The 72089-nt window shown below is 52.5% G+C and overlaps 1 protein-coding gene and 1 pseudogene across 1 annotated transcript; one reads left to right on the plus strand and one right to left on the minus strand.

Moving 5' to 3' along the window:
* Positions 1-4243: 4243 nt before the first annotated feature.
* On the minus strand, positions 4244-42150 carry LOC144487650 (dynein axonemal heavy chain 2-like; the record flags this gene model as incomplete). The annotated part of the gene is made up of 10 exons (XM_078205729.1): positions 42073-42150; positions 41598-41895; positions 34055-34314; positions 28696-28866; positions 17826-18054; positions 16892-17002; positions 14641-14879; positions 10898-11089; positions 5985-6142; positions 4244-4331 (listed from the first exon to the last, which is right to left on the minus strand). Coding segments are annotated over exons 1-10 (1824 nt in total), but the record flags the coding sequence as incomplete, so codon positions are not given.
* Positions 42151-56170: 14020 nt separating this feature from the next.
* On the plus strand, positions 56171-57823 carry LOC144487652 (T-complex protein 1 subunit theta pseudogene; annotated as a pseudogene).
* Positions 57824-72089: the final 14266 nt, after the last annotated feature.

A 72089-nucleotide genomic window follows, 5' to 3' on the forward strand; every position in this document is an offset into this window, starting at 1 on the left:
TGACAGTGCGGCACTCCCTCAGTACTGACCCTCTGACAGTGCGGCACTCCCTCAGCACTGACCCTCTGACAGTGCGGCACTCCCTCAGCACTGACCCTCTGACAGTGCGGCACTCCCTCAGCACTGACCCTCTGACAGTGCGGCACTCCCTCAGCACTGACCCTCTGACAGTGCGGCACTCCCTCAGCACTGACCCTCTGACAGTGCGGCACTCCCTCAGCACTGACCCTCTGACAGTGCGGCACTCCCTCAGCACTGACCCTCTGACAGTGCGGCACTCCCTCAGCACTGACCCTCTGACAGTGCGGCACTCCCTCAGCACTGACCCTCTGACAGTGCGGCACTCCCTCAGCACTGACCCTCTGACAGTGCGGCACTCCCTCAGTACTGACCCTCTGACAGTGCGGCACTCCCTCAGTACTGACCCTCTGACAGTGCGGCACTCCCTCAGCACTGACCCTCTGACAGTGCAGCACTCCCTCAGCACTGACCCTCTGACAGTGCGGCGCTCCCTCAGCACTGACCCTCTGACAGTGCGGCACTCCCTCAGTACTGACCCTCTGACAGTGTGGCACTCCCTCAGTACTGACCTCTGACAGTGCTGCTCTTCCTAAGTACTGACCCTCTGACAGTGCTGCACTCCCTCAGTACTGACCCTCTGACAGTGCGGCACTCCCTCAGCACTGACCCTCTGACAGTGCGGCACTCCCTCAGTACTGACCCTCTGACAGTGTGGCACTCCCTCAGTACTGACCTCTGACAGTGCTGCTCTCCCACAGTACTGACCCTCTGACAGTGCTGCACTCCCTCAGTACTGACCCTCTGACAGTGCGGCACTCCCTCAGTACTGACCTCTGACAGTGCTGCTCTCCCTCAGTACTGACCCTCTGACAGTGCTGCACTCCCTCAGTACTGACCCTCTGACAGTGCTGCACTCCCTCAGTACTGACCCTCTGACAGTGCTGCACTCCCTCAGTACTGACCCTCTGACAGTGTGGCACTCCCTCAGTACTGACCCTCTGACAGTGCTGCTCTCCCTCAGTACTGACCCTCTGACAGTGCTGCACTCCCTCAGTACTGACCCTCTGACAGTGCTGCACTCCCTCAGTACTGACCCTCTGACAGTGCTGCACTCCCTCAGTACTGACCCTCTGACAGTGTGGCACTCCCTCAGTACTGACCCTCTGACAGTGCGGCACTCCCTCAGTACTGACCCTCTGACAGTGCGGCACTCCCTCAGTACTGTCACTGGAAGGTCAGTGTCAATTATGAGCTCAAGACTCTGCTCCGGGAATTGAATTCTTCTGAGATGGGGGCAAGAGCAGCAGCCACTGATCCACAGCTGATATCCCAGCAGTGCCCGATCATATAGGAGGCACGAAGCTGTTATGAGGAGACAGGTGAAGGGCAATTCCAGCAAAAGTTAACCGGGAAAAGGCGTTGCGATGGAGGGAAGAATAATGGGGAACTTGCCTGCTGAATCCTGGCACTGTTTGCTTCCGGACTGCTAAATTGCTAATTCAGGACATACATATACACACACACTCACGCTCTCACACACGCACGCTCACTCACACACACGCTCACACACACACACACACGCACTCACTCACACACGCTCACTCACACTCACGCTCTCACACTCTCACACACACACGCTCACTCACACACACGCTCACACACACACACACACACGCACTCACTCACACACGCTCACTCACACACACGCTCACACTCACACACGCTCACACTCACACACGCTCACTCACACACACGCTCACACTCACACACGCTCACACACATGCTCACACACACACACGCGCGCGCTCTCACTCACACACGCGCGCACTCACTCACACACGCGCGCACTCACTCACACACGCGCGCACTCACTCACACACGCGCGCACTCACTCACACACGCGCGCACTCACTCACACACGCGCGCACTCACTCACACACGCGCGCACTCACTCACACACGCGCGCACTCACTCACACACGCGCGCACTCACTCACACACGCGCGCACTCACTCACACACGCGCGCACTCACTCACACACGCGCGCACTCACTCACACACGCGCGCACTCACTCACGCGCGCGCACTCACTCACGCGCGCGCACTCACTCACGCGCGCGCACTCTCACGCGCGCGCACTCTCACGCGCGCGCACTCTCACGCGCGCGCACTCTCACGCGCGCGCACTCTCACGCGCGCGCACTCTCACGCGCGCGCACTCTCACGCGCGCGCACTCTCACGCGCGCGCACTCTCACGCGCGCGCACTCTCACGCGCGCGCACTCTCACGCGCGCGCACTCTCACGCGCGCGCACTCTCACGCGCGCGCACTCTCACGCGCGCGCACTCTCACGCGCGCGCACTCTCACGCGCGCGCACTCTCACGCGCGCGCACTCTCACGCGCGCGCACTCTCACGCGCGCGCACTCTCACGCGCGCGCACTCTCACGCGCGCGCACTCTCACGCGCGCGCACTCTCACGCGCGCGCACTCTCACGCGCGCGCACTCTCACGCGCGCGCACTCTCTCGCGCGCGCACTCTCGCGCGCGCACTCTCACGCGCGCGCACTCTCACGCGCGCGCACTCACACGCGCGCGCACTCACACGCGCGCGCACTCACACGCGCGCGCACTCACACGCGCGCGCACTCACACGCGCGCACACTCACACGCGCGCACACTCACACGCGCGCACACTCACACGCGCGCACACTCACACGCGCGCGCACTCACACGCGCGCGCACTCACACGCGCGCGCACTCACACGCGCGCGCACTCACACACGCGCGCACTCACACACGCGCACACTCACACACGCGCACACTCACACACGCGCACTCTCACACACGCGCACTCTCACACACGCGCACTCTCACACACGCGCACTCTCACACACGCGCACTCTCACACACGCGCACTCTCACACACGCGCACTCTCACACACGCGCACTCTCACACACGCGCACTCTCACACACGCGCACTCTCACACACGCGCACTCTCACACACGCGCACTCTCACACACGCGCACTCTCACACACGCGCACTCTCACACACGCGCACTCTCACACACGCGCACTCTCACACACGCGCACTCTCACACACGCGCACTCTCACACACGCGCACTCTCACACACGCGCACTCTCACACACGCGCACTCTCACACACGCGCACTCTCACACACGCGCACTCTCACACACGCGCACTCTCACACACGCGCACTCTCACACACGCGCACTCTCACACACGCGCACTCTCACACACGCGCACTCTCACACACGCGCACTCTCACACACGCGCACTCTCACACACGCGCACTCTCACACACGCGCACTCTCACACACGCGCACTCTCACACACGCGCACTCACACACGCGCACTCTCACACACGCGCACTCACACACGCGCACTCACACACGCGCACTCACACACGCGCACTCACACAAGCGCACTCACACACGCGCACTCACACACGCGCACTCACACAAGCGCACTCTCACACACGCGCACTCTCACACACGCGCACTCTCACACACGCGCACTCTCACACACGCGCACTCTCACACACGCGCACTCTCACACACCGCACTCTCACACACCGCACTCTCACACACCGCACTCTCACACACGCGCACTCTCACACACGCGCACTCTCACACACGCGCACTCTCACACACGCGCACTCTCACACACGCGCACTCTCACACACGCGAACTCTCACACACGCGCACTCTCACACACGCGTACTCTCACACACGCGCACTCTCACACACGCGCACTCTCACACGCGCACTCTCACACACGCGCACTCTCACACACGCGCACTCTCACACACGCGCACTCTCACACACGCGCACTCTCACACACGCGCACTCTCACACACGCGCACTCTCACACACGCGCACTCTCACACACGCGCACTCTCACACACGCGCACTCTCACACGCGCACTCTCACACACGCGCACTCTCACACACACGCACTCTCACACACACGCACTCTCACACACACGCACTCTCACACATAGTTGTTCCAGTGCTGATGAGAAGGTCCTCAACCGGAAACATTAAGTCTCTCTCTCTCTCTCGCTCCATCGCTGCTATCTGACCTGTTGTCAGTTTCCAATCTTTCTGACTATGTTTCAGAGTTGCAGTGCTTGTCTTTGGTGTATTTTACTGTAGCCTGTCTGTGGGTGAGTATTAAACTTTCTCCACAGCCTTACCTCAAGCAGGTCCCGACAGCGCTGTATGAAGGCATCCACTTGGGCAAAGACGCTGGTGTTGTCCAAGATCCAGGGGATGTTTGAAAACCTGTAAGCAGGAGGGAAGTGCACATTTAGGATCCAGTCCCGTGCCCCGGAATCTGACAGGTCGGTTCCAGCAGCACCATGTGTGTCAGATCGAACTCGCTCTGTTCCCGGGATGTTGTTTTCCCGAAGTGAATGATGCTGAGAATTACTGAGCCGGGGGAAATGGCGCTGCCGCCGGGGCCTGCAAGCAGTGGACAGTTTGATCGGTACACCCTGTACACAAGGTCAGAGCCACTCACAGGGCAGGCTGGGTAAGGGTGGCAGCTTCCCTGTGCTTCCATCCAATATACACACACACTCACATACATGTGCACGCGTGCACACACACGTACACACACATGCGTGCATGCATGCACACACGCACACAACACACACCCCCCCGAAAACATGAAAACACACACACACATGAACACACACACACGAACACACACATGCACATACACACATGCACAGACACACGCACACGGACACACACACGAACACACACACACACACACGAACACACACACACGAACACACACACACGAACACACACACACACGAACACACACACGAACACACACACACACACACACACGAACACACACACACACGAACACACACCCATACACGAACACACACACACGCACGCACGAACACACACACACACGCACGAACACACACACACACGCACGAACACACACATGCACGAACACACACCCATACACGAACACACACACATACATGAACACACACACATACACGAACACACACGCACAGACACACAGACACATACACACACGCACGGACACACATGCACGCATGGACACACACACATACGAACGCGCGCACACATACACACACGCACGGACACACACCCATACACGAACACACACACGCATGGACACACGCACGGACACACATGCATGGACACACACACATACATACGTGAACACACATACACACGAACACACACACACATACACACTGGCACAGACACACACATGCACGAACACACACACGGACACACACACATGCACGAACACACACACACACGGTCACACACACATGCACGAACACACACATACGAGCGCGCGCACACATACACACATGCACGGACACACACCCACACACAAACACACACGCACAAACACACACACATACGAACGCGTGCATACATACACTCACGCATGGACACACACACACACGAACGCGCACACATACACAAACACACGGACACACACCCACACACAAACACACACACACGCATACTCACATGGACACACGCACGAACACACACAAACACAAACACACGCACACGAACACACACACGAACACACACACGAACACACACACGAACGCACACACGAACGCACACACACGAACGCACACACACGAACGCACACACACGAACGCACACACACGAACGCACACACACGAACGCACACACATGAACGCACACACACAAATGCACACACACAAATGCACACACACGAATACACACACACACTAATCTGGAGAAGAATCAGTGCCTAATTTTCCCCTTTCCCAAGCCCCTTGGGCTTAATGGATTCCTCTCCCTCAACCATTCTGTCCCCCTCCAGATCTGAGATCAGCTGATGGTTGAAGCTCTGGGACAGCAGGTGAGCAGAGGATGTGACCAAGTCTTACTCACCTTGTGTGAATGGAGGCTGCGCGAGCAAAATGGCTCTTCCAGGCTTGGCAACACTCGATGCAGTCGTGGAGCGTGATCTTACTCAACTTGATGTGACCGTCGAATATCCGATCCAGCGAGATCTCCCCGGAGCACAAACGGATTATCTCGTTACTCAGCTGAAAAGAGACGGGACCGCAAGTTTGTCTCCTAGTTTGTGGTCAGAATGAACAAGAACAAAGAACAGGCCCTTCAGCCCTCCAGGCCCGTGCCGATCATGATGCCCCGAATAAAAACCTTCTGCCCTGACTCAGTCCGTATCCCTCTATTCCCTCCCTATTCATGGACCCATCCAGATCTCTCTTAAATGTTGCTCATGTGTCCGCTTCCACCACCTCCTCTGGCAGCGCGTTCCAGGCACCCACCACTCTCTGCGTGAAAAACCTTCCCCCGCACATCCCCCTTAAACTTTCCCCCTCTCACCTTGAACCTGTGCCCCCTTCACACTTCCACCCTGGGGAAAAAGCTTCTGACTATCCACCCTGTCTGTGCCTCTCACAATTTTGTGGACCTCAATCGGGTCTCCCCTCAGCCTCCGTCTTTCCAGTGAAAACAATCCTAGTTTATTCAACCTCTCTTCATAGCCAACACCCTCGAGACCAGGCAACATCCTTCTCTCCAAAGCTTCCACGTCCTTCTGGTAGTGCGGCGACCAGAACTGCACGCAATACTCCAAATGAGCCGTAACCAAGATTTTATGATGAGAATAACAAGGTTGGTGGAGGGGGGGCAAGATTACCACAATGGAGTACTTTCAACCATTATAAGAGGTGCTAATTAGCACAAAATAATGCAAAACTAATCTCATTTAAACTAAAGCGTGCATAGCCAGGATAATCACACTCACTGCATAATTTATCAAACTAAATTACCATTTAAAATGTACACAACCTGTTTCCATATCATGCATAATTCCTTCACACACTTTATTTACATAATGTATTGACACAATCTGGTACTTCCACTTTTGTCGCTAATTAACTCTGTCTTTCTAACAGGGCCTGAAATTTAGCTCCCTAATCAGCAAACAAAGGCTCGATGTGTCTGAACATTGCCCTCTCCACTATTTGGGTGATGTTAGGCAGAAACTCACAGGGAGGCTTTGAAACTCCACTCGTGCAGGGAGAAGAAATTGCAGGGAAAACTATTCCTGGTTTGTCCTCTCATGTCCGAGCAGTAAGACTGGGAGAAAGCCCAGCTTTAGGAAGGTGCGCGGCAAGAATAACGTTAAATCTCCGGAGTGTACAAACCAGATATGGAACAGCGAACAGCCAGGTGTTTCTAACTTTATTAGTGTCACAAGTAGGCCTACACTAACGCTGCAATGAAGTTACTGTGAAACCCCCCTAGTGGCACCTGTTCGGGTAACACTGAGGGAGAATTTAGCACGGCCCAATGCACCCTAACCAGCACGTCTTTCAGACTGTGGGAGGAAACCGGAGCACCCGGAGGAAACCCACACTGACACGGGGAGAACGTGCCGACTCCGCACAGACGGTGACCCAAGCCAGGAATTGAACCCGGGTCCCTGGCACTGTGAGGCAGCAGTGCTAACCCACTGTGCCACCGTGCCGCTGGGATTGAACCTGGGTCCCTGGCGCTGTGAGGCAGCAGCGCTAACCCGCTGTGCCACCGTGCCGCCACCCAGGTAGTACACAGCTCCCGTACTTTACAGTCGACCGTGACATGAGACTGACTCCACCGTGGTCCCTCGTCATCTCTCACGGGAAGCGAATTAAACCGGGGACGTTTCCAAAATTTGTGAAAGGTCGCTCTCATCCTCAAAAGGTAACTGGACAAAACACAAACCTTAACCCTTCGCGATGAAGGAGGATGTTTCACAAGATCATAGAATCCTTATATTGCAGAAGGAGGCCATTCACCCATCAGATTCACACTGATTCTGACAGAATATCTTACCCAGGCCTATCCCCACCCTGTCCCCGTAACCCCACACATTTAGCACGGCCAATCCCCCTAACCTGCACATCTTTCGACACTAAGGGACAATTTAGCATGGCCAATCCACCTAACCTACACATCTCTGGACACTAAGGGGCAATTTAGCATGGCCAATCCATCTAACCTACACATCTTTGGACACTAAGGGGCAATTTAGCATGGCCAATCCACCGTAACCGCACATCTTTGGACACTCAGGGGCAATTTAGCATGGCCAATCCACCTAACCCACACATCTTTGGACACTAAGGGGCAATTTAGCATGGCCAATCCACCGTAACCGCACATCTTTGGACACTAAGGAGCAATTTAGCATGGCCAATCCACCTAACCTGCACATCTTTGGACACTAAGGAGCAATTTAGCATGGCCAATCCACCTAACCTGCACATCTCAGGACTGTGAGAGGAAACCCATGCAGACACGGGGGGAATGTGTGAACTCCACACAGACAATGACCCGAGGCCGGAATTGAACCCAGGTCCCTGGCGCTGTGAGGCTCAGCTGTGTTTAACGCGTGTGGCTTTTGCGACCAAATAAACCTGCTGGACTTTAACCTGGTGTTGTTAAACTTCTTGCTGTGAGGCAGCAGAGCTAACCACACTACATTCACTGCATGAGTGAAGAAGGGGGCTGTGTTGCAACCCTCCTCTTGTGTTTGTGTGTGTGTGAATAGGCTAACCTTCTGATTTCCCCCATCCGGAGTCTGTTGTGGAATAACTGATAAAAATTGAGGGGCTGAGAAGTACATCACTGCTAATAAACGAGGAAATCTAAACAATTTTCTGCTTGCGGATGCATGGTCGGCAGGATGAGGCTATTGAGTTGGACGATCAGCCATGATGGCGATGAATGGCGGGACAGGCTCGAAGGGCTGAATGGCCTCCTCCTGCTCCTATCCTCTATGTTTCTAAGGGGAGAAATCAGGGCTGTTTAAATTAAAGCCCCTCCTGTCTGTAACACTGGCATTAATTCTCATCTGGTGAATTTCTGTTCCTCTGGGCTATGTTTTGTCCTTTGTCCAGTTAACTCCTGGCTTGTACCATCATTCCTAATGTTATGTAATCACTCCTGCCTTACACCCGATCACACCTTCCTTTTCACTCTCCACTGCCACCCTTCCCCCAGCCATCCCTGACACTGGACTTGCTCCAAGCCTCTTAGACCTCCAATCACTTCCACTTCTGGCGACAGGTAATCCACAGAAACCCTGCTCTGTTAACTCTCTCCCTCTCTCTGCGCGAATGCTGCCAGAACTGTGGAGCACATCATCTTCCGATTAGACACTTTACAGCCTTCCGGACTGAACACTGAGCTCGACAACTTCAGAGCATGAACTCTCTCCCTCATCTTAACTCCGTCATACAATCCCTGAAGGAGGCCATTCGGAGACCATTCGACCCATCGAGTCTGCACTGACCACAATCCCACCCAGTCCCTATCTCTATAACCCCGCACATTTACCCTAGCTCGTCCCCCTGACACTAAGGGGCAATCTAGCATGGCCAATCCATCTAACCCACACATCTTTGGACACTAAGGGACAATTTAGCATGGCCAACCCTAACCTACACATCTTTGGACTCTGGGAGGAAACGGGAGCACCCGGAGAAAACCCACGCAAAACGTCTCCATTTATTTTATTTCATTTCTTCTTTTCATCGTCCATTTTTATTAATTTATATTATTGCTCCACTTCATCTTGTTTCAGCCCTCCTGCTCCCACCCCACTGGGGCCACCTGCCGCATCCCTACACTCTGCACCTTCGTTCTGCCATCAACACATTCCGATCTCTTCATGGATGCTCTCAGCACCATTCCTCGTCTTTATCGTCACCATTTACATTCCCCTTGTCTTTCTGTCCATGCCGTTACTGTCGATTACAGCCGCCGCCCACCCTCACAGTATAAATCCTGCCCCATTTTCCTGGTCTTTGCCTCTGACGAAGGGTCATCCAGACTCGAAACGTTGCCTCTATTCTCTCTCCACAGAGGCTGTCAGACCTGCTGAGATTTTCCAGCATTTTTTGATTTTTTTTCAGATTCCAGGATCCGCTGTATTTTGCACCGTTTACGAGCTAACCACCCCCCACACACCCAGACCGCCCCCCCCCACCCCCCCCCCTCCTCCACCCCCACCCACCCCAATCGGGGCCCCAGGGGGAGGGTTAGAGGCATCGACCTATCTTTACAGCACTGAGCCCTTGCAGTCCACACGCAGGTGGGTGTTCAAGTGGCCCATTCAAACCCCAGCTCTGTATCTCCTTTCAGCTGAGTGCCCCAGGCTCACCTCAGTAGCATGGGCCAGCAGCCGAGGTTAAAATAGACAGGGGTGATCGGTGAGGTGAGCCGCTGTTCTACAAGCTTTGGGATTTCAGGAAGAAGGTTAGAATAAGGGACGCAAAGATCTTTGGGAATGAGTTCAATGATGGGAATAAATTAGTCTTGGGGGAATTTTTGAACAGTAAAGGAATTAAGGGTTATGGTGAGCGGGCGGGTAAGTGGAGCTGAGTCCATAAAAAGATCAGCCATGATCTTATTGAATGGCGGAGCTGGCTCGAGGGGCCAGATGGCCCACTCCTGCTCCTAGTTCTTATGAATGCAGCAGGAAGTTTATTTGGAAGACAGGGAAGAGGAGGCCATTTGACTCCTCGAGCCTGCTCTGCCATCCATTTAGAGCAAGGCTGATCGGTATCTCAACTCCATTTACTTACCTGACTTCCACAGGCCTTAATCCCCATCTAAATCCGTCAATCTCGGTTTGGAGATTTCCCCGATTTTCTGCTCAAACCTCGGAGTTTGGGCTTCAGCCTATGAGCCTTCTGACTCGAGAGGCGAGAGTGAGCCCCCCGCCCGCCTCCCCCCCCCCCTCCCCCCCCGCCCCGCCCTCTCTCTGCTCTGATTTCACTCACCTTGCGGAAAAGCGCGGTGATGCGGTCCCTGGTGTTATAGAACCTGGAGTTGACCCAGATGATGCGGATGAGGCTGAGGATGTGAGGCAGCTTGGCTGGTATATCCTTCACTTTCATCTTTGTCAGTTCCGCACAGGGGCTGGTGAGGATGGTGAGGAAGCTGAGGTTCGACTGGGCCTGGGAACGTCCGTCCTGAACGCAAAGTGTAAAGAGATTCGACAAACACAAAGGGAATGACGGGAGGAAACGCCCGGACTCAAAGGGAACTGACACGATCCTGCCCAAGATGGCACACGGAGGGGAGATTGAACCCAGAGTAGGAGTAGCAAGAAGGAGTAGGCGAGGAAGGTGAGAGGGTTTTACGGAGGTGGGCAATGATGGAAGGGACGGGGAGGGGGCCTTGACAAGAGGATTGAGCAATGTGGGGGCGGGACGACTGACAGTTTTCAGCCACCCTTTCAGTAAAAGTTATATCTTAATGTGCCGCACAGCGAGTTTAAGCTTTAAATGGTCTTGTTATTTTTATAATTGCGTATTTGAAGATTTGCATCAGGACTCCATTACTGTCTCATCAATCTGATACTATCTAATGAAACGAGTATTGTGATGATGTGATTGTCACGGCGCTTTGCCCAGCCGGGGAATTAAAAAAGAAACAGCGGGTATACTTGCTCAACTTGTCAGACACGCTGACAAACTTCCCAATACATTTACCAGGGATCTCGCAAACTTCAGCTTTCTCCAGGAGAGCTTTGTAGATTTCCCAGACGCGCCCCCCGCCCCCCCCCCCCCGCCCCCCCCCCCCACCCCCCTTTGCATGAAGAAGTGCTTCCCCTGGACAAGCGGGCACTGATCTTTCCTCCTCGTCATTGTTTCCTTCGTCACTCGTCTGCTCCCACCTGTAAATCGCTCTGAAGCCGGAACAGGAAAAGCTGGGAACAGGGCTGTGCGGAAGCTGCGCGGAGGGCTGTAGCGAGGCCACAAAAGGTTGTTGTTGCAGCAAGAGGTGAGAATTTCAGTTTAATTTTTGGTGGGGTTGCGGGGCAGGGGGGGTGATGCTAAGTGGCAGTGCAGAGAATCAGTTGAAACATCAGAATTAGGAGCAGAAGTCGGCAAATTCTGCCCTTTGGGCCTGCTCCGCCATTCAATCAGAACCTGGCTGATCTCTCCCTGGTCTCAGATCCACCTCCCCACCTGTTCCCCAGATCCCTTTAACCCGTTTCCTATCAGAAATATATCCATCTCCTTCTTGAACCCATTCAATGATTCAGACTCCACCGCGCGATGGGGCAGCGAGTTCCACAAATCCACCCCCCTCTGTGAGAAGTAGTTCCTCCTCATCTCAGTTTTAAATCTACCGCCTCTCAACCTATACCTGTGACCCATAAGGGGAAACATTTGGTCTACAGAGAAGAGAAGATTTACAAGAGAGAAGATTTACAAGGATGTTGCCTGGATTGGTTGGCATGCCTTATGAGGATAGGTTGAGGGAGCTCGGTCTTTTCTCCCTGGAGAGACAAAGGATGAGAGGTGACCTGATCGAGGTATACAAGATGTTGAGAGGCATAGATCGGGTGGATTCTCGGGGGCTTTTTCCCAGGGCTGAAATGTCTGCTACGAGAGGACACAGGTTTAAGGTGCTGGGGGGTAGGTACAGAGGAAATGTCAGGGGTAAGTTTTTCACTCAGAGGGTGGTGGGTGAGTGGAATCGGCTGCCGTCAGTGGTGGTGGAGGCAAACTCGATAGGGTCTTTTAAGAGACTTCTGGATGAGTACATGGAACTTAATAGGATTGAGGGTTCTAGGTAAGCCTATATATAAGCCTAGGTAGGTAGGGACATGACCGGCGCAACTTGTGGGCCGAAGGGCCTGTTTGTGCTGTAGTTTTTCTATGTTCTATGTTCTACATTTACTCTATCAATCCCTTTTAGAATATTCCCCTGTTGAGTTGGATGAGGACAGATGGGACGGGGGATGGGATATGTCGGATCTGAACAGCAATGGGGGGCAGGGGTTGGGAGGATTTGGGGGTTTCTGTAGAGTTAAGCTTGCGGGCAGCAGGTGACAAAGGATGAGATTTCCAGCAGGGTTGGGGCAATCCAGGGAAGGGAAGGAGTGATAATTCAGAGGGGGAATTAGGCACTGCAGGTGGACTAGACTGGGAGCTGGAGGCTTAGCGGAGGGCCAGACACGACACTCCCTTTGTTTAAAGTTTATTTATTAGTGTCACAAGTAAGGCTTACATTAACACTGCAATGAAGTTACTGTGAAAATCCCCCAGTCCCACACTCCGGCGCCTGTTCGGGTTACACTGAGGGAGAAATTAGCACCTAACCAGCACGTCTTTCGGACTGTGGGAGGAAACCGAAGCACTCGGAGGAAACCCACGCAGACACGGGGAGAACGTGCAGACTCCACACAGACAGTGACCCAAGCCGGGAACCAAACCCGGGTCCCTGGCGCCATGAGGCAGCAGCGCTGACCATCGTGCCACCTTGCGATTGGGCACTGTCAGGTCCAGTTTGAGTAATTGGTTGGCAAGAAGCGTGGGATCAGCGGTTAATGTACCCAGAAGATGGTGTTTTGTAATTCTGATGAGTGGGATTTTCCAATTCCGCTAGAGGTGGGCATCGTCACGGGCGGGACAGGAAACCTGGGAGAGTGGTCAAAAGTTGGATGTGATGGTGGATGTAGGAGAATAGACTCTCCGACAGAGCATCTTAGCCACCTCCCCTGTAACCTCACTCATTTACCCCACTAATCCCCCTAACCAGCACGTCTTTGGACTGCAGGAGGAAACCGGAGCACCCGGAGGAAACCCACGCCGACACGGGGAGAACGTGCAGACTCCGCACAGACAGTGACCCGAGGCCGGGAATCGAACCCGGTTCCTGGAGCTGTGAGGTAGCAGTGCTAAACCCACCGTGCCGCCATTGTTGAGCTGGAACATCAGTAGGAACACAGTATTCAGTCGCAGTATCCCAGGGTCAGAACGGGGGGAGAAAATGGATCGGAATCTCATCCTCCTCATCACAAGAACACCACTCTGCATTATTAGCTTGAGACCTTGGGGGCAGAGAGGTACCCTGGGCAGGGAAGTACCCTGGGCAGGGAGGTGCCCTGGGCAGGGAAGTACCCTGGGCAGGGAGGTACCCTGGGCAGGGAAGTACCCTGGGCAGGGAGGTACCCTGGGCAGGGAGGTCCCCTGGGCACCGAGGTCCCCTGGGCACCGAGGTCCCCTGGGAACCGAGGTCCCCTGGGAACCGAGGTCCCCTGGGCACGGAGGTACCCAGGGCAGGGTGGTACCCTGGGCACCGAGGTCCCCTGGGCACCGAGGTCCCCAGGGCAGGGAGGTACCCTGGGCAGAGGGGTACCCTGGGCAGAGGGGTACCCTGGGCAGGGGGGTACCCTGGGCAGAGGGGTACCCTGGGCAGGGGGGTACCCTGGGCAGGGGGGTACCCTGGGCAGGGGGGGACCCTGGGCAGGGGGGGACCCTGGGCAGGGGGGGACCCTGGGCAGGGGGGTACCCTGGGCAGGGGGGTACCCTGGGCAGGGAGGTCTCTGGGGGACAGCAGGTGGAAGGGGTAGAGAGGTATCAGCAGGCACAATGCTAACACTGCCCTGGCAGAGTTCAGCGTCGCACACAGATTGGCAATCAGAGCACCGAGCGCGACAGAATGATTATGCACTGAAGGATCGGTGAGCAATCAGACTGTCCTTATACAAGGCCGAGCTGGGACATACCTGGATGAGCTTGGCTAGTTTGAGGAAGGGAGCAATGTAAGAGGATTTGGAAAGCTCAAGGATAGACTGGATGTGTTTGACACCAGCTTTATCCAGCTGGAAACCGATCCCCGACAGATCATCACAGCGGTTACGCCAGAATTCCACCTCATCGAGTGGCCCCGCAATCTCGCCCGTCTCCACAGCCTCCTGGGCACTCAGCACATCCTTAATCTGACGAGTCCAGTGAACAACTGCAGCTGCAATGAAACGCACAGATTAACACCGAGACCCTGCTCAGCACATTCACTTCCAACTCACATTGCCCCTCCTTAACTAATCTGCTCCCATGTATCTTCAGAACAGGACAGGCCATTCAGCCCCTCTCGAGCCTGTTACACAGGAACAGGAGGAGGCCATTCAGCCCCTCTCTCTCTCGAGCCTGTTACACAGGAACAGGAGGAGGCCATTCAGCCCCTCTCTCTCTCTCGAGCCTGTTACACAGGAACAGGAATAGGCCATTCAACCCCTCAATGCTGTTACACAGGAACAGAAGGAGGCTATTCAGCCCCTCTCAAGCTTGTTACAGAGGAATAGGAGGAGGCCATTCAGCCCCTCTCAAGCCTGTTACAGAGGAACTGGAGGAGGCCATTCAGCCCCTCAATGCTGTTACACAGGAACCATTGAATTATGTTTCAATAATTTGAAGACAAACTGCGGGTGTTACAACCAGCAATGAGAGGAATGTCCAAATAACAGGGTTTTTTTAAGGATGTTTTGAGTTGGATGATAGAAGCTGTGTAGGACTGTATTAATGAATCATGACTCAAAACCATCTGCATTCACCTGAACAGATACAAGGAGGGTAACGTCTCACTGAAAGATCGATAGCTCTGACAGTGCAGCACTCCCACTGTACTCCACCAGAGTAGCTGCCTGGATTATATGTGGTTGAGGTGAATAGAATCATAGAATCACTACAGTGCACAATGAAGTGATTCAGTCCATTGAGCCTGGACTGACAACAACCCCACCCAGGCCCTATATATCCCCAGAATTTCTCTGACACTAAGGGGCAGTTTAGCACGGCCAATCCCCCTAACCCGCACATCTTTGGACACTAAGGGGCAATTTAGCACGGCCAATCCACCTAACCTGCACATCTTTGGACACTAAGGGACACTTTAGCATGGCCAATCCACCTAACCCGCACATCGTTCGGAGTGTAGGAGGAAACTAGAGCACCCGGAGGAAACCCACGCAGACACGGGGAGAACGTCCAGACTCCGCACAGACAGTGACCCGAGGCCGGGAATCGAACCCGGGTCCCTGGCGCTGTGAGGCAGCAGTGCTAACCCACTGTGCCTCCGTGCCACCTTCGATGCATTTCCAGGTTAAGCTTGGGGAAGCAGGATAGTGAGGGGGGGAGGGGGGAAATGGATTGGGGTTTGCTGATCAGCTGAGTGGAGCAGATACAGAGCAGTGAGGCTAAGTAGCTTGTTGCTGTGCATCATCCAATCTGATGTGTAATCTGGAGCCTCCCATGGTGAGTGGGTGATTTTTGAAATTAATTCCTCACGTTGTGATTCCCCCTGCAAATCACTTACTCTTGAACTCAGGCTCTTTTCCAATACCAATTTAAAATAATAATTTTCAAATGTTTCCTTGAATTGGAATAACCTGTCGATTCAGTATTCCAGAGGGAGTGGGGATGACGGGGTGGTTCTGCTTGCCTGGAACAAGCACTCCTGGATTAACACTTGCTCTGTGTAACTAAACTTTATTTATTCATCACAAGTAAGGCTTACATTAACACCACAATGAAGTTACTGTGAAAATCCCCCGAGTCACCACACTCCGGCGCCTGTTTGGTTAACACTGAGGGAGAATTTAGCACGGCCAATGCACCCTAACCAGCACGTCTTTCAGACTGTGGGAGGAAACTGGAGCACCGGGAGGAAACCCACGCAGACACGGGGAGAACATGCAGACTCCACACATTCGGGGGGATTGAACCTGTGCTGGTTAGAGGCTAAATTCTCCCTCAGTGTTACCCGAACAGGCGCCGGAGTGTGGCGACTAGGGGATTTTCACAGTAACTTCATTGCAGTGTTAATGTAAGCCGGCTCGTGACACTGATAAAACTTTACTTTGACTGATGGTGGCATTAAGGACCTTTTCACGACAGTGCGCAGTGTGAGGTGATGCATTTTGGGGAGGGGGAGGGTATTGGCGAGCGTCTAATGGTTACGGTGCTGTAAACTCTACTCACTTTCCAGTCTCTGTACGAGCTCCTTGTCCATTGCTGCCCGCTCAGGTGTCAGATTCAAGCTTTCAACTGGGATGTAGAGGACAGTGTGGCCGTCCAGCTTGTAGCGAGCATCTGCGGAAAAACGCCAGGGGAAGAGCAAAGCTGGGTCAATCTTTAACAGAGCGCCCCGAATGGTAAAGTGGGCAGTGTGACAGCAGACCAATGTGTGACAGAGGGTCCCAGCTCCAATCCAATCCACACTGTTCACTGGTCACACCCAGCCAGGGGTCTAGGTGGCCCAACAGCACTCAGTGCCCACCCTCCCAGCCCAACTAACCTTCCGACACTGCAGCACTCCCTCAGTACTGACCCTCTGACAGTGCGGCACTCCCTCAGTACTGACCCTCTGACAGTGCGGCACTCCCTCAGCACTGACCCTCTGACAGTGCGGCACTCCCTCAGCACTGACCCTCTGACAGTGCGGCACTCCCTCAGCACCGACCCTCTGACAGTGCGGCACTCCCTCAGCACTGACCCTCTGACAGTGCGGCACTCCCTCAGCACTGACCCTCTGACAGTGCGGCACTCCCTCAGTACTGACCCTCTGACAGTGCGACACTCCCTCAGCACTGACCCTCTGACAGTGCAGCACTCCCTCAGCACTGACCCTCTGACAGTGCGGCACTCCCTCAGCACTGACCCTCTGACAGTGCTGCACTCCCTCAGCACTGACCCTCTGACAGTGTGGCACTCCCTCAGCACTGACCCTCTGACAGTGCGGCACTCCCTCAGTACTGATGATGGGAGAATCAACTTGACTCAGCTCTCTGGAGCAGGGGCTCAAACCCATGACCTCTGGAGTCAGCTGGAGTGAGAGAGTTACCTGCTAATTGCAGACTGACACCGTGAGGGAAACCAGGCTGGCCAGCGCTCTGTATCCGGGAAAGCAGCTTACCTGTGAGGCTGGCCAGGAACTTGTGCAGGTGTCCGGAAAAGTTGTTCTTCAGGCTCTCGGGCCACTTGCGGTTCTCCATGAACTGTGGGGCGTAGATGCCCAGCATGTGCCTCAGCAAGCTCTCCAGGTGCCCTCCCCGGATCGTGCCAAACTGGACCACGTGCACAAAGTTCTCTGAGTTAATTTCGGCTTTCTCCTTGCGGATGAAGTACATGAGATAATCTGTGAACTGCACAGAAAGAGGGGAACAAGATTCAGCTGGATATGGGGCTGGTGGTGGGCAAGGACTGGAGAGGAGAGGGGATAAACTCATTCAATCACAGCCCTGCGTGAAGTAACTGGGGTGGAGTTCAATGTGGAGGATTGTTTATTATTATCATATTTATTTTTTATTTATTAGTGTCACAAGTGGGCTTACATTAACACTGCAATGAAAATCCCCCAGTCGCCACACTCCGGCGCCTGTTCAGGTAACACTGAGGGAGAATTTAGCATGGCCAATGCACCTGAACCAGCATGTCTTTCGGCCCATCAAGTCTGCGCCAACCACTATCCCACCTGGACCCTACACCCTATAACTCCATGTATTTACCCTTGCTCATCCCCCTAACACTAAGGGGCAATTTAGCTTGGCCAATCCACCTAACCTGCACATCTTTGGACACTAAGGGGCAATTTAGCATGGCCAATCCACCTTACCTACACATCTTTGGACACTAAGGGGCAATTTAGCATGGCCAATCCACCTTACCTACACATCTTTGGACACTAAGGGGCAATTTAGCATGGCCAATCCACCTTACCTACACAGCTTTGGACACTAAGGGACAATTTAGCACGGCCAATCCATCTAATTCGCACATCTTTGGACTGTGGGAGGAAACCAGAGCACCCGGAGGAAACCCATGCAGACACAAGGAGAATGTGCAAACTCCACACAGACAGTGACCCGAGGCAGGAATTGAACCTGGGTCCCTAGCGCTGTGAGGCAGCAGCGCTAACCCGCTGTGCCACCCACAGAGTGTGAGCTCGCTCACTTTGGACCGAGAGAAAAGTTGGGAGCATAAAATGTGAGAGGATAGCAAGCAAGGAGATGGGGAGGAATTTAGGGACCACAATACAAAGCCAGTAACAGAATTAAATAGGTTGATACAATGCACCACTCCTTCCTCTCAGCCTTTCCTCATGTCTTCCCTCCCATCTACTTTGCACACGGGTTGTCATTTATTTTCCACTTTATATTGTGCTGAGGAGATTTACCGGGATGTCGCCTGGGCTGGAGAGTTTAGTTATGAAGCGAGATTGGATCGAGTGGGGTTGTTTTCCTTGGAGCAGAGGGGACTGAGCGGGGACGCGATTACATAGAAACACGAGAATTAGGAGCAGAAATGGGAAATTCAGCCCTTCGAGCCTGCTCCGCCATGCAATCAGACCCTGGCTGATCTGTCCCTGGTCCCAAATCCACCTCCCCACCTGTTCCCCATATCCCTCCCATCCCTTTTTTGTTTATCAGAAATATATCCATCTCCTTGTTGAAATTATTCAATGATTCAGACTCCACCGCGCTCTGGGGCAGCGAGTTCCACAAATTCACCTTCCCCTGCGAGGAGTAGTTCCTCCTCATCTCAGTTTTAAATCTACCGCCTCTCAACTGATACCCTGTGACAGGGTAGACCATTTAGGACGGAGGTGAGGAGACATTTCTTCACCCAGAGAGTGGTGAGCCTGTGGAATTCATTACCACAGGAAGTCGTTGATGCCAAAACATTGAATAGTTACCAGAATGATAAGGAAATTGCGGCCAAACCATGGCTTATAAGGGAAATTAGAGGTAGTATCAGATTCAAGTAAGAAGCATACAAATTGGCAAGATCTACCTGATCTAACCAGGCTGATTCCGGGGATGGTGGGACTGATGTATGAGGAGAGATTGACTAGGTTAGGATTGTTTTCTCTGGAGTTCAGACGAATGAGGGGGGAATCTCATAGAGATTTATAAAATTCTAACAGGACTAGACAGGGTAGATGCAGGGAGGATGTTCCCGATGGTGGGGGGAGTCCAGAACCAGGGGTCACAGTCTGAGGATTCAGGGTTATGGGGAGAAAGCAGGATGAGGCTATTGAGTTGGACAATCAGCCATGATGGTGATGAATGGCGGGGCAGGCTGGAAGGGCCAAATGGCCTCCTCCTGCTCCTATCCTCTATGTTTCTATTTGCCTTCTTTACTGCCTGCTGTACCTGCGCGCTTACTTTCAGCGACTGACGCATGAGGACTCCAAGGTCTCGCTGAGATCCACCTCTCTCAATTTACACCCATTCAAACAATAATCTGTCTTCCTATTATTGCTACCAAAGTGGATAACCTCACATTTATCCACATTATGCTGTATCTGCCATGCAGATACCCACACACTCAGCCTGTCCAAATCACGCTGAAGCATCTCTGCATCCTCCTCACAGCTCACCCTCCCACCCAACTTTGTATCATCTGCACATTTGGAGATAATACATTCAGTTCCCTCTTCCAAATCATTAATATATACTGTGAACAGTTGGGGTCCCAGCACAGATCCCTGCGGAACCCCACTAGTCACTGACTGCCAATCAGAAAAAGACCCATTTGTGCCAACTCTTTGCTTCCTATCTGCTAACCAGCTTTCTATCCATCTCAAGACATTCCCTGTAATCCCATGTGCTTTAACTTTACATAGTAGCCTGTTATGTGAGATCTTGTTGAAAGCTTTCTGAAAGTCTAAATAAACCACATCCATTGGTTCTCCTCAGTCAACTCCACTAGTTACATCCTCAAAGAATTCCAATAGATTCGTCAAGCATGATTTCCCTTTTGTAAATCCGTGCTGACTTTGTCTGATTATATCACTGCCTTCCAAATGCCGAGTTATAAAATCCTTGATAATGGACTCCAGCAACTTCCCCAGTACCGACGTTAGGCTCACTGGTCTATAGTTGCCTGTTTTCTCTCTACCTCCCTTTCTGAATAGCGGGCTTACATTAGCCACCCTCCAATCTGTAGGAACTATTCCAGAGTCCAAGGAATTTTGGAAAATAACCACCAATGGATCTACTATTTCCAGGGCCACTTCCTTCAGTCCTCTGGGATGAAGATTATCAGGACCTGGAGATTTATCCACCTTCAATCCCATCAATTTCCCCAAAACCATTTCTCTCCTAATGCTGATTTCCTTCAGCTCCTCACTAAAACATGTTTCTCTCAGCACTTCTGGGACATTATTCATATCTTCCTTTGTGAAGACTGAAGCAAAGGACAGATTTAATTCCTCGGCCATTTCTCTATTCCCCGTTATGAATTCTCCCGTTTCTGACTGTAAGGGGCCTACATTCATTTTTGTCAATCTTTTTCTCTTTAAATATCTATAGAAACTTTTACAGTCAGGTTTTATCTTCCCCGCTAGCTTACTTTCACACTCTATTTTTCCCTTCATAATCAATCCTTGGTCCTCCTTTGCTGAATTTTAAACTGATCCCAATCTTCAGGCCTGTTGCTTTTTTCTTGCCAATTTGTAGGCTTCTTCCTTGAATCTGATACTATCTCTAATTTCCCTTGTAAACCATGGTTTGGCTACAATTCCCTTCCCACACTTGCACCAAACAGGAATAAACAACTTCTGGAGTTCACCTATTCATTCTTTAAATGCCTGCCATCGCCTGTCCACTGTCTTTCCTTTCAGTAATGTTTCCCAGTCCATCATGGCCAATTCATGCTTCATACCATCACAGTTACCTTTATTGAGATTCAGGACCCTGGTCTCAGAATCAACTACATCATTATCCACCTTGACAAAGAATTCTACCGTATTATGGTCACTCGTCCCCAAGGGTTCTCTCACAACCAATCCTCTCTCATTGCACAACACCCAGCCCAAGGTGGCCTGCTCCCTTTATGGTTCCTCAACCAAATCATCTGTGCTTATATCATTCCTTAATATCATATCAATATCATCTTTATTCAACAATGCAACTCCATCAACTTTTTCTTTCCATCTGTCCTTCCTAAACACTGAATAGCCTCAGTGTTTAGTTCCCATCCTTGGTCACCTTGGAGCCACGTCTCCGTAATGCCGAGTATATCGCACCCTTTACCTCTATCTGTGCAACTAATTCATCCATTTTGTTTCAAACGCTCTGAGCATTCAGGTACAAAACCTTAAGGTGGGCACTTTTAACATTTCTTTTCCCTTTCCTACTATGTTTTACTCGGTCCTTATCTGACTCTGGCCCTTGATTTATCTGCCTATCACTTTCCTTATTCTCCTTATTGTCTTTTCTCTTGCTCTTGATTCCCCCTGCTCTAAATCCTTGCAAAGGTTCCCATCCCACTGCCACATTAGTTTGAACCCGCCCCAACCACTCGAGCAAATACTCCCCCTGCCACCCCCTTCCCCCCCTCCCCCAACCAATTCTGGTCAAAATGGCAAGCAGAACAAGCTAGAGGGTTTGAATGGCTGTTCTGCTGAATGGAGTCTGCTGAATTGACCGACACTGGAACGTACCCAAGGTGCAGGAAGATCGATGGGTGACTGCCAGATTGGGTAGGTAGTCAGTGCAGGGGTCCCCTATGGCTTTCCCCCGATCTAACAAGGATGCTGTTTTGGTTACTGATGAAGGGGGAAGTTCCATCAGGGGATAGCAACAGCGGTGGCCAGAACGAAGGCACCACGGGTAGCCCTGCAGCACAGATGAGGGGAGTACAAACTGTAGCAAAGCAATAGTGGGAGGTGATTCAATAGTCAGGGGCACAGATTGGCACTTCTGTGGCCGCGAAAGGGACTCCAGTATGGTAGTTTGCCTCCCTGGTGCCAGGGTCCTGGATGTCTCTGAGCGGGTGCAAAGAATCCTAAAACGGAAGGGAAATCAGACAGATGTCATTGTTCACATTGGCACGAATGACATAGGTAGAAAGAGTAGCGAGGTCCTGCAACGGCAATTTAGGGAGTTAGGGAGAAGATTGAAAAGCAGGACCTCTAGAGTAGTAATCTCAGGATTACTCCCCGTACCAAGTGCGAGTGAGGCTAGGAACAGGGAGATAGTGCAGCTGAACACGTGGCTAAAGAACTGACGCAGAAGAGAGGGTTTCAGTTTTCTGGATCATTGGGATGTCTTCCAGGGAAGGTGGGACCTGTACAAGAAGGACAGGTTACTCCTGAACTGGAGGGGCACCAATATCCTGGCCGGGAGGTTTGCTAGTGTGGTTCGGGTGGGTTTAAACAAATGTGGTGGGGTTGGGGTGGGGCGGGGGTGGGGGGGTTGGAAATCAGAACAGTAGGTCAGCAAGTGTAGAGACTGGGGATGAACATGGAAGAGCAGGCTGGGGGAGATCAAACTCAGTGGGTCTGGAGTGTATCTGCTCCAATGCAAGGAGTATAACAGGTAAGACAGATGAACTCAGAGCCTTGATTCTTGCGTGGAACTTGGATGTGGTTGCGATAACTGAGACTTGGTTAAAAGAGGGACAGGACTGTCAGCTAAATATTCCGGGATATAAATGTTTTAGGTGAGACAGAGGGGAAGGTAAAAGAGGTGGGGGAAGTTGCAATACTGGTTAGGGAACATGCTACAGCTGTACAGAGGGAGGACATCTTGGAAGAATCACATAATGAGACACTGTGTGTAGAACTCAGAAACAGGAAGGGGGCAGTCACTATGATGGGGGTGTACTACAGGCCTCCCAACAGCCCATGGGAAGTTGAGGAACGGATATGTAAGCAGATTCTGGACAGAAATAATAGGGTTGTTGTAGTGAGAGACTTTAATTTTCTTCATATTGACTGGAAATCCCTTCGGGCTAGGGGTCCGGATGGTGAGGAATTTGTTAAATGTGTCTGGGGAGGCTTTTTGGAACAATATGTGGATAGACTGACGAGAGAGGGGGCTATACTGGACCCGGTACTAGGGAATCAGCCCGGCCAGGTCATCAAAGTTGCAGTGGGGGAACATGTGGCGAACAGCGACCACAGTTCCGTAAGCTTTTGGATACTCATGGAAAAGGATGAGTGTTAAGGTGCTAAAATGGAGGAAGGCTAACTACAACCAGATTAGGCAGGATTTAGATAAAAGCAAATTACTGCGGATGCTGGAATCTGAAACCAACAGAGAAAATGCTGGAAAATCTCAGCAGGTCTGGCAGCATCTGTAAGGAGAGAAAAGGGCTGACGTTTTGAGTCTTTGACAAACGGTCGTCTGGACTCGAAACATCAGCTCTTTTCTCTCCTTACGGATGCTGCCAGACCCGCTGAGATTTTCCAGCGTTTTCTCTTTAGGCAGGAATTGAAGGCTGTTGTTTGGCAGAGGCTGTTTGAGGGTAAATCCACATCTGGCATGTGGGAGTCTTTTAAGCAGCAGTGGATTGGAGTGCAGGACAGGCATGTGCCTGTGAAGGACAGGAAAGGCAGGATTCAGGAACCGTGGATGACCAGGGAAATTGCGAGTCTGGTCAAAAAGAAAAAGGATGCACACATGAGGTCCAGGCAACTAAAGACAGATGAAGCATTTGAAGAATACAGGGAAAGTAGAGAAGAACTCAAACAGGGAGTTAGGACGGCAAAAAGGGGTCACAAAATGTCCTTGGCAGACAGGATTAAGGAGAATCCCAAGGCATTTTATACAGATATTAGGAACAAGAGGATAGCTAGAGAAAGAGTTGGTCCACTTCAGGACAAAGGAGGGAAATTATGCGTAGAACCGGGAAGTGGGAGCGATCCTTAATGAATACTTTGCATCGGTATTCACAAAGGAGAGGAACACATTGAATGATGGTGTCTCGAAGGGATGTGTAAACCCTTTAGAACATGTCATCATTACGAGGGAGGAAGTGTTAGGTGAATTAAAAAGCATTAAGGTAGACAAATCCCCAGGGCTGGATGGCATTTATCCCAGATTCCTGAGGGAGACAAGAGAGGAAATTGCTGGGCCTCTAACAGAAATCTTTGATTCTTCGTTGGCCACTGGTGAGGTCCCAGAGGATTGGAGGATAGCCAATGTTGTCCCATTATTTAAAGAAGGGTAGCAAGGATAACCCGGGTAATTATAGGCCAGTGAGCTTGACGTCAGTGATAGGGAAACTGTTGGAGAAGATTCTTAGGAATAGGATCGATACACATTTGAAACTGAATGGTCTTGTTAGCGACAGACAGCATGGTTTTGTATGAGGGAGGACATATCTCACTAATTTAATTGAGTTTTGAAGAGGTGACAAAAGTGATTGACGAGGGAAGGGTTGTGGATGTTGTCTACATGGACTTTAGTAAAGCATTCGACAAGATCCCTCATGGCAGGCTGGTACAAAAGATTAAATCTCACGGGATCAGGGGTAAACTAGCTAGATGGATTCAGAACTGGCTTGGCCATAGAACAGTAAGAAGTCTCAGAACACCAGGTTAAAGTCCCACAGGTTTATTTGGTAGCACAATCAACTAGCTTTCAGAGCGCTGCCCTTCATCAGGTAAGTGGGATTTCAATTCACAAACAGGGCATATAAAGACACAAACTCAATTTACAAAATAATGGTTGGAATGCAAGTCTTTACAGGTAATCAAGTCTTAAAGGTACAGACAGTGCGAGTGGAGAGACGGTTAAGCACAGGTTAAAGAGATGTGCATTGTCTCCAGCCAGGACAGTTAGTGAGATTTTGCAAGCCCAGGCAAGTCGTGGGGATTACAGATAGTGTGACATGAACCCAAAATCCCGGTTGAGGCCGTCCTCATGTGTGCGGAACTTGGCTATCAGTCTCTGCTCAGCGACTCTGCATTGTCGTGTGTTGTGAAGGCCGCCTTGGAGAACGCTTACCCGAAGATCAGAGGCTGAATGCCCGTGACCGCTGAAGTGCTCCCCCACAGGAAGAGAACAGTCTTGCCTGGTGATTGTCGAGCGGTGTTCATTCATCCGTTGTCGTAGCATCTGCATGGTTTCCCCAATGTACCATGCCTCGGGACATCCTTTCCTGCAGTGTATCAGGTAGACAAAGTTGGCCGAGTTGCAAGAGTAGGTACCGTGTACCTGGTGGATGGTGTTCTCACATGAGATGATGGCATCCGTATCGATGATCCGGCACATCTTGCAGAGGTTGCTGTGGCAGGGTTGTGTGGTGTTGTGGTCACTGTTCTCCTGAAGGCTGGGTAGTTTGCTGCGGACAATGGTCTGTTTGAGGTTGTGCGGTTGTTTGAAGGCAAGAAGTGGGGGTGTGGGGATGGCCTTGGCGAGATGTTCGTCTTCATCGATGACATGTTGAAGGCTCTGGAGAAGATGTCATAGCTTCTCCGCTCTGGGGAAGTACTGGGCGACGAAGGGTACTCTGTCCGCCGTGTCCCGTGTTTGTTTTCTGAGGAGATCGGTGTGGTTTTTCGCTGTGACGCGTTGGAACTGTCGATCGATGAGTCGAGCGCCATATCCTGTTCTTATGAGGGCATCTTTCACCGTCTGGAGGTGTCTGTTGCGGTCCTCCTCATCCGAGCAGATCCTGTGTATTCGGAGGGCTTGTCCGTAGGGGATGGCTTCTTTAACGTGTTTCGGGTGGAAGCTGGAGAAGTGGAGCATCATGAGGTTATCCGTGGGCTTGCGGTACAGTGAGGTGCTGAGGTGGCCGTCCTTGATGGAGAAGCGTGTGTCCAAGAATGCAACCGATTCCGGAGAGTAGTCCATAGTGAGTCTGATGGTGGGTTGGAACTTGTTGATGTCATCATATAGTTGTTTCAGTGATTGTTCACCATGAGTCCAAAGGAAGAAAATGTCATCGATGTATCTCGTGTATAGCATCGGTTGAAGGTCCTGTGCGGTGAAGAAGTCTTGTTCGAACCTGTGCATGAAGATGTTGGCATATTGAGGTGCGAATTTGGTCCCCATGGCTGTTCCGTGTGTCTGGATGAAGAACTGGTTGTTGAAGGTGAAGACGTTGTGGTTCAGGATGAAGTGAATGAGTTGTAAAATTGCATCTGGAGATTGGCAGTTGTCGGCATTGAGTACTGAGGCAGTTGCAGCAATGCCATCGTCATGGGGGATGCCGGTACAGAGTGCCGAGACATCCATTGTGACGAGGAGTGCTCCGGGTTCAACTGCTCCATGTGCGTTGAGTTTCCGTAGTATCACGACAAAAGCTGGGGGTTCTTTGTACAATGGGTTTCAGGATGCCCTCAACGTAGCCGGAGAGGTTCTCGCACAGGGTCCCATTGCCCGACACGATGGGACGGCCGGGTATGTTGGCCTTGTGAGGCATGGTACATTGGGGAGACCATGCAGACGCTACGACAACGGATGAATGAACACCGCTCGACAATCACCAGGCGGGAGTGTTCTCTTCCTGTGGGGGAGCACTTCAGCAGTCACGAGCATTCAACCTCTGATCTTCAGGTAAGCGTTCTCCAAGGCGGCCTTCACGACACACGACAATGCAGAATCGCTAAGCAGAAACTGATAGCCAAGTTCCGCACACATGAGGACGGCCTCAACCGGGATCTTGGGTTCATGTCACTCTCTCTGTCACCCCCACGACTTGCCGAGGCTTGCAAAATCTCACTAACAGTCCTGGCTGGAGACAATTCACATCTCTTTAACCTGTGCTTAACCCTCTCTCCACTCACATTGTCTGTACCTTTAAGACTTGATTACCTGTAAAAACACGCATTCCAACCATTATTTTGTAAATTGAGTTTGTGTCTTTACATGCCCTGTTTGTGAACAGAATTCCCACTCACCTGATGAAGGAGCAGCGCTCTGAAAGCTTGTGGCTTGTGCTACCAAATAAACCTGTTGGACTTTAACCTGGTGTTGTGAGACTTCTTACTGTGCCCACCCCAGTCCAACATCAACATCTCCACATCTTGGCGATAGAAGACAGAGGGTAGTGCTGGAAGGGTGTTTTTCTGAATGGAGGTCTGTAACTAATGGTGTTCCACAGGGATCAGTGCTGGGACCTTTGCTGTTTGTTATACTTGGAAGAAAACGTAGCTGGTCTGATTAGCAAGTTTGCAGATAGTGATGAAGATTGTCAGAGAATACAGCAGGATAGAGATAGGCTGGAAAATTGGGCAGAGAAATGGCAGATGGAATTTAATCTGGACAAATGCGACGTGATGCATTTTGGTCGATCCAATTCAGGTGGGAGCTATAAAATAAATGGCAGAACCATCAGGAGTATAGACACACACAGAGATCTGGGAGCACAGGTCCACACATCCTTAAAAGTGGCAGCACAGGTGGAAAAGGTGGTGAAGAAAACATGTGGCAGGCTTGCCTTCATCGGCCGGGGCATCGAGTATAAAAGTTGACAAATTATGTTCCAGTTGTACAAAACGTTGGTTAGGCCACATTTGGAATACTGTGTCCAATTCTGGTCGCCACACTACCAGATGAACGTGGAGGTTTTGGAGGGAGTGCAGACAAGGTTTACCAGGATGTTGCCTGGTATGGAGGGTATTGGCTATGAGGAGAGATTGAATAAACTGGGATTGTTCTCCCTGGAAAGGCGGAGGCTGAGGGGCGACTCAATAGAAGTTTATAAAATTATGAGGGGTGTGGATAGGGTGAAGAGTTGGAAGCTTTTCCCCAGGGGCAGAAATGACAATTACAGGGGGCACAAGTTCAAGATAAGGGGGGGAAAGGTTCAGTGGAGATGTGCGGGGGGGAGTGTTTCACACAGAGGGTGGTGGGGGCCTGGAATGCACTGCCAAGTGAGGTGGTTGAGGCGGTTATGTTAACCACATTTAAGACTTATCTGGATGGACACATGAACAGACGGGGAATAGAGAGATACAGGCGGCTGGTCTCGATAGGACAACGTGATCGGTGCAGGCTTGGAGGGCCGAAGGGCCTGTTCCTGTGCTGTACTGTTCTTTGTACCTGTGACGGTGTACCAAGCAAAACCTGTAGACCAAGGTACTGGTCCATGTGCACAGTCAGAACTCTCTGCGTCTCCTCATGGATAAACTCATCCAGAGTGTCCTCATGTTCCTCTAACCACATCTCAGGCTGGAGGTTCTCCAAAACCACCCGGGTCTTGAAGAGGTAATTCTGAAACAGAAACAGCAGGGATTTCAACACCGGTGCTGAGCAGCAGACCCGGGACGAGGGTCTCACTCCCCCACTCCCAGGAATCTTATCCAGGCCCAACTCCGCCCTATCCCCGTAATCCCACTCATTTGCCATGGCTAATCCCCCTAACCTGCACATCATTGGACACTAAGGGGCAATTTAGCATGGCCAATCCACCTAACCTGCACATCATTGGACACTAAGGGGCAATTTAGCACGGCCAATCCACCTAACCTACACATCTTTGGACACTAAGGGGCAATTTAGCATGGCCAATCCACCTAACTTACACATCTTTGGACACTAAGGGGCAGTTTAACATGGGCCACTTCACCTAACCTGCACATCTTAGGAGTGTGGGAGAAACTGGAGCTCCCGGAGGAAACCCATGCAGACACGGGGAGAATGTGCAGACTCGGAGGCCGGAATTGAACCCGGGTTACTGACGCTGTAAGGCAGCAATGCTAACCACCGTGCTGCCCTCTTCTCAACTCTCTTCCTCACCCCTTGGCCTCTTCCTTATGACCCATCATCACCCCAACCCTCTCCTCTGTGCCCCTCTCCCTCATACCCTCCTCTCTCTCCTACCCCCCCTCCCATTGAGTGGCTAGATTTGAAACAGGGAAAGGACACAACTTCAAGCCTGCCTCAGTGGCCGCTCCAGTGCAAACCGTACTGATCGCTGGGGAATGCAGACCCCCTTCCACCAGCCGGGAGTGGATGAAGAGCAGGATGCTCCTCAAGACACTGCCAGTGCCAGGAAAAGTGACACTTTGGGGAAAAGAAAGGCCACTCCAGTAAGGACGGACAAAAACCAGAGCTGCTCCCCACCCCTCGTTAATATACTCACCATGCTGTGGTCAATCGAATGCCACTTCAGAACTGTCTTGGTTTCTTCTTTTGTTTCGATTTAGGGGTAGAAACAGGGGAAACAAAGCAAAGTGTGAGACTGGGTGTACATCAGAGCAAGAGTCACTAGCTCACTGTGCAGAATAACACACCACAATAACACTGCCACTCAGAGTTCTATTGAGCGACCCCTGATTCCCATCACTGCACGATTGTCAAGCCGTGCCTTCAGCTGCCTGCGACCCAAGCTCTGGAATTCTATCCCTCAATCACTCCGCCTCTCTTTACAATATATTAAGGTGCTCCTTCAAACCCACCTCAACTGTCCGAACTAATATCCCCCCATGTGGCTTTGTGTCAGATTCTGTTCAGTAATGCTCTTGTGAGATGCTTTACTCTTCAAAAAGTGTCACATGGCTGGCCCAGTGAAGGCACGCCCTATTCATAACTTCAGATCTGGGTGGTGTCCCTGTGGGATTGTCTACGGACACTCCACTGGTGGTTAAGATGGCTGCCAAAGGGTCAGGTGAACGTTGTAACTTCAACACATTCACACCTGTTGCTTTTAGGTGTCCAGATCACCAACAACCTGTCCTGGTCCCCCCCATGCCGACACTATAGTTAAGAAAGCCCCACCAACGCCTCTACTTTCTCAGAAGACTAAGGAAATTTGGCATGTCCGCTACGACTCTCACCAACTTTTACAGGTGCCCCATAGAAAGCATTCTTTCTGGTTGTATCACAGCTTGGTATGGGCTCCTGCTCTGCCCAAGACCGCAAGGAACTACAAAGGGTCGTGAATGTAGCCAAATCCATCACGCAAACCAGCCTCCTATCCATTGACTCTGTCTACACTTCCCGCTGCCTCGGGGAAAAGCAGCCAGCATAATTAAGGACCCCACGCACCCCGGACATTCTCTCTTCCACCTTCTTCCATCGGGAAAAAGATACAAAAGTCTGAGATCACGTACCAACCGACTCAAGAACAGCTTCTTCCCTACTGCCGTCAGACTTTTGAATGGACCTACCTCGCATTAAGTTGATCTTTCTCTACACCCTAGCTATGTCTGTAACACTACATTCTGCACTCTCTCCTTTCCTTCTCTATGAACGGTGTGCTTTATCTGTATAGCGCGCAAGAAACAATACTTTTCACTGTGTCCCTGATGCACCATCAATCGAGCAAAGACTAGTTTGTATGCAAGAACAAATAGGGTTTTATTCGCAAAAGACTTGGAGCACACCCATGCCGATGAACTGGTCCGGACTGAGGCGGGGGGGGTGGGGAGCAGTCGCCTTTATACCTGGACCGGGGAGAGGGGAGGAGTCCCGGGCAGGGCCGGCAGGGACGTGTCCAGGCATGTCACACACACAGGCAATAAGCTAACAGTGGTTTACCACAGTCCCAGTACATGTGACAATAATAAATCAAATCACATCAAATCAAAAACAGAATCCATGGACCTCGAGACTCTATCTATGTTCTGTGCTGCCAGACCTGCTGAGATTTTCCAGCATTTTCTGTTTTCATGTCATGAATCATAGCCTGGGTGAGGGAACCCATCATAGAAACCACACAGTGCAGAAGGAGGCCATTCGGCCCACCAAGTCTGCACCAACTGTCTGACAGAGTATCTTACCCAGGACCTCTCCCCCACCCAATCCCAGTGACCCCACACATTTACTCTGGCCAATCCCCCTAACCTGCACATCTTGGGACACGAAGGAGCAATTTAGCATGGCCAATCCCCCTAACCTGCACATCTCTGGACTCTGAGCTTTGGACTGTGAACATTTGAAAGTTAAGTTCATAAAGTCTTTCCCATGCCTCCACCTCCATGGTGGGCAAAAACCACCCAACAACCCTCCCCAGGGCCCCTCGTATCTTCCAGGTCAAGCCGCACCCCTCTATGTAGCTGTTTTCGTCCTCCACCGGAGATCTGGCTCACAACCAACAATACATAATGAGGAATGGCTGAAACACTCGAAACCCAGGAAAATCCCGGCTTGGTTAATACCGCCGGCTCTCTGAAATTCACATTTTTTATTTACATACGATAAAGAGGATTCAAGTGATTGCAGTTTCTGCCATCGATACTTTAAAGGGTCTGGATGATTGACACTATTATTGGGGTGTAATAAAAGCAATTTTTATCAACAAATGACTGTTTATTCAAAGCTTTTTTTAATACATCCTTTCATTGCTATAGGGTTCATCGATTCTATACAGAGTGGCTGAATGGACACGCAAGTGCCATCGCTTGGCATGGAGTGTAGGAGGTGCCATGGAGTTGGGCTGAGGTGGCATGGATGGGGCACAGTTGGTGTGTGAGGTGGTGAAAAGATGTAAGAGGTGATGGCTAGATGGCCTTACTGTCCTTTTTATAACTGGAACAAAGTCCCAAAGCAGCGAGGCACACAGCCTGCTTGAGCACCAGGTATCCCCGGTGCTGCCTTTGAACCCTTTCCGGGCACGGTGAGCCTGGCTCCTGTTAGCACCGAGGCATCCTCCCCCCTGCACCCCTTGAATGAGAGTCCCGGCACCTTCCTCCCGAGGATGGTACGCCAAGACGGGAAATGAACCAACTCCCACCAGGTGTTTCGAAGAATAAAGCAAAGGAGAGCTGATTAGGCCAGTTATTCACAAGTTCAGAGTGAAAGAGCACCAGCTATCTCCTATTGTACTGTGATGGCTTTGGACATCCAGAGCACTCTGGATCCGAACCTTCGTCGGTTGAGACCAAAGCTGGCTTGAGACAAGAATTTTTCTCTAAAGACACAGAGAGAGACCTGGGCAGCTGCAGAAAAACGTCACACAACAGCTACAGAAAAGGCAGCAGCATCTTTGCCTTCTAAACACACAGGTAAAGTCTTTAAAACACACCAAGCCTGATTCCTGAATCAAAGTAGATCTGTCAAGAAGCTAGACCTCCGAATAATGAGAACCACCAGGGCCGATCTTCACCACCTCTCATCTCTTCGAGGGAACCCTCCAAGAACACTGAGAGGTGACTCCAGCTATCTGAACTCATTTAGACTACAGTTCACAGAATCACTGAATCATACAGAACAGAAGAGGCCCTTCGGCCCATTGAGTCAGCACCAACAGGTTAAAAAACTCCTAATCCCATTTACCTGCACTTGGCCCATAGCCCTGAATGTTGTGACGCGCCAAGTACTCAGCCAGGTATTTTTTAAAGGATGTGAGGCATCCCGCCTCCACCACCCTCCCGGGCAGCGCATTCCAGACCCTCACCACCCTCTGGGTAAAAAAGATTTTCCTCACATCCCCCCCTAAACCTCCCACTCTTCACTTTTAACTTGTGTCCCCTCGTGACTGTCTCTTCAACTAAGGGGAACAGCTGCTCCCTATCCACCCTGTCCATGTCCCTCATAATTTTGAACACCTCGATCAGGTCGCCCCTCAGTCTTCTCTGCTCCAGGGAAAGCAACCCAAGCCTATCCAACCTCTCTTCATAACTTAAATGTTCCATCCCAGGCAGCATCCTGGTGAATCTCCACTAGAATCATCATACAATCCCTACAGTGCATAAGGAGGTCATCGAGACTGCACCGACACTAATCCCACCCAGGCCCTATCCCTGTAACCCCACGCATTCACCCTATCAGTCTCCCTGACACTAAGGGACAATTCAGCATGGCCAATCCACCTAACCTGCACATCTTTGGACTGTGGGAGGAAACCGGAGCACCCGGAGGAAACCCACGCAGACACGGGGAGAACGTGCAAACTTCACAAGGACACTCACCCGAGGTCGGAATTGAACTCGGGTCCATGGCGCAGTGACGCAGCAGTGCGAACCACTGTGCCGCCTTCTGCACCCTCTCCAGCGCAATCATATCCTTGCTATAATGTGACAAACAGAACTGCGCACGATACTCGAGCTGTGGCCTCACCTAACTCCTATACAACTCCAACATGGCCTCCCTGTTTTTGTAATCTATGCCTCGAGTGATAAAGGCAAGCGTCCCACTCAAGAGTGAAGTAGACTTGCTTCTTCACCGAATCCTCAAGCGGGTTTTCCCTGGGGGCTTGAACAATTTGTAAAAGTGTACCACTATCTTTAACTGTGGAGTGACTGATCCTGCGCTCAGACTTTTGGAGTGAATATGCAAAAAATAATGCTTCTTATTCAAACTCATAAAATCCTGCTGCTAAATTCAACATAAGCATTTTTGGGGAGCTAAGAACCACACCCCCCTCCCTCTCCGAGACCACACTGACAATGGACACTCAAGGGAAGGGAAATTGGGGTCTCAGTTTATTTCCCCTCCCCTGTCCAAAACATAAAGCCACCTTCTGTCGTGCTTTAAATATGCAGAAGAGGAAATGAAGCCGGGCACTGATTGGTGACAAAGCACACTGTAGTGCCTCAATTGGTCTCTGCTCGCAAGTGCCATAGTCTATCACCGAGTATCTCACCTTCTTTTTGCTTAGATGAATGGAAGGAATCCAGGGTACCAGGATCTGACTGTCCAAAAGAAACGGAGGACGATCGGAGGCTGACTTGCCGTGAGTAACTCCTCCGGCTTTCCATTTTTGAAGCTTAGCCGTTCCTACAAGAGGAGAGTATTTGCATGGTGAGTCTGGACAGTGTCGAGGGAGCTTCACTCTGTATCTAACCCCGTGCTGTACCTGTCCTGGGAGTGTTTGATGGGGGTACAGTGTAGAGGGAGCTTTACTCTGTATCTAACCCCGTACTGTACCTGTCCTGGGAGTGTTTGATGGGGACAGTGTTGAGGGAGCTTCACTCTGTATCTAACGCCGTGCTGTACCTGTCCTGGGAGTGTTTGATGGGGGACAGTGTAGAGGGAGCTTTACTCTGTATCTAACCCCGTGCTGTACCTGTCCTGGGAGTGTTTGATGGGGACAGTGTAGAGGGAGCTTTACTCTGTATCTAACCCCGTGCTGTACCTGTCCTGGGAGTGTTTGATGGGGACAGTGTAGAGGGAGCTTTACTCTGTATCTAACCCCGTGCTGTACCTGTCCCGGGAGTGTTTGATGGGGACAGTGTAGAGGGAGCTTTACTCTGTATCTAACCCCGTGCTGTACCTGTCCTGGGAGTGTTTGATGGGGACAGTGTAGAGGGAGCTTCACTCTGTATCTAACCCCGTGCTGTACCTGTCCTGGGAGTGTTTGATGGGGACAGTGTAGAGGGAGCTTTACTCTGTATCTAACCCCGTGCTGTACCTGTCCTGGGAGTGTTTGATGGGGACAGTGTAGAGGGAGCTTTACTCTGTATCTAACCCCGTGCTATACCTGTCCTGGGAGTGTTTGATGGGCGACAGTGTAGAGGGAGCTTTACTCTGTATCTAACCCCGTGCTGTACCTGTCCTGGGAGTGTTTGATGGGCGACAGTGTAGAGGGAGCTTTACTCTGTATCTAACCCCGTGCTGTACCTGTCCTGGGAGTGTTTGATGGGGACAGTGTAGAGGGAGCTTTACTCTATATCTAACCCCGTGCTGTATCTGTCCTGGGAGTGTTTGATGGGTGACAATGTAGAGGGAGCTTTACTCTGTATTGAACCCCGTGCTATACCTGTCCTGGGAGTGTTTGATGGTGGACAATGTAGAGGGAGCTTTACTCTGTTTTAGTCGAAGTAGGGAAGGAGGTAGAAGAGGGGGAGGGGTAGCATTATTGGTCAGAGATTGTATCACAGTGTCAGAGAGGAGGTTTGATGAGGACTTATCTGTTGAGGTAGTATGGGCGGAGATTAGAAATAGGAGAGGAGAGGTCACCCTGTTGGGAGTCTTTTATAGACCTCCTAAAAGTTCTAGAGAGGTTGAGGAAAGGATTGCGGAGTCAATCCTGCTTAGGAGTGAAAGTAATAGGGCAATTGTTATGGGGGATTTTAACTTGACTAATATTGACTGGAATTGTTATAGCTCTAGCTCGTTAGAGGGGTCAGTTTTTGTTCAAAGCGTGCAGGAAGGTTTTTTGACTCAGTATGTAGACAGGCCAACTAGAGGTGAGGCTATATTGGATCTGGTGCTGGGAAATGAGCCAGACCAGGTGCTAGACTTGGAAGTTGGTGTGCATTTTGGTGATAGTGACCACAATTCGGTTACGTTCACCTTAGTGATGGAAAGGGATAGGCATGAACCTCGGGCCAGTGGTTTTAGCTGGGGGAAGGGTAATTATGAGGCTATTAGGAGAGAATTAGGAAACATAGGTTGGACTAGGAGATTACAGGGACTGGGAACGTCCGACATGTGGAGTTTTTTCAAGGAGCAGCTACTGCGAGTCTGTGATAGGTATGTCCCTGTCAGGCAAGGAGGAATTGGTAGGGCTAGGGAACCGTGGTGCACCAAAAAAGTTTCTTTGTTGGTTAAAAAGAAAAAGGAGGCTTATGTTCGGATGAGACGTGAGCACTCGGGTAGTGCACTAGAAAGCTTTAGATTGGCTAAGAGGGAGTTGAAGAGCGAGCTTAGAAGGGCTAAAAGGGGACATGAGAAGACTTTGGCGGATAGGGTTAAAGAGAATCCTAAGGCGTTCTATAGGTATGTCAAGAACAGAAGGTTGGTTAGGGCAAGTTTAGGGCCAGTTATAGATGGCAGAGGGAAGTTATGTGTGGAACCGGAGGAGATTGGTGAAGCATTGAACCAATATTTCTCTTCGGTGTTCACGCAAGGGGACATGAATATAGCTGAGGAGGACACTGGGTTGCAAGGGAGTAGAATAGACAGTATTACAGTTGATAAGGAGGATGTGCAGGATATTCTGGAGGGTCTGAAAATAGATAAATCCCCTGGTCCGGATGGGATTTATCCAAGGATTCTCTGGGAGGCAAGAGAAGTGATTGCAGAGCCTCTGGCTCTGATCTTCAGGTCGTCGTTGGCCTCTGGTATAGTACCAGAAGATTGGAGGTTAGCGAATGTTGTCCCATTGTTTAAGAAGGGGAACAGAGACTTCCCCGGGAATTATAGACCGGTGAGTCTCACTTCTGTTGTCGGCAAGATGTTGGAAAAAATTATAAGGGATAGGATTTATAGTTATTTGGAGAGTAATGAATTGATAGGTGATAGTCAGCATGGTTTTGTGGCAGGTAGGTCGTGCCTTACTAACCTTATTGAGTTTTTTGAGAAAGTGACCAAGGAGGTGGATGGGGGCAAGGCAGTGGACGTGGTATATATGGATTTTAGTAAGGCGTTTGATAAGGTTCACCATGGTAGGCTTCTGCAGAAAATGCAGATGTATGGGATTGGGGGTGATCTAGGAAATTGGATCAGGAATTGGCTAGCGGATAGGAAACAGAGGGTGGTGGTTGATAGTAAATATTCATCATGGAGTGCGGTTACAAGTGGTGTACCTCAGGGATCTGTTTTGGGGCCACTGCTGTTTGTAATATTTATTAATGATCTGGATGAGGGTATAGTTGGGTGGATTAGCAAATTTGCTGATGACACCAAAGTCGGTGGTGTGGTAGACAGTGAGGAAGGGTGTCGTAGTTTGCAGGAAGACTTAGACAGGTTGCAAAGTTGGGCCGAGAGGTGGCGGATGGAGTTTAATGCGGAGAAGTGTGAGGTAATTCACTTTGGTAGGAATAACAGATGTGTTGAGTATAGGGCTAACGGGAGGACTTTGAATAGTGTGGAGGAGCAGAGGGATCTAGGTGTATGTGTGCATAGATCCCTGAAAGTTGGGAATCAAGTAGATAAGGTTGTTAAGAAGGCATATGGTGTCTTGGCGTTTATTGGTAGGGGGATTGAATTTAGGAGTCGTAGCGTTATGTTGCAACTGTACACAACTCTGGTGCGGCCGCACTTGGAGTACTGTGTGCAGTTCTGGTCCCCACATTACAGGAAGGATGTGGAGGCTTTGGAGAGGGTGCAGAGGAGGTTTACCAGGATGTTGCCTGGTATGGAGGGGAGATCCTATGAGGAGAGGCTGAGGGATTTGGGATTGTTTTCGCTGGAAAGGCGGCGGCTAAGAGGGGATCTTATTGAAACATATAAGATGATTAGAGGTTTAGATAGGGTGGATAGTGATAGCCTTTTTCCTCTGATGGAGAAATCCAGCACGAGGGGGCATGGCTTTAAATTGAGGGGGGGTAGTTATAGAACCGATGTCAGGGGTAGGTTCTTTACCCAGAGGGTGGTGAGGGATTGGAATGCCCTGCCAGCATCAGTAGTAAATGCGCCTAGTTTGGGGGCGTTTAAGAGATCCGTAGATAGGTTCATGGACGAAAAGAAATTGGTTTAGGTTGGAGGGTCACAGTTTTTTTTTTTAACTGGTCGGTGCAACATCGTGGGCCGAAGGGCCTGTTCTGCGCTGTAATGTTCTATGTTCTATGTTCTACTCTGTATCTAACCCCGTGCTGTACCTGTCCTAGGAATGTTTGATGGGGACAGTGTAAAGGGAGCTTTACTCTGTATCTAACCCCGTGCTGTACCTGTCCTGGGAGTGTTTGATGGTGGACAATGTAGAGGGAGCTTTATTCTGTATCTAACCCCGTGCTGTACCTGTCCTAGGAATGTTTGATGGGAGACAGTGTCGAGGGAGCTTTACTCTGTATCTAACCCCGTGCTTTACCTGTCCTGGGAGTGTTTGATGGGGACAGTGTAGAGGGAGCTTTACTCTGTATCTAACCCCGTGTTGTACCTGTCCTGGGAGTTGTTTGATGGGGACAGTGTAGAGGGGGCTTTACTCTGTATCTAACCCCGTGTTGTACCTGTCCTGGGAGTTGTTTGATGGAGACAGTGTAGAGGGAGCTTTACTCTGTATCTAACCCCGTGCTGTACCTGTCCTGGGAGTTGTTTGATGGGGACAGTGTAGAGGGAGCTTTACCCTGTATCTAACCCCGTGCTGTCCCTGTCCTGGGAGTGTTTGATGGGGGACAGTGTAGAGGGAGCTTTACTCTGTATCTAACCCCGTGCTGTACCAGTCCTGGGAGTGTTTGATGGGGACATCAGCGCTCAATCAGCTGATTCGCTCATCATAGAATCATAGAAACCCTACAGTGCAGAAGGAGGCCATTCGGCCCATCGAGTCTGCACCGACCACAATCCCACCCCACATATTTACCCGCTAATCCCTCTACCCTACGCATCCCAGGACTCTAAGGGGCAATTTTTAACCTGGCCAATCAACCTAACCCGCACATCTTTGGACTGTGGGAGGAAACCGGAGCACCCGGAGGAAACCCACTCATAAGGAGAAGCCTGTGTCCTGCGCATTTTCGGCAGCCAATGACAATCGGCTTTTTAGCGCAGCGGGCCGGGAGAATCGCGCGGGGAAGGGCGATGCACGGGATTCGTGTGAGAGTTCACGCCCCGCTAGCCTCTACCAACGCCGGAGGCGGGGCTAGTATTTAAATGATATTTACAATATTATTTAAATGCTATTAGCGGGCCCGGGATTGAATTCTCCTGGCCCGCTCGCCTCTCCCACCCCGCCAGAGTTTCACTCCAGTGGCACCCCGCTAATGAGGTGGCCCGACCCCGCTGGAGTAAGTGCAGGCAATCGGGGCACCCCCAGGGGGTGGGGCAGGGCGGTGGGTGTTGCCCTTGGGCATTGACATCTTGGCAGTGCCAGTCTGTGGCCCCCCCCCCGCAATGCCCAAGGGGCAAAGTGCCAATGCCCAGGGCAGTGCCCGGGGGGGGGGGGGTGGGGCAATCGGTGGGGGTGGGGCAGCCCCACTGCCACTCTGCCATTAGGATTGGTCAGGGCAGGAAGGAGGCCAGCGAACGGGCTGTGTGGGGGGCTCGGAGGGCCAGGCCAGACCACTCCCAAGGGTGTAGTGGGGCTGCAACAGGCAACCCTCGTTGCAGGTGGCACTCTTCACAGTGCTGGACTGAGCTCACGATGTTGGCATGAATGCCAGGCCATGACACATAATTTCTGGTGAGCATCTTCATCTTTGCGATTTGATCTTTGAGATACCCGGATGAGCTCTGTGCAATTCCAATAGTAACTCCAGCTTCCACCCTAAACACGTTAAAGAAGCCATCCCCTACGGACAAGCCTTCCGTATACACAGGATCTGCTCGGATGAGGAGGATCGCAACAGACACCTCCAGACCCTGAAAGAATCCCTCATAAGAACAGGATATGGCGCTCGACTCATCGATCGACAGTTCCAACGCGTCACAGTGAAAAACCGCACCGACCTCCTCAGAAGACAAACACGGGACACGATGGACAGAGTACCCTTCATCGTCCAGTACTTCCCCAGAGCGGAGAAGATACGCCATCTCCTCCGGAGCCTTCAACATGTCATTGATGAAGACGAACATCTCTCCAAGGCCATCCCCACACCCCCACTTCTTGCCTTCAAACAACCTCAAACAGACCATTGTCCGCAGCAAACTACCCAGCCTTCAGGAGAACAGTGACCACGACACCACACAACCCTGCCACAGCAACCTCTGCAAGACGTGCCGGCTCATCGACACAGATGCCATCATCTCACGTGAGAACACCATCCACCAGGTACACGGTACATACTCTTGCAACTCGGCCAACGTTGTCTCCCTGATACGCTGCAGGAAAGGATGTCCCGAGGCATAGTACATTGGGGAAACCATGCAGACGCTGCGACAACGGATGAATGAACACCGCTCGACAATCACCAGGCAAGACTGTTCTCTTCCTGTTGGGGAGCACTTCAGCGGTCACGGGCATTTGGCCTCTGATCTTCAGGTAAGCGTTCTCCAAGGCGGCCTTCACGACACACGACGGCGCAGAGTCGCTGAGCAGAAACTGATAGCCAAGTTCCGCACACATGAGGACGGCCTCAACCGGGATATTGGGTTCATGTCACACGATCGTAATCCCCACAGCCTGCCTGGACCTCCAGAGTCTCACTGGTTGTCCTGTCTGGAGACAATACACATCTCTTTAGCCTGTCTTGATGCTCTCTCCACTCACATTGTTTGTATCTTAAAGGCTTGATTAGCTGTAAGTATTCGCATTCCAGCCATTATTCATGTAAATTGAGTTTGTGTCTTTATATGCCCTGTTTGTGAACAGAATTCCCACTCACCTGAAGAAGGGGCTTGGAGCTCCGAAAGCTTGTGGCTTTTGCTACCAAATAAACCTGTTGGACTTTAACCTGGTGTTGTTAAACTTCTTACTGTGTTTACCCCAGTCCAACGCCAGCATCTCCACATAATTCCAATAGAAGCAGCTCTCTGCCTGGTACAGGGATGGCTACTCTTGCTGCCCAGAGTATGGTGCCATCCCGGCAACTCCATTCATCCTTGCGGGTGAGACATGATTTAATTCCTTCAGAAACTAGCTCATTGGCCCAACCTGTAAGTATCATGTGTCTCACTTTGGGCAGAAGTGGATCCCGGCTGATCCAGTACCTGCCAAGATTGCCAATGTGTCCAAAGAATTCAACGCCATGAGAATTTCCTGTGCTACTGGAGCGGCTGTAACACTTTGTTGTAAAGGGAGGTGGCTCGGTGCATCTGCAGTCACTATCAGTGTTCCAGGTCAATATAGAGTCATCGAGATTTACAGCATGGAAACAGGCCCTTCGGCCCAACCTGTTCCATGCCACCCCTTTTTTTAAACGACTAAGCTAGTCCCAATTGCCCGCGTTTGGCCCATATCCCTCTATACCCATCTTACCCATGTAACTGTCTGAATGCTTTTTAAAAGACAAAATTGTACCCGCCTCTACTACTGCCTCTGGCAGCTCGTTCCAGACACTCACCACCCTCTGTGTGAAATAAATGCTCCTCTGGACCATTTTGTATCTCTCCCCTCTCACCTTAAACCTATGCCCTCTAGTTTTAGACTCCCCTACCTTAGAGAAAAGATATTGACGATCGAGCTGATCTGTGCCCCTCATTATTTTATAACCTCTATATAAGATCACCCCGAAGCCTACTACGCTCCAGGGGAAACGCCTCGAATGCAGACAGAATGAAGGTTGTGTCTTCTTCAAACAGACCGAAGAACAGCTTGTGGTTCGAAACGATGGTAAAGTGGCTGCCGTGTGAGTGACTGGTGGATTTCTTGACACCGAAAGCAATGGATAATCCTTCTTTCTCATTTTGGGAGCCTTTTTCTGCCTTTGAGAGGGTTCTCGAGACATACCCTAGTGGCCTTTCAGATCCGTCGCCCATCCCATGGGCCAAGAGCGCACCAACGCCATAGGGAGAGGCATCGCAGGTCAACACCACTTGCTCAGCAGGGGAAAAATGTATTAACGAGTTTGAAGAATGCAGCAATTGGTTTACTCTGCGGAAAGCTCCTTTCTGGGGAGTCTTCGAAGACCAAAGCTGGTGTTTCTTTTACGGAGTTTGCAGAAGGGGCCAATAACATTGACAAGTTTGGCAAAAAAAGCGCCCATCATAATTTACCATTCCCAAAAATGACTTGAGCTCTGGTGTGTTTCTGGGGGCTGCTGCCTCCTTTATGGCCTTGATCTTATCTTCCATAAGGGGTTAATCCTTGGGCACCTACACCATACCCCAGGTTGGTGACCTCACTGGCTTGAATAGTACATTTACCCTTCTTGAGGTGAACTCCAGCCTCTTGAAATTATGTCAGCACCTCCTCAAGGTTTACCAGAAGCTTGGCTTCTGTCGATCGTGTTGTGAAAACTTTGTCAGGGTGCAACCAGACCTTGCGGCAGTGGACTCCCCGTCGTCCCCTGGAAAATCGCACACGCTGACGGCACGCCGAAAGGCCAGCACGTGTAACTGGAACAACCCTCTGCCTGTGTTTACTCTGACGTAACCTCAGGAAGCGTCGTCCGCTTCGAGTTGCTGATCGGCGCGACTCATGTCCACCTTTGTGTAGGACTGACCTCCAGCCAGCTTTGCAAACAGGTCTTCAATCTTCGGGATTGGATGCTTATCCAATCGGCTGTTAAACTGTCTTCCTCATAAATGCGGAGGTTCTTCAGAGAATCGTAGAATCCTACAGGGCAGAAGGAGGCCATTTGGCCCATCGAGTCTGCACTGACCACAATCCCACCCAGGCCCCAACCCCATAGCCCCACTCATTTACCCGAGCAAGCCTTCCTGACACTAAGAGGCAATTTAGCATGGGCAATCCACCTAACCCGCACATCTTTTGACGCTAATGGAGAATTAAGCAATGGCCAATCCCCCGAACCTGCACATCTTTGGACACCAAGGGGCAATTTAGCATGGCCAATCCACCTAACCTGCACATCTTTGGACACTAAGAGGCAATTTAGCATGGCCAATCCAACTAACCCACACATCTTTTGAGACTAAGGGGCAATTAAGCATGGCCAATCCCCCAAACCTGCACATCTTTGGACACCAAGGGGCAATTTAGCATGGCCAATCCACCTAACCTGCACATCTTTGGACACTAAGGGGCAATTAAGCATGGCCAATCCCCCGAACCTGCACATCTTTGGACACGAAGGGGCAATTTAGCACGGCCAATCCACCTAACCTGCACATCTTTGGAGTGTGGGAGGAAACCGGAGCACCCGGAGGAAACCCACACAGACACGGGGGGAACGTGCAGACTCCACACAGACAGTGACCCGAGGCCGGGAATTGAACCCAGGTCCCTGGCGCTGTGGGGCAGCAGCGCTCACCCACTTGTTGGGTTTCAATACGGGAACGACTGGTGTTGCCCATTCCAAGAACATGAACTGGTTGGATGATGCCCAGTTCCACCAATCTCGTTAACGCCGTGTCTACTTTATATCACGACGTGTTTCACCCTAAATAATCCAGGGGACGCCTCTGGATCCACAAAGACTTTTCCTTGCAGGCATTTTGTTTTGCCCAATCCATCCTTGAAGACTCTCCCGTATTTTTTCATCAGTTAGTGCCATCCTTCGTCCTGTCATGCAGCGCTCCCTCAGCGCTGACCCTCTGACAGTGCGGCGCTCCCTCAGCGCTGACCCTCTGACAGTGCGGCACTCCCTCAGCACTGACCCTCTGACAGTGCGGCACTCCCTCAGTACTGACCCTCTGACAGTGCGGCACTCCCTCAGCGCTGACCCTCTGACAGTGCGGCACTCCCTCAGCGCTGACCCTCTGACAGTGCGGCGCTCCCTCAGCGCTGACCCTCTGACAGTGCGGCACTCCCTCAGCACTGACCCTCTGACAGTGCGGCACTCCCTCAGCACTGACCCTCTGACAGTGCGGCACTCCCTCAGCACTGACCCACTGACAGTGCGGCACTCCCTCAGCACTGACCCTCTGACAGTGCGGCACTCCCTCAGCACTGACCCACTGACAGTGCGGCACTCCCTCAGCACTGACCCTCTGACAGTGCGGCACTCCCTCAGCACTGACCCTCTGACAGTGCGGCACTCCCTCAGCGCTGACCCTCTGACAGTGCGGCACTCCCTCAGCACTGACCCTCTGACAGTGCGGCACTCCCTCAGCACTGACCCTCTGACAGTGCGGCACTCCCTCAGCACTGACCCTCTGACAGTGCGGCACTCCCTCAGCACTGACCCTCTGACAGTGCGGCACTCCCTCAGCACTGACCCTCTGACAGTGCAGCACTCCCTCAGCACTGACCCTCTGACAGTGCGGCACTCCCTCAGCACTGACCCTCTGACAGTGCGGCACTCCCTCAGCACTGACCCTCTGACAGTGCAGCACTCCCTCAGCACTGACCCTCTGACAGTGCGGCACTCCCTCAGCACTGACCCTCTGACAGTGCGGGGCTCCCTCAGCACTGACCCTCTGACAGTGCGGCACTCCCTCAGCACTGACCCTCTGACAGTGCGGGGCTCCCTCAGTACTGACCCTCTGACAGTGCGGCACTCCCTCAGCACTGACCCTCTGACAGTGCGGGGCTCCCTCAGCACTGACCCTCTGACAGTGCGGGGCTCCCTCAGCACTGACCCTCTGACAGTGCGGGGCTCCCTCAGCACTGACCCTCTGACAGTGCGGGGCTCCCTCACAGCGGCGCCTCTCCGTTGATTTTTTTGCCGAGTCAACCGAACCCGCTCTCCTCTCCCACCCCGTGATTGACAGCCGGATCGCCCAATCAGCCTGGCGGACGCCGCGGGCCCCGCCCACTAGGCCCAATAGGCGGCCGGCTCTGCCCTCTGTCCCCGCCCCCCCCAGCCACAGCCAGCAGGTTTGGTTGTCGCCGGGCTGTGGCCGTTTGGACCGTTGGAGCCGTTTCCCTGGCAACCAGGCCGCGCGGCCATGTGGCGCAGGGGGCGGGGCAGGCGGCGTGGCCAGAAGCACCCGTCAATCAACGCCCGTCCCGCTTCTTCCATTTTAGCCGGCCGCGTTGCCCCGGGAGACGGGACGCGACCGCCATCGCGCCACCTCTAAATTGTGAATGGGGGCCTTAAAGGGACAGTCCCGCACATTTCAATTTGTGGTTGGGGGGGCCTTAAAGGGACAGTCCCGTCCATTCCAAATTGTGGTTGGGGGGCCTTAAAGGGACAGTCCCGCACATTCCAAGTTGTTGTTGGGGGCCTTAAAGGGACAGTCCCGCACATTTCAAATTGTGGTGGGGGGGACTTAAAGGGACAGTCCCGCACATTCCAAATTGTGGTCGGGGGGGGCCTTAAAGAGACAGTCCCACACATTTCAAATTGTGGTTGGGTGGGTGGCCTTAAAGGGACAGTCCTGCACATTCCAAATTTTGGTTGGGGGCCTTAAAGGGACAGTCCCGCCCATTCCAAATTGTGAATGGGGCCTTAAAGGGACAATTAAAAACCTGTGTCGGGCGGGAGGGGGATAGCAAAGTCCTCACATTCTGGCCCCCACGCCACCATGGCAGCATCCTTAAAAATTAATCATAGAATCATATCACAGAATCCCTCCAGCGCAGAAGGTGGCCATTCAGCCCATCGAGTATGCACCGACTGTCCGACCAAGCACCTCACCCAGGCCTTCTCCCCTAACCCCACATATTTGCTCCGCTAATCCCCCCCAATCAACTGATGCCCTGGATTTTCCTTTCCATTTCTGCCTCAAAATATTTGATTTTGATTTGGTTTGATTTATTATTTTCTCATCACAGAATCCCTACAGTGCAGAAGGAGGCCATTTGGCCCATCGGGTCTGCCCCGACTCTGCAACAGGACAGTCCCTTTTCCCCTTTTCCCCCCTCTACTACTATCTCTGGCAGCTTGTTCCAGACACTCACCACTCTCTGTGTGAAAAGAATTGCCCCTCTGGACCCTTTTGTATCTCTCCCCTCTCACCTTAAACCTATGCCCTCTAGTTTTAGACTCCCCTACCTTTGGGAAAAGATATTGACTATCTGGCTGATCTGTGCCCCTCATTACTTTATAGACCTCTATAAGATCACCCCTCAGCTTCCTCCGCTTTAGGGGAAAAAGTCCCAGTCCATCTGGGCACGGTAGCACAGTGGTTAGCACTGCTGCTTCACAGCGCCAGGGACCCGGGTTCGATTCCCGGCTTGGGTCACTGTCTGTGTGGAGTTTGCACATTCTCTCCGTGTCTGCGTGGGTTTCCTCCGGGTGCTCCGGTTTCCTCTCACAGTCCAAAGATGTGCGGGTTAGGTTGATTGGCCGTGCTAAAATTGCCACTCAGTGTCCTGAGATGCGTAGATTAGAGGGATTAGCGGGTAAAATATGTAGGGATATGGGGGTAGGGTCTGGGTGGGATTGTGGTCGGTGCAGACTCGATGGGCCGAATGGCCTGTTTCTGCACTGTAGGGTTTCTATGATTCATCCAGCCTCTCCTTATAACTCAATCCATCAAGTGCCGGTAGCATCCCAGTAAATCTTTCCTGCAACTCTTTCTAGTTTAATAATATCCTTTCTATAATAGGGTGCCCAGAGCTGTACACAGTATTCCAAGTGTGGCCTCACCAATGTCTTGTGCAGTCCACGTTCTGTAGACCAACCCACAGCACGTGGACTGCAGCGATTCAAGAAGGCGGCTCACCACCACCTTCTCAAGGGGCAACTAGGGATGGGCAATGAACGCTGGGCCCGGCCAGCGAGGCCCAGGTCCCACCAATGATTAGAAAAGCGGGTCTCCCTCCACCACCGAGGCACAGTGGCAGCCGTGTGTGCACACGCTGCGAGAGGTCACCAAGATACCGTGAAGCGTTTTGGGACAAGGCGATGTTGCGGACGTTTCCGATGACCAATTGACCCAACTCGCATGATGCCCCTGTCACCCGCGACCCCGTTGCCCTTGCCTGAACGTTCAGCCTGGAGACGGTGAGTTGACGCTGACAGGTAATGTCCTCCTGGCATCTGGAGGCAGCGACTGCCCGATGGCGTTGGAGAGGGGGAGGGAGGGGAAGGGTGGGGGGGGGGGGCTGGGGGTGTAAATGAGTGACGCCTGGCACGTGGAACGATGCCAACTCTCCAGTCAATTAAGGAGGTCCATCTGCCACCATTCCATGCGGGGCTGACGCCAGGATGCTGATTAATTCAATCAGTGAATCCTTCACCCTCCCCATCGCTGTCCCCTCTCGGTGGGTCTCAATGTTAACCTGTCATCTTTATTAATGATACTCCGGAATGTCACCTCCACCAGTCTCTGCCACCCTTGTAACCGTGAGAGGAAGGAAGGAACATTCTAGAGTTTAGCCCCTCTTCATCTGTTGCCCCCTGAAACTTCAACGCCCCCACCCCCAACCATTCCCACCCCCCCACCCCCACCCCAGCCCCAGCCTTACATCCTCGATGTGTGGACATATTTCCCACATGTACACAGAGAAGTGTGAATATACACAGCTGCATATACACACACACGCACACACACACACAGCTGTACACACACACGCACACACACACACAGCTGTACACACACACGCACACACACACACACACAGCTGTACACACACACGCACACACACACACACACACACACAGCTGTACACACACACACACGCACACACACACAGCTGTACACACACACACACACACACAGCTGTACACACACACGCACACACACACACACACACACACAGCTGTACACACACACACACACACACACACACAGCTGTACACACACACGCACACACACACACACACACACACACAGCTGTACACACACACACACACACACACACACAGCTGTACACACACCAGTCACGGCCACTCATGCTTCCTGTGGTCAGTGCAGGAGTCTGCTGCACGCAAGGATGGCACGGTGGCACAGCGGGTTAGCGCTGCTGCCTCACAGCGCCAGGGTCCCGGGTTCGATTCCCCGCACGGTGGCACAGTGGGTTGGCACTGCTGTCTCACAGTGCCAGGGACCCGGGTTCAATCCCAGCGGCACGGTGGCACAGTGGGTTAGCGCTGCTGCCTCACAGCGCCAGGGACCCGGGTTCAATCCCAGCGGCACGGTGGCACAGTGGGTTAGCGCTGCTGCCTCACAGCGCCAGGGACCCGGGTTCAATCCCAGCGGCACGGTGGCACAGTGGGTTAGCGCTGCTGCCTCACAGCGCCAGGGACCCGGGTTCAATCCCAGCGGCACGGTGGCACAGTGGGTTAGCGCTGCTGCCTCACAGCGCCAGGGACCCGGGTTCAATCCCAGCGGCACGGTGGCACAGTGGGTTAGCGCTGCTGCTGCCTCACAGCGCCAGGGACCCGGGTTCAATCCCAGCGGCACGGTGGCACAGTGGGTTAGCGCTGCTGCCTCACAGCGCCAGGGACCCGGGTTCAATCCCAGCGGCACGGTGGCACAGTGGGTTAGCGCTGCTGCCTCACAGCGCCAGGGACCCGGGTTCAATCCCAGCGGCACGGTGGCACAGTGGGTTAGCGCTGCTGCCTCACAGTGCCAGGGACCCGGATTCAATTCCAGTGGCACGGTGGCACAGTGGGTTAGCGCTGCTGCCTCACAGTGCCAGGGACCCGGGTTCAATCCCAGTGGCACGGTGGCACAGTGGGTTAGCGCTGCTGTCTCACAGCGCCAGGGTCCCGGGTTCGATTCCCCGCACGGTGGCACAGCGGGTTAGCACTGCTGTCTCACAGTGCCAGGGACCCGGTGGCACAGTGGGTTAGCGCTGCTGTCTCACAGTGCCAGGGACACGGTGGCACAGTGGGTTAGCGCTGCTGCCTCACAGCGCCAGGGTCCCGGGTTCGATTCCCCGCACGGTGGCACAGTGGGTTAGCGCTGCTGTCTCACAGCGCCAGGGTCCCGGGTTCGATTCCCCGCACGGTGGCACAGTGGGTTAGCGCTGCTGTCTCACAGCGCCAGGGACCGGGGTTCAATTCCAGCCTCGGGTCGCTGTCTGTGCGGAGTTTGCACGTACTCCCCGTGTCTGCGTGGGTTACCTCCGGGTGCCCCGGTTTCCTCCCACAGTCCAAAGATGTGCGGGTTAGGGGGATTGGCCATGCTAAATTGCCCCTTAGTGTCAGGGGGACTAGCTAGGGTAAATACATGAGGTCATGGGGACAGGGTCTGAGTGGGATTGTGTCGGGGCAGACTTGATTGGCTGAATGGCCTCCTTCGGCACTGTAAGGATTCGATGATTGTATGTTCCAGACCCACTGTGATGCCTTATGTAGTTGGCCAGCCAGTACCTCATTTATTGTCATGGTTCACCCATTAGTTGGGCATGGCACAGCGGTGTTACAAAACTACTGACATCAACCAACAGGCACAGCACACTCACACTCACACACACACTCACACCCACACTCACACACACACACTCACACACTCACTCACACACACACACACACACCACACACACACACACACACACACACACACACTCACACACTCACACACACACTCACACACACACACACACTCACACACACACACTCACACACTCACACACACACACACACACACTCACACACTCACACACACACACACACACACACCTCACACACACACACACACTCACACACACACACTCACACACTCACACACACACTCACACACACACACACACACACACACACACACTCACACACTCACACACACACACACACACACACTCACACACTCACACACACACTCACACACACACACACTCACACACACACACTCACACACACACTCACACACACACACTCACACACTCACACACACACTCACACACACACACTCACACACTCACACACACTCACACTCACACACACACTCACACACACACTCACACACACACACACACACACACACACACTCACACACACACACACACACACACACACATTATAGGCACACTCACGCATATATATGCATGGAAACCCACACAAACACAGCACCCAGGGTTCACCCCGCTCCCCGTGGGAGCGAGTCCCACATTCTGCCCACTGCCCGTGGGAGCGAGTCCCACATTCTCCCCACTCCCCCGTGGGAGTGAGTCCCACATTCTCCCCACTCCCCCGTGGGAGTGAGTCCCACATTCTCCCCACTTCCCATGGGACCAAGTCCCACATTCTCCCCACTCCCCGTGGGAGCGAGTCCCACATTCTCCTCACTCCCCGTGGGAGCGGGTCCCACATTCTCAACACTCCCTGTGGGAGCGAGTCCCACATTCTCCTCACTCCCCGTGGGAGCGGGTCCCACATTCTCCCCACTCCCTGTGGGAGCGAGTCCCACATTCTCCCCACTCCCCGTGGGAGCGAATCCCACATTCTCCCCACTCCCCGTGAAGTTTTTGTTGAACTCCCCAGGGGATCTATTGGGGGAAGAGGGGTGGATGGCAGTATTTTATACTGATGTCTCTTGCCATGTCTGCAAGTGGAAACACCTTCACTGACTCCATTCCGATGGAAAGCCTTCCATCATGTGAGGTTATGCACTTTGGAAGGAGGGATGGAGGTATAGACTATTTTCTAAATGAGGAAATGTTTAGGAAATCAGAAGCACAAAGGGACTTGGGAGTCCTTGTTCAAGATTCTCTTAAGGTTAACGCGCAGGTTCAGTCGGCAGTTAGGAAGGCAAATGCAATGTTAGCATTCATGTCGAGAGGGCTAGAATACAAGAGCAGGGATGGACTTCTGAGGCTGTATAAGGCTCTGGTCAGACCCCATTTGGAGTATTGTGAGCAGTTTTAGGCCCCGTATCTAAGGAAGGATGTGCTGGCCTTGGAAAGGGTCCAGAGGAGGTTCACAAGAATGATCCCTGGAATGAAGAGCTTGTCGTATGAGGAACGGTTGAAGACTCTGGGTCTTTACTCGTTGGAGTTTAGATGGATGCGGGGGGGGGGGGATCTTTTTGAAACTTACAGGATACTGCGAGGCCTGGATAGAGTGGACGTGGAGAGGATGTTTCCACTAGTAGGAAAAACTAGAACCAGAGGGCACAACCTCAGGCTAAAGGGACGATCCTTTAAAACAGAGATGAGGAGGAATTTCTTCAGCCAGAGGGTGGTGAATCTGTGGAACTCTTTGCCGCAGAAGGCTGTGGAGGCCGGGTCATTGAGTGTCTTTAAGACAGAGATAGATAGGTTCTAGATTTTAGAAGGGGATCAGGGGTTATGGGGAAAAGGCAGGAGAATGGGGATGAGAAAAATATCAGCCATGATTGAATGGCGGGGCAGACTCGATGGGCCGAGTGGCCTAACTCTGCTCCTATGTCTTGTGGTCTTATAGGTGGCTGGACCAAGGTTCCACCAGCCTCAGCCCCAGGACATTGGAACTTGCAGAATGGAGACAATCAAAGCGCAGAACATCACAAAAGAAGTTTAGATTCAAATTCAAACAAGGCTCCAACAGCGTAACTGAATGATGCGAGGATGCGACATGGATTCAAAATTAACAACGAGGTAGCTATTCGACACAGGGAGCAGCCCAAGCGAAGGGGGAGTTACTGGGCCTGGTGTACCACGATATCGAATAAGATCTTCCCAAGCCAAGGTAAGCAAGGTAGATTTGGCATTTGAGTGGTTAATCGAAACCTAACGATTAATTCTCACGGCAGACCCCAAATGTTTTAAGCAAAAATAGTCATGGGATAAGTCAAGAGTCTAAACAAAGAAACAAAGAACAGTACAGCACAGGAGCAGGCCCTTCGGCCCTCCAAGCCTGCGCCGCTCATGTGCCCAACTAGACCATTCGTTTGTATCCCTCTATTCCCAGTCTGTTCATGTGGCTATCTAGGTAAACGATCCCAGCGTGTCCGCCTCAATCACCTTGCTTGGCAGCGCATTCCAGGCCCCCACCACCCTCTGTGTAAAATACACCCCCCTGACATCTGTGTTGAACCTCGCCCCCCCTCACCTTGAACCCGTGACCCCTTGTGTTCGTCACCTCCGACCTGGGAAAAAGCTTCCCACTGTTCACCCTATCTATGCCCTTCATAATTTTATACACCTCTATTAGGTCGCCCCCTCATCCTCCGTCTTTCCAGGGAGAACAACCCCAGTTTACCCAATCTCTCCCCATAGCTAAGACCCTCCATACCAGGCAACATCCTGGTAAACCTTTTCTGTACTCTCCGTATGTAGTGTTACAGTCATAGCTAGGGTGTAGAGAAAGATGAACTTCATGCGAGGTAGGTCCATTCAAAAGTCTGACGGCAGCAGGGATGAAGCTGTTCTTGAGTCGGTTGGTACGTGACCTCAGACTTTTGTATCTTTTTCCTGAGGGGTCCTTAATTATGCTGGCTGCTTTTCCCCGAGGCAGCGGGAAGTGTAGACGGAGTCAATGGATGGGAGGCTGGTTTGCGTGATGGATTGAGCTACATTCACCACCTTTTGTAGTTCCTTGCGGTCTTGGGCAGAGCAGGAGCCCGGACCAAGCTGTGGTACAACCAGTAAGAATGCTTTCTATGGGGCACCTGTAAAAGTTGGTGAGAGTTGTAGCTGACATGCCAAATTTCCTTAGTCTCCTGAGAAAGTAGAGGCGTTGGTGGGACTTTCTAGAGCGTCCGTATGGAGGACGGCATAACACTGTAATGCTGTAACATGATTGTAACACTACATTCTGCACCCTCTCCTTTTCTTCTCTATGAACAGTATGCTTTGTCTGTATAGCGCGCAAGAAACAATACTTTTCACTGTGTCCCAGTACATGTGACAATAATAAATCAAATCTATGTACTCTATGAACAGTATGCTTTGTCTGTATAGCGCGCAAGAAACAATACTTTTCACTGTTTACCATTACAGGTGACAATAATAAATCAAATCAAATCAAATCAAACCAATTAAAAAGACTCATTTTTCAATGAGGGCGGCACGGTGGTTAGCACTGCTGCCTCACAGCGCCAGAGACCCGGGTTCGATTCCCGGCTTGTGTGGAGTTTGCACCTTCTCCCCATGTCTGCATGGGTTTCCTCTGGGTGCTCCGGTTTCCCCCCACAGTCCAAAGCTCTGCAGGTTAGGGGGATTGGCCATCCAAAATTGTCCTTTTGTGTCCAAAGATGTGTAGGTTAGGGGGATTGGTCATGCTAAATTGCCCCTTATTGTCCAAAGATGTGCGGGTTGGATAGATTAGGGGATAGAAGGTGTGAAGGGCCGAATGACCTCCACCTGTTCCTATTTCAGTCGGCTCATATCAGCTTGCATGAATCCTTTATCCAACAGCAATTAATAATCACTTAATGAATAATTCAATTGAATGATTGTTAAATGATTAATAATTACCCGGGAGTGGGCAGTTCAGTCGATTAGTGTCTGTGACCTTGTCAACTCTCTGGGTGTCTCCCACTAATCACAGTGTACAGCTTTGTTCTGGTTTTAATAATTATCCAGTGAGCAAACCAGACCCCGTGTCAGAATCTCATCTCTGTAACCCACTATTTAACCCTGCGCTGTCCCTGTCCTGGGAGTGTTTGATGGGGACAGTGTAGAGGGAGCTTTACTCTGCATCTAACCTCGTGCTGTACCTGTCCTGGGAGTGTTTGATGGGGACAGTGTAGAGGGAGCTTTACCCTGTATCTAACCCCGTGCTGTACCTGTCCTGGGAGTGTTTGATGGGGGACAGTGTAGAGGGAGCTTTACTCTGTATCTAACCCCGTGCTGTACCTGTCCTGGGAGTGTTTGATGGGGACAGTGTAGAGGGAGCTTTACTCTGTATCTAACCCCCTGCTGGACCTGTCCTGGTAGTGTTTGATGGGGACAGTGTAGAGGGAGCTTTACTCTGTATCTAACCCCGTGCTGTCCCTATCCTGGGAGTGTTTGATGGGGGACAGTGTAGAGGGAGCTTTACTCTGTATCTAACCCTGTGCTGTACCTGTCCTGGGAGTGTTTGATGGGGACAGTGTAGAGGGAGCTTTACTCTGTATCTAACCCCGTGCTGTACCTGTCCTGGGAGTGTTTGATGGGGACAGTGTAGAGGGAGCTTTACTCTGTATCTAACCCCGTGCTGTACCTGTCCTGGGAGTGTTTGATGGCGGACAGTGTAGAGGGAGCTTTACTCTGTATCTAACCCTGTGCTGTACCTGTCCTGGGAGTGTTTGATGGCGGACAGTGTAGAGGGAGCTTTACTCTGTATCTAACCCTGTGCTGTACCTGTCCTGGGAGTGTTTGATGGGGACAGTGTAGAGGGAGCTTTACTCTGTATCTAACCCCGTGCTGTACCTGTCCTGGGTGTGTTTGATGGGGACAGTGTGGAGGGAGTTTTACTCTGTATCTAACCCCATGCTGTACCTGTCCTGGGAGTGTTTGATGGCGGACAGTGTAGAGGGAGCTTTACTCTGTATCTAACCCTGTGCTGTACCTGTCCTGGGAGTGTTTGATGGGGACAGTGTAGAGGGAGCTTTACTCTGTATCTAACCCCGTGCTGTACCTGCCCTGGGAGTGTTTGATGGGGACAGTGTAGAGGGAGCTTTACTCTGTATCTAACCCCGTGCTGTACCTGTCCTGGGAGTGTTTGATGGGGGACAGTGTAGAGGGAGCTTTACTCTGTATCTAGCCCCGTGCTGTACCTGTCCTGGGAGTGTTTGATGTGGACAGTGTGGAGGGAGTTTTACTCTGTATCTAACCCCATGCTGTACCTGTCCTGGGAATGTTTGATGGGGGACAGTGTAGAGGGAGCTTTACTCTGTATCTAACCCCGTGCTGTACCTGTCCTGGGAGTGTTTGATGGGGACAGTGTAGAGGGAGCTTTACTCTGTATCTAACCCCGTGCTGTACCTGTCCTGGGAGTGTTTGATGGGGACAGTGTAGAGGGAGCTTTACCCTGTATCTAACCCCGTGCTGTACCTGTCCTGGGAGTGTTTGATGGGGACAGTGTAGAGGGAGCTTTACTCTGTATCTAACCCCGTGCTGTACCTGTCCTGGGAGAGTTTGATGGGGACAGTGTAGAGGGAGCTTTACTCTGTATCTAACCCCGTGCTGTACCTGTCCTGGGAGTGTTTGATGGGGACAGTGTAGAGGGAGCTTTACTCTGTATCTAACCCCGTGCTGTACCTGTCCTGGGAGTGTTTGATGGGGACAGTGTAGAGGGAGCTTTACTCTGTATCTAACCCCGTGCTGTACCTGTCCTGGTAGTGTTTGATGGGGACAGTGTAGAGGGAGCTTTACTCTGTATCTAACCCCGTGCTGTCCCTATCCTGGGAGTGTTTGATGGGGGACAGTGTAGAGGGAGCTTTACTCTGTATCTAACCCCGTGCTGTACCTGTCCTGGGAGTGTTTGATGGGGACAGTGTAGAGGGGGCTTTACTCTGTATCTAACCCCGTGCTGTACCTGTCCTGGGAGTGTTTGATGGGGACAGTGTAGAGGGAGCTTCACTCTGTATCTAACCCCGTGCTGTACCTGTCCTGGGAGTGTTTGATGGGGACAGTGTAGAGGGAGCTTCACTCTGTATCTAACCCCGTGCTGTACCTGTCCTGGGAGTGTTTGATGGGGACAGTGTAGAGGGAGCTTTACTCTGTATCTAACCCCCTGCTGTACCTGTCCTGGGAGTGTTTGATGGGGACAGTGTAGAGGGAGCTTTACTCTGTATCTAACCCCGTGCTGTCCCTATCCTGGGAGTGTTTGATGGGGGACAGTGTAGAGGGAGCTTTACTCTGTATCTAACCCCGTGCTGTACCTGTCCTGGGAGTGTTTGATGGGGACAGTGTAGAGGGGGCTTTACTCTGTATCTAACCCCGTGCTGTACCTGTCCTGGGAGTGTTTGATGGGGACAGTGTAGAGGGAGCTTCACTCTGTATCTAACCCCGTGCTGTACCTGTCCTGGGAGTGTTTGATGGGGACAGTGTAGAGGGAGCTTCACTCTGTATCTAACCCCGTGCTGTACCTGTCCTGGGAGTGTTTGATGGGGACAGTGTAGAGGGAGCTTTACTCTGTATCTAACCCCCTGCTGTACCTGTCCTGGGAGTGTTTGATGGGGACAGTGTCGAGGGAGCTTTACTCTGTATCTCACCCCGTGCTGTATCTGTCCTGGGAGTGTTTGATTGGGGACAGTGTAGAGGGAGCTTTACTCTGTATCTAACCCCGTGCTGTATCTGTCCTGGGAGTGTTTGATTGGGGACAGTGTAGAGGGAGCTTTACTCTGTATCTGTATGGAGAAAGAGAGGGAGTTAAGGAGGGAGAGAGATTGAGGAGTGGAGATGGGCTACAGTTTCTGAGTTTTGATTCTGTTTTTTCCCTGACAGGCGATGGCGGCACACGTTCCAAAAGCCCCAGGCTATCTCCAGATGCTGAGCAGCGGGGCGAGGTACTTCAGCGGCCTGGACGAGGTGGTCCTGAGGAACATCGAGGCCTGCAAGGAGCTGGCGCAGTCGCTTCGATCCACCTACGGGCCGAGTGGCCTCAACAAGCTGGTCATCAACCACCTGCAGAAGGTCCTGGTGACGGGGGACAGCAGCACGGTCCTGCGCGAATTCCAGATCGAGCACCCGGCGGCCAACATGCTGGGGCTGGCTGTCAAGATGCAGGAGGAGGAGGTGGGCGACGGGCGGACCCTTCTGCTCATCCTGGCTGGCTCGCTGCTGGAGAGGGCGGGAGGCCTACTGCGGAGCGGCCTCTCTGTGCCCGAGGTCATCAAGGGCTACCGCATGGGGTGTCGCCGGGCCCTGGAGGTTCTGGAGGGTCTGAGCTGCGGCAGCCTGGAGGACCCCTGGGACCAGCGGGAGGTGGCCTGGGCCCTGCGGACCCCCATCATGAGCAAGCAGTGCGGCTATGAGGACTTCCTGTCCCGGCTGGTGGCCGCCGGGTGCGTGTCGGTCATGCCCGAGGGCGGGCACTTCGACCCGGACCTGGTGCGGGTGTGCAAGGTGCTGGGGGCTGGCGTGACCGACTCGTTGGTGCTGGGTGGCATGGCCTTCAAGAAGGAGGCAGAGAGCTTGGTGACGTCGGCGAGGAACGCCCGGGTGGTGATTTACGGCTGCCCCTTCGAGCTGTCCCAGACTGAGACCAAGGGCACTGTGCTCCTGCAGGGGGCGGCGGACATGCTGGGATTCGGGGATGGCGAGGAGCGGCTGATGGAGGCCCAGATCCACGGCTTGGTGGAAGCCGGGGTCAGGGTGCTGGTGGTGGGCGGCAAGGTGGGCGAGCTGGCCCTCCACTACGCCGACAAGCACCGGCTGATGGTGGTGAGGCTACACTCGCGCTACGACCTGATGCGGCTGGGCAAGGCGCTGCAGGCCACCCCCCTGCTGAGGCTGGGCACCCCGGCGCCCGAGGAGATCGGGCACTGCGACCACGTCTACCTGAAGGAGATTGGCGACACCCAGGTGGTGATCTTCGAGCAGGAGAAGCAGGCCTGTGCCGTCTCCACCCTGCTGCTGCGGGGGTCCACCCAGAACCTCCAGGACAATGTGGAGGAAGCCATCAAGGACGGGGTCAGCACCTACAAGACCCTGAGCCGGGACAAGCGGCTGCTGCCGGGAGCTGGGGCCACCGAGATGGAACTGGCCCTCCAGGTGGCGGCCTTCGGGGCCACCCGCCCCGGCCTGGACCAGTACGCCATCCAGGAGTACGCCCGCGCTTTCGAGTCGGCGGCCAAGGCGCTGGTCCAGAACGCGGGCAGCCAGGCGAGCCAGGTCATCGCCAAGCTCTACGCCATCCACCAGGAGGGAGGCCGCAACGTGGGCTTTGACATGGAGGCCGGAGGCTCCGAGGTGCTGGACGCGGCCAAGGCCGGCATCTGGGACCCCTTCCTGGTGAAGCAGTCCGCCATTAAGCTGGCGACCAACGTGGCCGTCACCGTGCTGAGCGTGGACCAGATCATCATGGCCAAGAAGTCAGGGGGACCCAAACCCCGCGGCGACAACCCCAACTGGGACGAGCCGCCTGACCATATCGACTGAGCGCAGCGGCCCCGCCCCCCCCAACTTCAATGTCAACTCAAAGACCCCACTCGACAAATAAAACTATCAGTCTCTTCACCCCAGTCTTTGCTCACTCATCCACTTCATTTCAGGGAGCGGGGCTTCCCACCAGGGGGAGAGGCCGGCCTCGTGACCCCCTCCCCGCCCCCCCCCCCCCCCCCGAGGGTAGAGGATTCAGGGGATGGGCTCATCGAGGGGGTTTGAGATGATTAAACCATTCGATAGGGTCAAGGGAGGGAAACTACTGACATAAGAACATAAGAACTAGGAGTGGGAGTAGGCCATCTGGCCCCTCGAGCCTGCTCCATCATTCAATAAGATCATGGCTGATCTTTCCGTGGACTCAGCTCCACTTACCCGCCCGCTCACCATAACCCTTAATTCCTTTACTCTTCAAAAATGTATCTATCCTTGCCTTAAAAACATTCAACGAGGTAGCCTCAACTGGGCAGGGAATTCCACAGATTCACAACCCTTTGTGTGAAGAAGTTCCTCCTCAACTCAGTCCTAAATCTGCTCCCCCCTTATTTTGAGGCCATGCCCCCTAGTTCCAGTTTCACCCGCCGGTGGAAACAACTTCCCTGCTTCTATCTTATCTATTCCCTTCATAATCTGATATAGAATCATAGAAACCCTACAGTGCAGAAGGAGGCCATTCGGCCCATCGAGTCTGCACCGACCACAATCCCACCCAGGCCCTACCCCCACATATTTTACCCGCTAATCCCTCTAACCTACCCAGGACTCTCAGGGGCAATTTTTTTAACCTGGCCAATCAACCTAACCCGCACATCTTTGGACTGTGGGAGGAAACCGGAGCACCCGGAGGAAACCCACGCAGACACGAGGAGAATGTGCAAACTCCACACAGACAGTGACCCGAGCCGGGAATCGAACCCGGGACCCTGGAGCTGTGAAGCAGCAGTGCTAACCACTGTGCTACCGTGCCGCCCTAATAATATCTCCCCTCATTCTTCTGAATTCCAATGAGTATAGCCCCAGTCTACTCAGTCTCTCCTCATAAGCCAACCCTCTCAACTCCGGAATCAACCCAGTGAATCTCCTCTGCACCCCCTCCAGTGCCAGTATATCCTTTCTCAAGTAAGGAGGTTTCCTCTGGTTGGGGCAGGAGGGGCTGGGGGTAAAATCCAGAACAAGGGGGAGAAGGGCAGAGCCTTCCAGCTGAAGCCAGGCAGTTTCGAGGGGTTCTCAAGAAGCACTCACCAACAGGGTGAGGCCATTCAGCCCCTCGATGCTGTCCCACCATTCAATTAGACCATTGCGGGTTTAATTTACACACATTGATTCCATGACACTTGATCCTCCACCAAACAAAACTCCATTCTTTCAATATTTGAAATTTACAACCTCCCCATCGACAACACGGTGACACAATGATTATCGCCGCTGCCTCACAGCGCCAGGGACCCAGGTTCGATTCCTGCCTGGGATCACAGTCTGTGTGGAGTCTGCACGTTCTCCCCGTGTCTGCATGGCTTTCCTCCGGGTGCTCCGGTTTTCTCCCACACTCCAAAGATGTGCGGGTTAGGTAGATTGGCCGTGCTAAATTGCCCCTTAGTGTCAGGGGGAGTAGCAGGGTAAATATTCGTCCCACTGTGGGAGCGAGTCCCACATTCTCGCTCCCACAGCCAGTGGGATGACTCTCAACTGCCCTCCAAGGGCAACGAGGGATGGGCAATAAATGCTGGCCCAGCCCAGTGACGCCCGTGTCCCAGGAATGAATAAAAAAAAACCTCTCCCACTTCCCACCCCGACTCTCCCCGCCGCTCCCCCACTGTGTCCCGGTAAACTTTCCCCCTTCCAGTATTTCTCCAATTCCCCCTGTTGAAAGTTCCTGTTGAGCAGCGCCTTCCAGATCACAACAACTCGCTGTGTTTAAAACACTCTCCTCCCCTCTCCCTCCCTCTGGTTCCATTCCCGATTCTCCTCAATCTGTGTCCCCCCCCCCCGTGGTTACCCACCCTCCTGCCTCTGGGAAGCACTTCCTCCTCATTTACTCCATCCAAACCCCCTCACGATTCCCAAGCGCCTCCTTCCCAGGTTGAATAGCCTGTCACAGGCCCTCACGCACCACCCCGTCTCCCCCTCAGCCCCCTGCTGCCCTCCCAATGCAAGGGAGGACCTTCATGTGCCCTTGATGAGAGGCTTCCCAATTTCCCAGTGCCTCCCTCCTCCCGGATATGTTCTCTTGTGAAGATGATTTATCAGTGTCACTGCAAGGCTGACATTAACACTGCAATGAAGTTCCTGTGAAAATCCCCCAGTCGCCCACACTCCGGCACCTGTTCGGGTAACACTGAGGGAGAATTTAGCACGGCCCAATGCACCCTAACCAGCACGTCTTTGGACACGAAGGGGAAGAAAGGGGGAATCATAGAATCCCTACAGTGCAGAAGGAGGCCATTCGGCCCATCAAGCCTGCACCAACCACAACCCCACACATTTACCCTGCTAATCCCTCTAACCTACACATCCCGGGACATTAAGGGGCAATTTAACACGGTCAATCCTTCTAACCCACATATCTTTGGGCACTAAGGGGCAATTTAGCATGGCCAATCCCCCTAACCCGCACATCTTTGGACACTAAGGGGCAATTTAGTATGGCCAATCCCCCTAACCTACATATCTTTCAGACTGTGGGGAGAAACCGGAGCACCCGGAGGAAACCCACGCAGACACGGGGAGGACGTGCAGACTCCACACAGACAGTGACCCCGAGCCGGGATTCGAACCCGGGTCCCTGACGCAGTGAGGCAGCGGTGCTAACCCACCGTGCCACCGTGTTGGTCCATTTGCGGTGAAGTTCCCATGTCCAGACCCGGCAGCGTTGCTGAGCCAGACGGCTGGTGCCTTTAAGAGTGAGCGGGAGCCAGCACAATGGGGAATGATTACAGATAACTCGCTTGCTGAGTAAAAGAGTGAAGGAAAACAGACACTCGACAAGGATTGACTGATCCATCTGATCCGGTTATTGTTCATAATGACGGTCTAATATCTCCACTGCTTTACCTCACTGTCCAGCTGGCAAAGGGTCCATTATCTTGCGTAATTGTGGCTCTTTGGGGCGGGAGGGAGAGAGAGGCCGCAATTAAGCTTTTGGAAACAAGACTGAGCAACTTCCCTCGCTGCAATCAAGACATTCAAGCTCGATTTCCCCCCCCCTGCAGATTACTGCCAGTGTTCACTCCATCTCCCTGTGTCAATCTATCCAGCTCCCAGTGTTATTACCCCTTCCAAATCTGACACTAATCCCCGTCTCCGTGTCCACATCCTCCTCCCGCCTCCTCCCACCAGCGGTTTTCACAAAGAATGCCAATGCGGCGGGGCGGTGAGATCAGCAACAGGATCCCATCCCTCCTCTGTGTCCCAGCGACATCGAGTACCACCTTCCCCTTGAATCCCTGCCAGCACCCACACCCACTCCACCCCCACACCCACAACACTCCCCCTGCACCCACCACACTCCTCCGGCACCCACAACACTCCCCCCGCACCCACAACACTCCCACTGCACCCACACCCACTCCACCCGCGCACCCACAACACTCCCCCCGCACCCACAACACTCCCCCCGCACCCACACCCACTCCACCCCCGCACCCACAACACTCCCCCCGCACCCACAACACTCCCCCCGCACCCACACCCACTCCACCCCCGCACCCACACCCACCCACACCCACAACACTCCCCCTGCACCCACACCCACCCGCACCCACACCCACACCCCCCCCGCACCCACACACGCCCCCGCACCCACACCCACTCCGCCCCCGCACCCACTCCACCCCCGCACCCACTCCCACTCCGCCCCCGCACCCACTCCACCCCCGCACCCACTCCACCCCCGCACCCACTCCACCCCCGCACCCACAACACTCCCCCCGCACCCACAACACTCCCCCTGCACCCACAACCACTCCGCCCCCGCACCCACAACACCCCCCCCCGCACCCACAACACTCCCCCTGCACCCACAACCACTCCGCCCCCGCACCCACAACACTCCCCCCGCACCCACAACACTCCCCCCGCAGCAACAACACTCCCCCCACACCCACAACACTCCCCCCACACCCACAACACTCCCCCTGCACCCACAACACCCCCCCCGCACCCACAACACTCCCCCCGCACCCACAACACCCCCCCGCACCCACAACACTCCCCCTGCTCCCACACCCACCCCCCCCCCGCACCCACACCCACACCCCCCCCGCACCCACAACACTCCTCCCGCACCCACACCCCCCCTGCACCCACAACACCCCCCCCGCACCCACACCCCCCCGCACCCACACCCCCCCACACCCACACCCCCCCCGCACCCACAACACCCCCCCCCGCACCCACATCACTCCCCCTGCACCCTCCACACACCCCCGCATCCACCCACATCCCTCCCGCGCCCACATCACCCGCTCCCCTGCACCCTCCCCCGCACCCAAATCACTCCCCCTGCACCCAACACACCCCCCCCGCACCCACCCACTCACCCACTCCGCCCACGCCCACATCACCCGCCCCCCTGCACTCACACACCCCTCCCCCGCACTCACCCACCCCCCCCCGCACCCATATCACCCCCCCTGCACCCACCACACCCCCCCACACCCCTCCCCCTGCCCCCCCCCCTGCACCCAACCCCACAGATAAATGTGAGGGGTTACAGGGATAGGGCCTGGGTGGAATTGTTGTCACTGCAGACTCCGATGGGCCGAATGGCCTCCTTCTGCACTGTGGGGATTCTAAGTCTAAGTCAAAGAACAAAGAACAAAGAAAATTACAGCACAGGAACAGGCCCTTCGGCCCTCCAAGCCTGCACCGACCATGCTGCCCGAATGAACTCAAACCCCCTACCCTTCCCAGGGACCATATCCCTCTATTCCCATCCTATTCATGGATTTGTCCAGACGCCCCCTTAAAACTCAGTCTTTTTTCCCTTTCGAGAAAAGGAAAGTATTGAGAAGGGGGTGCGATTCTCGGAGGGCGTCTCTGAAAGGATTAAGGACAATGTCCGGTTAATGATGGGCTAATCTCTGTCTTTTTTTGATTCATTCCTGGGACACGGGCGTCACTGGCTGGGCCAGCATTTACTGCCCATCCCTCGCTGCCCTTGGAGGGCAGTTGAGAGTCACCCCCATTGGCTGTGGCTCTGGAGTCACATGTAGGCCAGACCGGGGTAAGGACGGCAGATTTCCTTCTGAAAGGAACCAGATGGGTTTTTCCGACAATGGGTCATCAGTAGATTCTTAATTCCAGATATTTTTTATTGAATTCAAATTCCACCGTCTGCCGGGATTCGAACCCGGGGTCGCCCAGAAACATTAGCTGAGTTTCTGGCCTAATAGTCTGGCGATAATCCCACGAGGCCATCGCCTAGTGTCCGCTATTGCTCAGGGAGTGGGTGCGGTTGCCTGACCGGGGGAGGGGCGGGGAGTCACGGCGCACTCTGAAAGGACATGGGGAAGAAGGAGGGGGCAGGGGGGGGGGCGTTGCCCAAAGGAAGGGGGACGGGTGTGGGCATCTCTGCGGTGAAGTCACCGCAGGTCCGGCCGTGTGGAGTATCGTGAACATGGCAGCATCTCTGCTGACATGGCAGAAATTAACCGCGGGGAAGGGCAGGTGAGGAAGTTCGGGGAGGCGGGGGGGGGGGGGGGGGGGGGGGGGGGAGGGGGGAGGATGGATTAGGGAAGGGGTGGGGGTATGGGGAGCGACATGGTTTTGGGGCAGCAGCGGGAGAGGGGCTTTGGAAGAGGGGAGTGGAGATTTTTTGATTTGATTTATTATTGTCACATGTACTGGGACACAGTGAAAGGTATTGTTTCTTGCGCGCTCTACAGACAAAGCATACTGTTCATAGAGTACATAGATTTGATTTATTATTCTCACACATACTGGGATACAGTGAAAAGTATTGTTTCTTGCGCGCTATACAGACAAAGCATACTGTTCATAGAGTACATAGATTTGATTTATTATTCTCACATACTGGGACACAGTGAAAAGTATTGTTTCTTGAGCACTGTGCAGACAAAGCATACCATTCATAGAGTACGTAGATTTGATTTATTATTGTCACATGTACTGGAACACTGTGGAAAAGTATTGTTTCTTGCGTGCTATACAGACAAAGCATACTGTTCATAGAGAAGGAAAGGAGAGAGTGCAGAATGTAGTGTTACAGTCATAGCTAGGGTGTAGAGAAAGATCAACTTAATGTGAGGTAGGTCCATTCAAAAGTCTGACGGCAGCAGGGAAGAAGCTGTTCTTGAGTCGGTCGGTCCGTGACCTCAGACTTTTGTATCTTTTTCCGGCGGAAGAAGGTGGAAGAGAGAATGTCCGGGGCGCGTGGGGTCCTGAATTATGCTGGCTGCTTTTCCCCGAGGCAGCGGGAAGTGTAGACAGAGTCAATGGATGGGAGGCTGGTTTGCGTGATGGATTGGGCTACATTCACGACCTTTTGGAAAGTGGGGTGGAGATTGTGGATGGGGGGATTGGAGATAAAGTAAAGTATATTTATTGGTCACAAGTAAGGCTTACATTAACACTGCAATGAAGTTACTGTGAAAATCTCCTAGTCGCCACACTCCGGCGCCTGTTCGGGTAATGCTGAGAGAGAATTTTGCACCTAACCAGCCCGTCTTTCGGACTGTGGGAGGAAACCGGAGCACCTGGAGGAAACCCACGCAGACACGGGGAGAATGTGCAGACTCCACACAGACAGTGACCCAAGCCTGGAATCGAATCTGGGTCCCTGGCGCTGAGAGGCAGCAGCGCCAACCACTGTGCCAAGATATTGGTATGAGCTGGAGATCCTGGAAGGAGGGGGTGATATTGGTGGTGGGGGGGTGGTGTCGGAACAGAAAGAAGGTAAGGGGAGCTAGGTTTGGGACAGTGGGATGAGAAGGGGGTGTGTGCAGTGAGGGGGTAAAGTTTTAAAGGTTATTGGTGTCACAAGTAGGCTTACATTAACACGGCAATGAAGTTACTGTGAATATCCCCTCGTGGGGACTGGCACGTGCGGGGTTAATATGTGACCCGGATACATTAGCACCCACACAGTGATGGACCCGGGCAGGGGAACCAGAGCCAGGGGTCAGCTGGTGCCTAGCAAGGGTCAAGCTTCCACTAAATCTGGGAGAGTTCCGGCCTTTACCCCTCGCTGTCGACATGCGAATATTGGCTGCCGTGGAGACGTCCGGTTAACCTGGGGGAGAAGGTGGAGACTTTGCTCAGATTGGCCGGTCTGTAACCGGGCGCAGAGTCACAGAGGCAGAGAGGGAATGAGTGGGAAAGGGAGAGGAGGAGAGAGAGAAGAACGAAGGAGCTTTGAGCAGTGAAGTGGAGAGTGTGGAAAGGGAAGGTTTTGGGAGGATGAGGGAGGCTTGGGGGGGGAGCGGGGGAGCGGTGATGTTGGAGAGGGAGGAGGCTTGATCTGGGTTCGATGACCCTGCGGAAGGGGCCCATCCCTCACCACCCAGCCTGCAGCTGGATTTGGGACGAGCCGGTAAGGATTGGCGTCTGTCTGAGGCCATAGAATCATAGAATCCCTACAGTGCAGAAGGAGGCCATTCGGCCCATCGAGTCTGCACCAACCACAATCTCACCCAGGCCCTATCCCCATAACCCCATGTAATCCCCCTGACACAAAGGGCACATCCCACCCAGACCTGTCCCCCATAAACCCACGTCTTTACCCTCCTAACCTGTACACCTTTGGACACTAAGGGGCAATTTAGCATGGCCAATCCACCTAACCTACACATCCTTGAACACTAAGGGCCAATTTAGCATGGCCAATCCACCTAACCTGCACATCTTTGGACACTAAGTGGCAATTTAGCACGGCCAATCCCCTAACCCGCACATCTTTGGACACTAAGGGGCAATTTAGCACGGCCAATCCATCTAACCCGCACATCTTTGGACACTAAGGGGCAATTTAGCATGGCCAATCCACCTAACCTACACATCTTTGGATGAGTGGCCACATTTGGCAATGACTAGACCACTGTCTGGACAACCTGTGGGCCAGACGGATCTGCAGGTTTAAGAAACGCTCGCCTTGCTGCAGAGTTAACTCCACGCATTGGGCCTCTGACCTTTAACCTGCTGGGAATCAAGGCCCTTCAGCAGTTTGGGCCTAATTGGGTGCCACAGAATGGGGAATGTGGAAATGGCTGACTGCATCTCTGAGTAATAATTAACCGTATGGAATAGACCGTTTTAATCTCAGTATTCACACAGCCTGTGTGCTTCTCCCGATACCTTGTGGAACAGAGGGATAGGGTGTGAGAGATTGTCTGAGCTCCTTCTCTCTCTCTTACTGACAGTGCCTTGTGCTTTGAGATAAATATACTTCACGCATGTTAAATGCATTGACCTGGATAGAATTTAACCCCTTTGCCATAGCTTTCCAACTTCTCAATCTGTCTGTCCCCCTCTCGCTCTTTGTCTCTCTCTCTCTCTGTCTCTCTGTTTCTCTCTCCCTTTCTCTCTCAGCTCTTCTCTCTCTCTCTCTCTCTCCGTCTCTCTCTCTCTCTGTCTCTCTCGCTCTCTTTGTCTCTCTCTCTCTGTCTCTCTGTTTCTCTCTCCCTTTCTGTCTCTCTGTCTTCTGTCTCTCTTGCTCTCTGCCTCTCTCTCTATCTTTTTCACGCTCTCTCTCTCACTCTCTGTCTGTCTCTCTCTCTGTCTCTCTGTCTCACTGTTTCTCTCTCCCTTTCTCTCTCTCTCTGTCTCTCTCTTTCTGTCTCTATCTCTCTCTCTGCCTCTCTCTCTCTCTCTCTCTCACACTCTCTCTCACTCTCTGTCTGTCTCTCTCTGTGTGTCTCTCTCTCTGTCTCTGTCTCTATCTCTCTCTCTGCCTCTCTCTCTCTCACTCTCTGTCTGTCTCTCTCTGTGTGTCTCTCTCTCTCTGTCTCTGTCTCTCTCTGTCTCCCTCTGTCTCTCTCTCTGTCTCTGTCTCCCTCTGTCTCTCTCTCTCTCTCTCTGTCTCTCTCTCTCTCTCTGTCTTGGTCTCTCTCTCTCTCTGTCTCTCTCTGTCTCTCTCTCTCTGTCTCTCTCTCTCTGTCTCTCTCTCTCTGTCTCTCTCTCTCTCTGTCTCTCTCTGTCTCTCTCTCTCTCTCTGTCTCCCTTAAGTCTCCCTTAAGACGCTTCTTAAACCACCCCCACCCCTCCCTCCCTCTCTGACCGAGCTCTGGGGTCAGCTGTCCCCGATATTTGTCCATGTGTCTCGGGGTCTGATCCGGGTCTGACCATCGCTGCAGTGAGACGCTTTGGGAGTTGGAGGGGGATTGGTTTTACCACGTTGCAGGCTGCTATGTAAATGCAGCCTGGTCATTGTTGTAGTGAGGCAGTCTGTTTTTGAACAGTCAGGAATAGATCAGTGAGTTGGAGTGGTGTCAGTGTTAGATTCTCCTGATTTGAGGAGGTGTTGGAAAGGAGAGGGGGCTTGACGGAGAGAGACTGTTTTCAGTGTGACAGCTGCTTGTCTCTCTCTCTCTGGCAGCCTCCGGAGTTACTCTCTGACAAAGCGAGTGGGAGACAGAGAGAGCAATTTAAACGTCAGTTCCAATTTGTCTGCGATGTGTCTTGGGCTGGATTCAGTAGCACTAGGGGGCACTAACGTCCCATCTCACCTTCAAGCACTCATTCCCGCCTCCCTGTCTCCCAACTGGAAAATATCTCCTGCCTTTGCAAACTCTTCACACACACTGCTTCCAATTGCAGTTCCCCCTTAGTATCAGACGGACGAGCTAGGGTAAATATGTGGGGTTACAATCCCCCTAACCTGCACATCAATGGACACTAAGGGGCAATTTAGCATGGCCAATCCACCCTAACCTGCACATCATTAGACACTAAGGGGCAATTTAGCACGGCCAATCCACCTAACCTACACATCTTTGGACGCTAAGGGACAATTTAGCACGGCCAATCCACCCTAACCTGCACATCATTAGACACTAAGGGGCAATTTAGCATGCCCAATCCACCTAACCCGCACATCTTTGGACTAGTTGGACAGCTAGGTAGTTGAGCACTGCGCACAGTTTTAGTCCCTGTATTTGAGGAAGGATATAAATGCATTCGAGGCGGTTCAGAGAAGGTTCACTGGGTTGATACCAGGGATGAAGGACTTGTCTTCTGAAGAGATGTGTAGGTTAGGTGGATTGGCCATGAAAATTGCCCCTTAGTGTCCAAAGATGTGCAGGTTAGGTGGATTGGCCATGCTAAATTGCCCCTTAGTGTCCAAAAAAGTGTAGGTTAGGTGGATTGGCCATGAAAATTGCCCCTTAGTGTCCAAAGATGTGCGGGTTAGGGGGATTGGCCATGCTAAATTGCCCCTTAGTGTCCAACAATGTGTAAGTTAGGTGGATTGGCCATGAAAATTGCCCCTTAGTGTCCAAAGATGTGCAGGTTAGGTGGATTGGCCATGCTAAATTGCCCCTTAGTATCCAAGAATGTGTAGGTTAGGTGGATTGGCCAAGCCAAATTGCCCCTTAGTGCCCAAAAATGGGCAGGTTAGGTGGTCTCGCCATGCTAAATTGTCCCTTAGTGTCCAAAGATGTGCAGGTTAGGTGGATTGGCCATGCTAAATTGCCCCTTAGTGTCCAAAGATGTGCAGGTTAGGTGGATTGGTCATGCTAAATTGTTCCTTAGTGTCCAAAGATGCGCAGGTTAGGTGGATTGGCCATGCTAAATTGTTCCTTAGTGTCCCGGGATGTGCAGGTTAGGTGGATTGGCCATGCTAAATTGCCCCTTAGTGTCCAAAGATGCGCAGGTTAGGTGGATTGGCCATGCTAAATTGCCCCTTAGTGTCCAAAGATGCGCAGGTAAGGTGGATTGGCCATGCTAAATTGCCCCTTAGTGTCCAAAGATGCGCAGGTTAGGGGGATTGGCCATGCTAAATTGCCCCTTAGTGTCCAAAGATGTGCAGGTTAGGTGGATTGGCCATGCTAAATTGCCCCTTAGTGTCCAAAGATGCGCAGGTTAGGTGGATTGGCCATGCTAAATTGCCCCTTAGTGTCCAAATATGCGCAGGTTAGGTGGATTGGCCATGCTAAATTGCCCCTTAGTGTCCAAAGATGCGCAGGTTAGGTGGATTGGCCATGCTAAATTGCCCCTTAGTGTCCAAAGATGTGTCGGTTAGGTGGATTGGCCATGCTAAATTGTCCCTTAGTGTCCAAAGATGTGTAGGTTATGGGGATTGGCCATGCTAAATTGTCCCTTAGTGTCCAAAGATGTGTAGGTTAGGGGGATTGGTCATGCTAAATTGTCCCTTAGTGTCCAAAGATGTGTAGGTTAGGTGGATTGGCCATGCTAAATTGTCCCTTAGTGTCCAAAGATGTGTAGGTTAGGGGGATTGGCCATGCTAAATTGCCCCTTAGTGTCCAAAGATGTGCAGGTTAGGGGAATTGGCCATGCTAAATTGTCCCTTAGTGTCCAAAGATGTGCAGGTTAGGGGGATTGGCCATGCTAAATTGCCCCTTAGTGTCCAAAGATGTGCAGGTTAGGGGAATTGGCCATGCGAAGGTGCTCCTTAGTGTCAGGGGGATTAGTCGGGTAAATGTGTGGGGTTATGGGGAAGGCCTGGGTGGGATTGTGGTCGGTGCAGGATCGATGGGCCGAATGGCCACCTTCTGCACTGTAGGGATTCTATGATTCTATGATACCTCACCGTCCCCATCCTCAAATAACCCCCACCCCCGACGATGGGTCATCCACATTCGAAACGTTGCCTCCATTCCCTCTCCACAGATGCTGTCAGACCCGCTGAGATTTTCCAGCATTTTCTGTTTTGCTCTTTTTATTGATTTGATTTGATTTATTATTGTCACATGTACTGGGACACAGTGAAAAGTATTATTTCTTGCGCGCTGTACAAAGCATACCGTTCATAGAGTACACAGATTGGATTTATTATTGTCACATGTACTGGGACACAGTGAAAAGTATTGTTTCTTGCGCGCTATACAGACACAGCATACCGTTCATAAAGAAGGAAAGGAGAGAGTGCAGAATGTAGTGTTACAGTCATAGCTAGGGTGTAGAGAAAGATCAACTTAATGCGAGGTAGGTCCATTCAAAAGTCTGACAGCAGCAGGGAAGAAGCTGTTCTTGAGTCGGTTGGTATGTGACCTCAGACTTTTGTATCTTTTTCCCGACGGAAGAAGGTGGAAGAGAGAATGTCCGGGGTGCGTGGGGTCCTTAATTATGCTGGCTGCTTTTCCCCGAGGCAGCGGGTAGTGTAGACAGAGTCAATGGATGGGAGGCTGGTTTGCGTGATGGGATTGGGCTACATTCATCACCTTTTGTAGTTCCTTGCGGTCTTGGGCAGAGCAGGAGCCCCAGACCAAGCTGTGATACAACCAGAAAGAATGCTTTCTATGGGGCATCTGTAAAAGTTGGTGAGAGTCATAGCTGACATGCCAAATTTCCTAAGTCTTCTGAGAAAGTAGAGGTGTTGGTGGGGCTTTCTTAACTATAGTGTCGGCATGGGGGGACCAGGACAGGTTGTTGGTGATCTGGACACCTAAAAACTTGAAGCTCTCGACCCTTTCTACTTCATTACCAATGGTCCTCAACGACCCCGTCTCTCTCCGAAATCCCGCTTGCATTTCCACAGCACCTTCCAGCCATCCTAAGGAACACCAGTCAAAATTTAACACTGAGTGACAGAGGGAGGTGATTAGCAGAACGTTTGATCGTACAGGAAGGTTCTAAGGAGCGTGTGGCAAGGGGGAGAGGAATAGCGAGAGAATTCTGGACTCATCCTGTAGATAATCCTTCTCCCCCCAGGCCTCCCCGCACTCAGATACCTGGAATACTCAGTTGAAGCCCAGCCCGGGCAGGGTTGAGTTTGAGTGCTCCCTCTGTCTTATCTTCATCGCATTCCAGACACAGCCCCAGGTTCCCACAGAACATTTTTTTAATCGTTGTGTTTGCACAGAGACCTCTGGGTGAACCCTGACAGAACTCTCTACCCCACCCCCCCGATACGGCCCGCACACACTTCGATCTGTTCAGTGTGGAGTTTGGCAGCAATGGAGTGGCCTTTCACTTGTTATCGGACAAGCCCCAGATAAAGCGGCGAATTTGAGAATGGTTCCGGGAATCTGGCACGTTCCACACATCCGAGATCCTGCTCCAGGTCTGAGAACCAGCCACACTTCAGCACGGGACGTATGCTTGGGGCATGACACCGTGTGAGAGTCAGAGGCCTGTGTGAGAGGGACATCACACTCTCCGATCAAAATAACCGAGAACATCCAATATCGGATCAGGAATTGGTTCTTGGAAGACTATTAACAAAGAACAATACAGCACAGGAACAAGCCCTTCGGCCCTCCAAGCCCGCGTCGCTCCCTGGTCCAAACTAGACCATTCTTTTGTATTCCCACTCCGTTCATGTGGCTATCTAGATAAGTCTTAAACGTTCCCAGTGTGCCCGCCTCCACCACCTTGCCTGGCAGCGCATTCCAGGCCCCCACCACCCTCCGTGTAAAATACGTCCTTCTGATATCTGTGTTAAACCTCCCCCCCTTCACCTTGAACCTATGACCCCCTCGTGAACGTCACCACCGACCTGGGGAAAAGCTTCCCACCATTCACCCTATCTATGCCTTTCATAATTTTATACACCTCTATTAAGTCTCCCCTCATCCTCCGTCTTTCCAGGGAGAACAACCCCAGTTTACCCAATCTCTCCTCATAACTAAGCCCCTCCATACCAGGCAACATCCTGGTAAACCTCCTCTGTACTCTCTCCAAAGCCTCCACGTCCTTCTGGTATTGTAGCGACCAGAACTGGGCGCAGTATTTCAAATGTGATTCCACAGAGCAGCAGCCAATTGGAAGGGGTTTGGGTCCATTGGAATTGTGCACAGTGGGAGTGAATGGCAAAAAATTTAAGTTCCATGATTTATCTCACTGGGGTCCGGGTCCCACACACACTGACTCTCACTGGGGTACGGGTCCCACACACACTGACTCTCACTGGGGTACAGGTCCCACACACACTGACTCTCACTGGGGTACGGGTCCCACACACACTGACTCTCACTGGGGTACGGGTCCCACACACACTGACTCTCACTGGGGTACAGGTCCCACACACACTGACTCTCACTGGGGTCCGGGTCCCACACACACTGACTCTCACTGGGGTCCGGCTCCCACACACACTGACTCTCACTGGGGTACGGGTTCCACACAC

This window comes from Mustelus asterias, unplaced genomic scaffold (assembly GCF_964213995.1).
Source record: "Mustelus asterias unplaced genomic scaffold, sMusAst1.hap1.1 HAP1_SCAFFOLD_950, whole genome shotgun sequence".
Classification (NCBI taxonomy): Eukaryota; Metazoa; Chordata; class Chondrichthyes; order Carcharhiniformes; family Triakidae; genus Mustelus; species Mustelus asterias.